This window comes from Chenopodium album, chromosome 2, assembly GCF_948465745.1.
Source record: "Chenopodium album chromosome 2, dcCheAlbu1.1, whole genome shotgun sequence".
Lineage (NCBI taxonomy): Eukaryota > Viridiplantae > Streptophyta > Magnoliopsida > Caryophyllales > Amaranthaceae > Chenopodium > Chenopodium album.
Window position 1 is genome coordinate 39,429,770 of NC_137835.1, and position 72,089 is coordinate 39,501,858.

Genomic DNA, 72,089 nt, shown 5'->3' on the forward strand with positions numbered 1-72,089 from the left:
GTAGATATGTATATTCTACCTTGTCTAATTGATCGGTAAGAGTTTCCAGATAGGTTTGGTAAGGGGCTAGACTTTCGCTCCTTACTTTCCACCTTTTAGATATCTGATTGATAATCAAAGAAGAGTCTCCGAATATCCTTAACTTTTTCACTCCCAATGCCAAAGTTGTTTCAAGGCCTACCACGCATGCTTCATATTCAGCAGCATTGTTGGTAACATCGAAATCAAGCTTTATGGAGATTAGAACATGCTCATCTTTAGGTGATACTAGTAACACTCCAACGCCACATCCCTTTTGGTTTGAGGCTCTGTCGAAGTACAAGGTCAAAGTATCATCTTTAGTAACCATTAGATCTTTGTCTAGAAATTCATTATCTTGCAGTGGCGTCGAGTCTTCTATTGGAAAATCTGCTAGAAAGTCTAACACCACGGATCCTTTGATAGCTTTTTGTGGCATGAACCTTACATCAAACTGGGCTAGATTGACTATCCATCTTGATATGCGTCCATTGGGTGTAGATTTCTCGAATAGATACTTGAGTGGATCTAATCTGGAGACTACGAAGACGGTATGCACCAGCATGTAATGTCTTAACTTAGTTGTGGCCCACACCAAGGCGAGGCACAACTTCTCGAGCGGTGTATAGCGTGCTTCGTATTCGAGCATCTTTTTGCTTAGGTAGTAGATTGCGTTCTCTTTGCCTTCTACTTCTTGTGCTAGCATAGCTCCCATTGTCTCTTTGGTAACCGTCAAATATAACCTAAGAGGTATTCCGGGAAGTGCTGGTGCTAATACGGGAGGGTTTGCGAGATAGGCTTTGATCTTTTCAAAGGCTTTTTGACACTCGTCATCCCATATTACTGGTACATTCTTCTTGAGTTTTATAAAGTTTGGTTCACATATCGTCGTCAGTTTTGATATGAACCTACTTATGTATTGCAACCGGCCAATAAATCCTCGAATCTGTTTCTCAGTCTTGGGCGGTGGCATTGACATGATTGCTTTGATCTTGGTTGGGTCTACCTCTATTCCTTTAGAGCTTATGACGTAACCCAAAAGCTTGCCTGAGGTGACTCCAAAAGCACACTTAGATGGATTCAACCTCATATTATATTTTCTTAGCCTTTCGAAAAACTTTCTTAAGGCTACTTGATGGCCTGGACGGTCTTTTGATTTTACAATCATGTCGTCGACATATACTTCGACCTCTTTATGCATCATATCATGGAGTAAGGCAGTTGCTGCACGTTGGTAAGTAGCACCCGCGTTTTTCAACCTGAATGGTATTACCGTATAGCAGTAAGTGCCCCATGGTGTTATAAAGTTGTTTTCTCCATATCTTATTCTGCCATGAGAATCTGGTTGTAACCTGCGTACCCATCCATGAACGAGAGAAGCGCGTGATTTTCCGTGTTATCTATCAGAATATCGATGTGTGGCAAAGGGAAGTCGTCCTTTGGACTTGCCTTATTTAGATCTCGATAGTCGACACACATCCTTACCCTTCCGTCTTTCTTCGGAACTGGGACGACGTTGGCGACCCATTCGGGGTATTTGGATACCTTGATGAAACCTGCAGTTATTTGTTTTTGAACTTCTTCTTTTATTTTAAGAGCTACGTCAGGTTTCATTCGACGTAACTTTTGTTTTACAGGTTTCATTCCTGGAATTAGTGGTATAGTGTGTTGAGCTATTTCTCTATTAATGCCTGGCATATCTTCATATGACCAAGCAAATACATCGATAAAATCTTTAAGTAAGTTAATTAAATCGGTTCTTTCTTGTTTATTCAATGTTAATCCGATTTTAACTTCTCTTTTATGAGTTGAATCATTTGAGATATCAACTGTTTCAATTTTTTCAATTACCGGTGTTTTCTTTTCGAGTGTTTCCATTGCTTTAATAATTTTTTTGTCTTTTTCATCGTTAGTTAAGCAATGCTCGTCATCTTGGGTTAGAGAAGAACACGATAAGTAAGGAGAATGAGAAATGTTATTATACCCTGAGATCATTACATCAAAGAGTGATATGTCCTCAGGGACTGGATCACTAACTATCCTAGGAGGGGGAGGTGTTACTACTAAAGATTTAGAAGACTCTAGAGGGAAGGACTCTGACTCAGACGACTCCTCGAACATCGGTCCTTGCCCTGTCGTGATGGATATCTTTCTTCCGCTTGGAGTAGTCACCTTGATAGTCTTGCGCCACCCTTGTAGTGATTCTTCAGCTGGAGTGATTAGCTTCGAGGGATCAAAGCTTTCGCTTTGTAGGACTGTTTGAATGAGCGAGGAGTTATCCTCTTTATAAGTTGGCTCATTCTTTTCTCGCCCAAACAGTAATCCCATGACGTTAAAGTCAAAGCATGGGGGTGCTTTCTCCTTGTGGACAGGAGTTGGGATTTCATCAGTGAAGTAGCAATCCAAGAAAATCTCAAATCCTGGTTGTCTTATGCCGTTTACAACAAATGGCTCGGGAAATTCATGGCATGGATAGTCCTCTCCTTCTTTTATAAACTGACCATTAAGCGTAAGAGAGTACTGATCCATTGGGATTGTTATCTTTTGAATGCGAGCATCCCTACGTGCTTTTGACTTTTCCTGGGCTCGCTTGAGATCTTTCCGAGTCGGTTCGAAACCAAGTCCGAAAGTGTCTAACTTAGGGAGGCTAGGTGACTCCAGCGGTTTTACCATTCCTTTCTTCTTTCCTAGGGTCATCCCAGGAAAGTGTCCTTGTTTCTTCAGCGTGGCATTGACAATTATGTTGGAATGGAGGTCATGGCAAACAGGGGTCCTTTCATCCTCCTGGGTTAAGGAGACTTCTTCGTTAAAGCCCCATAAATCTTCATCATCTTCATCGTGCTCCACGTTAATAATTGGATTCTCTACAGATTTGATCCTCATAGGCGAAGCATCGATGGTGATTGGAATTCCCCCAACTATAGCTTTTACTTGTTGGTGGAGAGATGAAGGGACGGCCTTTAGATCATGAAGCCAAGGGCATCCCAACAACAAGTTGAATGAAGCTTTAATATCTACTACTTGGAAAGTATTAGCATGTTCTATTGCTCCTGCCATTACATTTAGGGTAATCTTTCCAAGAGCTTAACGACGAGTGTTATCGTAGGCCCTTATTCCTTGTGTAGACGGAGTTAAATCTTCGTCCCTTATGCCGAGCATCCTCGCAGTTCTAAGTGGACATACGTTAATGGCCGATCCATTGTCTACAAGGGTCATAGGAACATTCATCCTCTTGCAGACTACTGTGAGGTTTAATGTCTTGTAATGTTGGTCACCTTCTGGGGGTAAATCTTTGTCAGAAAAGGTGATCAAATTAATCGGACTAGGAAGGTCACTTGTGAGGAAGTTGGCTAGTCCCTCAGGAATAGTGTCAGAGTCTATCCCAATTTTGTCCAAGGCATTCATTACAGCCAACCTATGTTCTCGAGATGTTGCTAGGAGTGTCCATACATTCATCTCAACTTTTGTCTGCTTAAACTGCTTTACAATATCATTGTCTTCAATGATAGGTATGGGAACTTGTTGTGTGGTTGGCATAGGTTGTGTTGAAACGGGAGGTTGCATTCTCCCGGATCTTGTGAGGACGTCTATTGATGAGTCTTCTTCAGCCCAAATGTCATCTGTGGTGTATGACACAGAAGGTGTAGGTCCTACTACATCCTTTAGATAGACATCTTCTTCATCACTGTCCCAAACTCCATTAATGGTTGCATCTTCTTCTTGTTGATCTTGGACTAGTTTCTTTTCATCAATCATTTTCTGAACCAAATCCTTGAATTTGAAACAGTTTTCTATAGTGTGACCCCCAGACTGATGATACTGACAGTAATATCTATCTGTCCTTTTCAACGATTCGAATGGTCTTGGTTCGAGAGGTTTGATCTCGCCACTCTCGGAGAGAATTTCGAACATTTGTGCATATGGGATCCCAATTGGAGTGTATATTCTATTGCTCTTCTTGGGTTTTTCAGTGACTTGTAAGGGAAAATGCTTTGCCTCATAAGTCGTTCTCACTGGTGTGAATTCTCTTTTAGGTTCATCTTTCGGAAGTGTAAACTCATCATATTTCTTTTGGAATTCGTTCATATCTTTGAGAGCTTCACGCAGTAGATGCGATACCTCCCTCATAGACAGTGTGAGCAATTGTATGTCTTCCTTACTTGCCGGTTCTGGAAGGTTATCCTTGACATCGAAAAAGATTTCCTCTTCTTTTTCTATAGCTCGGATTTCTTTGACAGGTCTAATGAGAGATGAGGGGTCAACCTCGTTTTCCTCATCAGAGATAGCCAGGGTATGAGCGAGAGGTGCATTGTCAATACTTGGCTTCTTACTGGCAAGGAGCAACAGCAGCTTGTTGTTGTCGATTAAGTCTTGGATAGCTTCCTTAAGCTTCCAACAGTTTTCGATGAGATGGCCCCTACCTTGGTGATACTTGCAGTGTGCATTAGGGTTCCAATTATCCGACCTCTTCTCAACTGGTGGGTCCCCAAATGGTCCAATAGGAGTTATAAGACCTTTTGCATTTAATCGATCAAATGCGGTGTCATAACTCATACCAATAGGAGTGAAGTTCCTCCTAAATGGTTTCTTCTGTCCTTGATTGTTCATAGCAAGGATTTCTCCTAAATTAAAAGTGTTAACGTTGTTTGAGTAGGCGGTTTTGGAAGAAGAAGGATTTTCGTTCTTCTTTCCTTTCCAGCAACTGTTAGAGTTATTGTTGGCAGCTTTTAACTTAGCTAAGTCGTCTTCAATATTGATCCCAATATCATAAACGGCTTTGAAGGTATGGAGATTATTTTGATACTTGAGATGCTTGGAATATTTTTCTTAAAGATTTTTGATGAATAGCCTCACAGATTCTTTTTCACTTGGCACCTCGATCATCTTAGCTGAGGTTTCCCTCCATTTGTTAAAGAAAGAGGTAAAGCCTTCATTCTCTTTCTGCTTGAGGATTTAAAATTCCCTAAGGTCAGTCTCGACTTGAATGTTGCACTTGTACCTATCAATGAAAGAGTTTGCTATGGACTCCCAAGTAGAGGTATTTTCTTTCTCGAGAGAAAAGAACCATTGTTGGCAAACGGTCTTGAGAGATAGTGAGAACAGAGAGGGGAAAACCTTCTTATCGATACCCTTAATACTCATTATTGTTTCGAATGCTCTTAAATGAAAGTAAGGGTTGTCAGTTGCTCTGAATTTTGGGATGTCGTTGGCGTTGAACTTCTGCGGAAGAAGATCTTTGTCCACCGAGACCCCTTGTGATGTAAGCTCTTGAAACTTGTAGTCGCTAGACAACTTGCTTAAACTCTCTTGCATGAGGTCCGTCTGTTGTTGCTTCACGGGATCATCGATCTTGAGTGCGAGAAGCTTCAGTGTCTCAGTCACAGTAGCCAGTTGGTTCTTAAGATCATTGAATTCTTGTGTTGCCATTATAGTCTTAGCTTTCCTCTTATGAGCTATGGGTTTGTCGAAAAGTTGGACTTGTACGAAGAGGTTGTCTTTGATTAACCGTCCTTCCTTTCTTGACCATGCGCTGTAAATAAACCATTTTGCGTTTTAATTATTTGACTCGAATCAACTTGACTTTACAGTTTATTTTAAGGAGGAAAAAAAAAAGATAAAGTAGAAAAGGGGCATAATGTACATATTTTTAGGGAACTAAGTATATATTTTTTTATTGGAGGATTAATATCCGACTTACACCCCTTAAAAAAATGACGGAAAAAACCCGCACACAAGACTCTCTTAGACATGGTCAAAGTATGTGTATTGGTGTGTGCGTTGAGTGTAAGTGACATGCTTGGACTTTTGTGTAAGACCATGGGACTTAGTGCCTAAACTCGATCATCAACTCAAATAAGTACTATTGACAGCAAAATTTAACCGAATTAATTAGAAAACTGATTAATTAGACTCTAGGTGATGACTCGACCAATAATCCGAACTATCGGCCAAACGACAGGACTGGCGTCGCACTGTGGAGCTTGGCGCCAGATGACAGAACTGTCGTCAGGCGCTACACTCCATAATGTGGCGCTACAGCTCAGACCTTGGCGCCAATATTGGAGCTTCGGTCTGGGATTGTTTTCGGTGTTATTAGTAAATCGGGGTATGCCTAAAGTCGTACTAGGTCAATTCCGATTAAAATATTAGACTTTATTGACTCAAATTAATTAATTAATTAATTAGGCAAAGTTCTTTAAGTCATTAATTTAGTCTCAACACAAGTCAACAAACGGTTAAGAGAAACATAGAATATATATGCACAACAAATAATGCACAATTAGTCAAGTAGGCACAATATGATGCAATGCGTTGCAACCTAACCATGGCTCTAGTTCTCTAAAGTTTGGGATATGGGTTAGTCAAAAGAGGGTCCATGGTTAATTGTCCGGATGCACCGCGCGGAAGCCTAACTGTGAAGGGTTGTCGCGAGTGGATGGGACACCGCGAGTTTAGAAAAACTCGCTTCCATGGTTTGGTGAATTCAACATCTCGAATGTACCCTTTGTTACACGGAGCGTTCAATCGGGTAAATGGAGCATGAATTCCCAGAGGGTTATGTCCATATGTATAACACATATGGGTTTCAGAATAGTGAGAAAAAATTCAATCAATAAGTAGGATCGAGCAAACAATACGAAAAACCAGTCGAAATTAGAACGCATATTTCTGGCTCGGTATTGGGGGAAATTGGCGCCAGCAAACAGAGACTGGCGCCAGCTTTTAACTGTAGCGCCTGGCGCCAATACTGGCGTCTGGCGCTACGACTGAAATGCTGGCGCCAAGCTCTGGCCCCTGACGCTACTTCCCACATGGCTCAGCAGCTTTCTGTGCTCGATAAAATTTTCCAGTTTCGCGCGGTGTTATTTCAGTCCTAGTTGTGAAAGATATTTCTCAAATTTCCTACGTGTAAAATCCTATGATTTTAACTCATTACGGATGGTCTTTCCAATAAGATCCTTTTTATACATATGAAAATAATGTTAATCAAAATTACGCACATGAAATACTTAGAACTTTTCGAGTCTCATCCACTCATTCTAAATCATTGCCGAAACAAATTCAGGAATTAAAATAGAAATCCTCCCCAGTGGAGTCGCCAAAAACTGTAGAGAATAAATTTCAAGCATTAACCCCTAGCTTGAACCCCACTGTGATCATACACTAAAGTACGGTGGCGTCCAAAAGGGAAGAAGATAGAGCAAAAGAGTCGCCAACAAGTTTTAGGAACTTGTAAACCGTTCATAGGATGAAGGTTACACCCCTTAACGATCCAAGAGATCGTCAACTCCATAAGGTCTAGAACAAATAAGGGTTCGGGGATGAAGGTACAAATCCAACCTAAAAGAGATTGAACCTGCCCTAATAATAGGCATCTACTTTATTCTGATCGTATTCATGTGCGCTTTCTGACTAACATGCAATCAATAGATTTAGCCCTAAACCTGTTTATCTATGTTGGTTGAATATTAATGCACAAATAAATCTATTATTGGCGATCACTTGAATTATAATCATATTAACCCTAAACAAGATTATTAATTATCTTATTAAGCGTGATTGCAAGTACAAAATTCCCTTTAAACATGCAATAAAGGTGATCAAGCAATAAATATAAATCTCAAGCAACATAATAAATAATCAAAATATTATAATCATCATCATAAAAATAAATTATAATTAAAATAATCATAATAATAATCAAAACAATAATCATTATAATAACAATCATATTAATCATAATAATAATCATGTTAAAGCATAATAATAGCAAGATCCTAGGCATGATACTAACAAGACTAATAACAAACCCTAGCATGTCACTAAGCAATAAAAATCAAATGTTTAGCCCTAACATGATACTAACATGAATAAATAATAGGAAGAACATAGGAAGCATCGTAACAATCATATTTTATATATTTGATATTATAACCTTTTCCCTAAACATGATACTAGGAATATCATAATAACAATGTAAACATGATTTCTACATCATAACATCAATAAAAATCATTAAAGTACTTACTTTGATGCCTCGTACCTCTTTCTAATAACAAAATACACACGTTAGTAACTTCAAGGAAAATAATAATCAAAACAATTAAATTAAATAATTGAAATAGAGATTTGGGACCAAACCCTCAGAAATTAAACCTTTCACGTCTAGGGCGAAGGCAACTTCGAATATGGCTAGGTGTTTCTAAATCTTGCGAACGCGGAATTTTGTATATGAAAACAAGGTTTAGAGAAAAGAAAGAATTGATGAATGAGAGAAAAGAATGAGAGAATTAATGAATGATTGTAGGCGAATGCTAATTAAAACTAATTGTAGATGAGAACTCGTGAATGATGAGAATTGGTGAATGAAAACGGAGTTTTTAATACGTTATTTATAGAGAAAATCAGCCAAAAAGATAAAATAAACAAAACAGAGTCTGACGCACAAAAAACAGAGCTAGCGCAAACCCTGGCTAACTGGCGCAAGGAACCAACACTAGCGCCAGGCGCCAGGCCTGGTTCCAAGCGCCAATGCCTGGGGTTAGGCGCCAAGCCTATTTTTAACGCATTTTCGAAAATCAGATAAGTTTGCCGTACTGGAGGATAAAATCATATAATTTCCTCGAAAATGCTATTTGATTTTAATTAAAATTCTGAAAAGTCAACAAAAGTCAATTTATCAATGCTAATTGAATTAGGAATGAAAAGAACCTTCTAGAAGAATCTAGAAGACTAAAACCATTCCTAATTGCATTGGGAATGATAAATCATATTAGGCCCTCCTCTAGATCATTGGGCCGCATATAAAGCTCAAAACGGGCCCAGTTTAGTAAATTGGCCATAATTCCCTCAATATTAATCGGAATTGGGCTTATAATATATCGTTGGGAAGGTCTTTGCAAGCCCCATCCAACTAAACTACTATTGGACCCATATCATGGACCAACCAAACTGGATTGGCTGTTTTCTTAAAATAAGTTTTCAAAAACAGAGAGAAGAGAAAAGAAATTAAAACTATCTGCAACACTAGACTTTCCACACTTTCGCTTCATTCGATTATGATTCGACGTGAAAGGTATTCATCACTGGGTTTGGTTTTGGGGAGACACAAATGGGTGTCTACAGGCCCAAGATCGACAGAAGAGTTATGTTGATCTGAAAAGGAGGGAAGAGGAGTACGAAGTAGGAGAAAAGGTTTTGTTGAAAATTTCACCCATGAAAGGGGTGATGAGGTTTGGAAAGAAGAGAAAGTTAAGCCCAAAGTACATAGGGACATATGAGATCATTCAGAAAGTGGGGAAAGTGGCTTATAAGTTAGATTTGCCTAGTGAGCTAGAAAGGGTTCACAATGTGTTCCATGTGAGCCAAATCCGAAAGTATATTCCTGATGTAACACATGTGTTACAACGAGAAACCATTGAGATGGATGAGAATTTGACTTATGAGGAAAGACCTGTAAAGATTCTTGACTCTAAGGTCAGGAGCACAAGGAACAAGGATGTGAGCATTGTGAAAGTGTTGTGGTCAAATCAGAAAACTGAAGAGGCTACATGGGAAGCTGAGGCTGATATGAGGAAACGCTACCCAGAGTTGTTTGCCTAAGGTCAGTGGTCGAGTTACGGGGGCGTAACTCCTTTTAAGGGGGGTAGAGGGCGATAGAGTTTTGCGCGTCTGTTTTTCGAGTCTTTTTTGAGTGATTTCGAGTCTTATTTAAGTTTAGTTGGAGTCTTGAGTCAAGTTAGGATGTGCATGAACCAATAATTTCAAAATGATTTTCGTTTTTTTTGGCTAAGTTTCGGGTAGAAACTTATTTTAAGGGGGGTAGACTGTAATACCCCGTATTTTCATACGTATTTTCCTAATTAATTATTATTTTCTAAAAAGGATATTTTAGTAATTCAACTTACTATTTAAATCTTGGAGCCAAAATGATATTTGAATTTTGGCGCCAAAAGTATTTTGAAAACTAATCATTATTTTGGATAAGATTTATTATCCATTTATTCTATTTTAAAAACCGGATTATTTTGGATATTTTAATTCAGACAAAAGCTATATTTTATTATTATTTTAATAGGTCCGAAAATCCCAATTAATTAGCTAATAATTTTGGATTTTCCTATGTGAAAATATGATTTTTATTTAGTTAAATTATTTGGTGAATATTTGGTATTTTATTATTTAATTATTTATTACAATAAATATTATTTACACAATTATTTTTAATTCCTCAAAACTAGCAAAATATATTCCTAAATACTAAATAGGGGGGCCGAAAATATGAGCTTAGGAAAGCTAAAAAATTTCGGCCATCCCATGAAGATTTTGGGAAAATATTTTGGTAATTTGTATTTTTAATTATCTTCTTAAAATCTCCTATTTTCCATAATTCTAATTCTCCATCTTTTTGATATGCAATCATTATATTTTATTGCCATTCATTCTTCTTAATTATTCCCAAGTAATTTCAATTTCCTTAATATTTTTCATGACATACATACCTTCCACCATATTCAATTATACACAATCCCTTCAAATATCAAAACTTTCCTTAAATCTTTGCTCACTTCTCCAAGTAATCTCTTAAACCCTAATTACCATAATTCTTCCTACATTTTCCTACCATAATTCATGCTCATACTAGCCTATAAATACCCCTTCATACCTCTCACATTCTTCACACCAATTTTCTTCTTTTCTTCTCCTTAATTCTACACAAATCATCCTGTTCATCTTTGAAGCCAATTTTCGAGCACTTGTGGTCCGTTTTTGGGGTATTGACGTTTCACAGAAAGTTGTTCCTCTCAAAATATCCTTGAGGTTAGGCTTAAGAATCACTCAATTTAGAGCTATATCAAAGGAGTTATAGCCTCTCAAAGTTCTGCCTATTATTTACTACGCAAATCCAATTCTTTTCTACTCCTTTTCTCTTATTCAATTATTATTATTATTATTATGAGAGATTAATATAAAATTATTGTGAGTAGTTTTAATTATATAAAATCAGATTTTAATAATGTTCATGTTGAATCAATTTAAGAGGTTCATGTACATATAGTTGGGATGGTTTAATTTAATTATTTGTGATTATGTGTTAACCTTATATTGATTAAGGTTATATTTATTTGTAGGGTGTTTTTGATCAAGCTACTTGAGAGTTCTTTTGAAGTGTTGTTGGCTAAGCGAAGATCAAGGTACGTTAGGTGGCTAGATACCTTGAAAGTGATCGATTTGAATGAAAATGTTTGAATGATTTATGTTGCTTGAATTAAATTGACTTGAATTATGGTTTATGAAATAAAAGTATGTTTAAAAGGTTGGTTTTAAAAATTGAATTGGAGTATTAATTTTATAACATGTTTTGATTAATTAATTTATTATTCATGTTTAAAAAGGATTGATTTTGAAAGCAAGTTGGATTTATTGAAAAGGAGTTTGGATTGTTTTCATTAAAGGTTGAATTATTGGATTTAAAAGAGGATTTATTGAATCATTGATTTATTATTATGCTTTATAAGCATGTTAGTAATCCCACTATGCGGATTTGGTTTATTGATAAGGCCTTGGACTTTGTATGACCGGGTCTTTCCTCAAGAATAGTCTTGTAACATAAGGAGACTAGCTTGGGGGGTGTGCACACTTAGGAGAGGAATTGGTTTAATTGGTTTTATTGGTTTATTATGAGGAACTGGGTTTTAATATGAGGAAATGGTTTTAAATAATTGGCATTGGTTTTATTGGTTATTGGAATATTGAGAATTGGTTTTAAACCATGAGTTTAGAATTATTGGAAATTAGTTTTAAAAGCATGTTTGCAAATAAATTGAGTTTAATTATCTTGCACTTACCGTACTTAGCATATTTTGCTAACCCGTACTTCTTATTTGTTTTTGTTCGCCCTGTTTATCATAATGGTAAGCAGTGATATTTCAGGTGAAGTGAATAAAGTGATGCATTGGAGTCCCGGGATTTGGTTTCACTAATTTAGGAATCTTGGTCTTTGTATTTAATTTGAGTACTCATGACATTGGTTTCTATTTATAGTTATTATAAATAAGAAGAGTTTTGAAGTTTCCGCTGCAAAGTATTGTTTTGTTTAGTAAGTTGAGTAGCCTTGCATAATCACACGGTGGTAATACGCCTAAGTCTATCTCTACGGTATAATTATACATATTATACTGGTATTTCCATAGAGGGAGATTTGGGGGTGTTACATAAAAAATTTACCAACTCTGACAGGGACATCCTCTAAAATACCTAAAGGGTAATTAACTAAACGATCTGCCATTTGCAAAGTTATATTAGTAACTTTTAAATCAACAATATTAAGTTTAGAACATACAGACGATGGCATAACACTGACACTAGGACCCAAATCACACAATGTTTTATCAATGAAGACATTACCTATATGACAAGGGATAGAAAAACTACCAAGATCCTTTAACTTAGGAGGGGATTTATTTTGCAATAATGCACTACATTCCTTTGTAAAAGCTACAGTTTCTACCTCATCAAAGGCCCTTCTCCAAGTCAAAATATCTTTCATAAATTTAGCATACGCAGGAACCTGGGTGATTAAAATCAATAAAAGGATCTGTTACCTGCAAGTTTTTCACAACCTCCAAAAACTTACCGAATTGTTTATCAAACTTACTCTTCAAATGTCGATTGGGGAATGGTAGTTTGATAACAGGGCTCTGCACATCTCCTCCCTTATCCTGAGATTTACCATGCAAAGAAACATTAGAAGGGTTAGTATCTTTTTATAGCCCTGCAGGGTTAATAGGATTAACATTTGGTATAAAGGAATCATTATCAGGAACAGGTCCATCTTCCCTTGGCATAGGAGGTCCATCATAATGTGAACCACTCCTTAGAGTGATTGCATTGGCATGATCTTAATGATTTTATTGTGGGCTAAATTATGGTTTAATGATTTGCGCAATTTGATTATTAATGATTTTATTGTGGGCTATAATTGAATCAATTTGTGCATCCCTACTCTCCATGTGCTATTTCATGCTTGAAAGCATTGCTCTATTTTCCGTCATAGTAGGGTCAGAAGATGAGGAGGATTGTGATTGGTTTTTTTGGCCATAATTAGGATGGTAATATTTTTGTTGTGGTGGGGGTTGTTGTTGTGTTTGTCGTTGAGGTGGAGGGTTTTGTACATTGATACTCCGGTAGGAAAGATATGGGTGGTTCCGGAAGCCAGGATTATAAGAGTTGGAGTATGGGTTATTTTGCCTATAGGTTTGAAAGGCATTAACTTGCTCTATGGAACTCCTACAATCTTGCTCCCAATGCCCTAAAATTCCACAATTTTCACAAAAAGCTTCATTGTTAGCAACAGTAGAAATATTAGCTACATAGTTAGGAACAATAGCAAGATTATCTAGTTTCTGACAAATAGATGTTAACTGAGCTTGCAAAGAGGATGCGGAATCGACATTATGTTTTCCTTTGTTAGCAAACCCTCTAGGATTCCCGTATTGGGAATTGTGTATTACCATATCTTAGATAACCTTACCTGCATCTTCCACATTAAGATTCATGAATCTCCTACTGGCTGCAGAATCTAGAACTGATCTAGATGAATTTCCAAGTCCATTGTAAAAGGCTTGGATCAACTTCCATTATGCCAGATTATGGTGGGGGCATTCTCTCTGTAGATCCTTGAACCTCTCCCAAGCCTCATATAGAGTTTCATCTAGCTCTTGGGAAAAGTTCTGAATAGCACTCCTTAGTAAAGTTGTTCTCTCTGCAGGGTAATATTTATTATAAAAATTCAAGGCAAGAGTTTTCCAGTCAGTAATACCAACCGCAGTTTTATTCAAACCATTAAACCATAATTTAGCTTTTCCACATAATGAAAAGGGAAAAAGAATCTCCCTGATTTGGTCTTGTGTAACCCCAGCTTGTCTGATGGTGCTGCAATACTGGCAGAAATCTGCAATGTGAAGATTAGGATCATCACCCTTAGCTCCACTGAATTGCTTCCTCTCTATCATCGTGATAAATTGGGGTTTGATTTCAAATTGCACTCCATCAAGGGTCGGAGTAGGAGTAAGGTGTGGAAAATCTGTCAAGGATGGCTGCGAATAATCACTGAGCTTCTTAGGTGTTGTCATATCTGATTCTGAATCTGAAGGGATTTCTGAATCACTAGAATCAGTTGAAAGGTCTCTTCAATTATTGTTGTCCTCGGAGCCCGCCAGGATTTGTCTGTAAATATTCTTTTGTCCATGGAAAGAGCTCTTAATCTTAGGATCGAATGGAATATAACCTGATCTGGAACACCTGGGCATAAACAAAGAACTAAAAGACAAATATGAGAATTGCCTCAAAGAACTAACGTTCTCTGAGACAAGAAGGGATAATCTAGACTAAAAAAATAATCAGAAAATAAAAATAAAAATAAAACCGTCTCCCCGGCAACGGCGCCAAATTTTGACAGGCTAAAGTCGTATCACCAAATCAAAAGTAATTCCTAAAACCACTAACTAAAATAGATAGGGAAGTAGGGTCGAATCCACTGGGAAACGAGTCTTTATATTCGTAATTAATTAATATAATCTAGATTATAGAGTAACTAAATTATAGATATGATGAAATTAAAATAAAGAGATAAAAGTAGGGAGAAATCAACTAATAAAAGCCTAGGGTATAGGTTCACAAATAAACAATATTTCAGGGTAAAACATAATAATCAATCATCAATGCATCAATTAATCAGATCATAAAGGGCTTTTGCTATGTATTACGATCACATAATTAATCTAACGTTATTAAATCTCATCTCTCGAATCTCGACTTAACCATTTATAAATTAACCTGCCTATTGAAACTAAGCCTAAATATCAATTCTCATCTCTCAAATCTCGAATCAATATTGCTAAACTCATACATTAAAGATCTGCATAAATCTAGTTGCATAACATTAAAGCAATCAATGGGAAATTAATCAAGCATTGATAATCAACAATAATAAATTACCCATTAATACTATTTATGGATCCCCATAAACCCTATAAAGAAATCTACATAGACATAATTGAATATAAACTAAACAAAGCAATTAAAGGAAACATGATGAAAGAAATAAAGTAAATAAATGAGATTCAAGTAGAAGAAATCGTTACCAAAGTAATCGGAATTAAGGAGTTGAATTAAGAACAAAAATAGAGAACAAAGTTGTAGAGAGAGAAACTAATCTAAAGCTAAGTAAAGAGAGAAAGTCTAAGAGAAGAGAGGTACTAATCAAAAGCATTAAAATCGTATTTATACAATAACCCAAAATTACTCATAATTAGAACTAAAGAATCGCTGAAAATAGCTCCCCAGAAACGCGCGCCCGATTGGGCCTGCCTTTTTCTTCGCCCTCTTGTTCTGGGCATCCTCTCGATCGAGCTAAATCTCGCCCGATTGGGCCCGGCTATATGCTGGACTTGGATTGGGCTCCATTCTCGGCCCAATTTAAATATCCACTTTGGGTCTTGAATACTCGGTGTCCAAATGCAATCTGTCATGCCTTTAAATGCTCGTAGTTGTACCGTAATAATCCCGGGAAAAAATCTCCAAAGATGCAATACCCTACAAAACTCAGCCAAAACTACGAAAACCCTATAAAACACCAATGAGTAATAAATGTGGCTCTAACGAGCCAAAAAAACTACTAATTACGACAAAGGGACGGGGGTAAAACGACATATAAAATAGACATATCACACGCTCTACCCCAATACCCGATGGCATATTAGTTCCAGTTCCTGCTGACTTAGATACTGTGTTTAAGCGTAGGAAGATATAGATTAGTTTGGTTTGGAACTTGTAGTTCATATGAGAGCTTGTAGTATTTCTTTTAAGAGTTTATGCTGTTTTAATATAGTTTTGTTGTCTGAATATTCGATTGCTAATGTACTCCCAGGTTGCTTTTGCTTCACTTTGTAATGTTCGCTTCTGGGATGTAATCTTTAGGTCTAAAGCAGTACCTTGATATGCAATGTTGTCTGGTTTATTTATCTCTAGCTTGTTGTACTCTTTGATTGCTATCATGCTATACATATTACTTGCTGGTTTCTTATTCTTCCACATTTTTATAACTTGCAAATTTTGCTAACTTTGCATAATACAGGCTAATATTACTATATTACATTTCATGTTGTTGATTCAGTACATCATTAAATGGGTATGTGTTTGGCATATAATTATGTGTGGCAAGGAAATTATTAATGTATACTAATGAGTAAACTTGCATATATCATAGAACAAGTGTTTAGAAATTATAATTGGCATGTATATGATAATGTCTAAAGTTATGTAAGAATCCATGATAGGTAAGGCTAAATATTATGGGAATTATGTAAGGCAGCGTGCTAGCAAGCGTTCACTTGCAATTAATGCTCTTTCAGAACCAGGTGGAACCAGGTTAGGATGGATTATTAAGTTTGTAGCTTTAGATGTTAGTTGTGTCAAGGTCAATGTTGTAGTTACTTTGTTTATTTTTGTTAGAGATAGTCAGGTAGTTGACAACAATGCAAAGAAGGCACGTACGAACAATGGCAAGAAAATAACAAATTCAAAGACAGCTCCTACTCCAATGAAAGCCGGTGAGTATCTTATTTTGATAATGTTGTTTATATAAATAAATAAAGTAGAATTGTGATTTGTTTACCAGTGCTAATCTTTATTTCCTAATAAAGGGAGGAATCGTTAGGTAAGTCAAGAGGTTGACAATAATACATGGAAGGCACGTACTAATAATGACAAGGAAAAGGAAAATTTAAGGCCAGAGCCTAAACATTCTTCTCCAAGGAAAGCCAGTGAACATCTTGCTTTGATTGTGACATTTATATAAAAGAAAATGGACTGTGATTTGTTTGCCAGTGCTAAGCTTTATTTCTTAATAGAGGGAGCAATTGTCGTTGTCACTTATTTAGAGCCAATAAATGGAATATCAGTAACAAATTATGTAAGGTTGTAACAATTACATTTAGTGTTAGATTTAGCTTATGAGACTTAAGTGTTCTTTGCCTTATTGTTGTGTTTCATATTTGTGTGTTTAGTGAGATTGGTGAAAGCAGTGCACAGGGACCACGCAGGAATAGTGCTGAAACAGCACAACCTAAACAAGCCAAAAAAAACACCTGCTCCAAAAACAAAGAGTATGCATGTTTACTTGGTTGTTTCTTTAACTATTATACCCTGTATATTAGACAGTTATGATTTTAAAATGTTGCTTTTAAGAAGAACCTGCTACTATTATTGGCCAACCACTTCCATCAATTTCTTTACAAATGGAGGTTCCTCATTTCTGTCTTAAATGCGGAGCTAAGAAATTCCAGTATGAATGGCTCCATTTTTGTTATGGGAATGGAAGTATTAGGGTTGCTACAAATGATTTACCGCCTAAAATTTATAGTCTCTTTATATCCCAAGATGAGGATGCATTGCACTTTAGGTAATATATTCGCATGTATAATAATTTGTTTGCATTCTGCTCGCTTAGAGGTGGCTATAATGCTAAGACTGAAAAAGTAATTTACTGATTTGCTTTCTGAATATGAAAAGCCTAAATACTTGTAGCTTTATTTTTATGATGCACAGTTTGAAGCTGTACACAGAACAAAAACTTTTCCTAAGGTTAGGAGAGACATAATAGACATACTAATGCGGATTACAAGTGCAAATCCGTATGCTCGCTTCTTCATATCATTACAGGAGCTTACTACAACTCATAGTACACAGATTGTCATTAATCATAGCACGGTATTTGACTAATGAGTGTATAATGCACCTTCAAATGATGAGGCTGCTGCTATATGGCCAGATAGCATGTCTTCTAGTGATTACAGTAGTCCACATATAGTTGCATCAGGCAAATCTACTAAAATTCATCGAATATAACACTATTATGGATGCTATGACCTATTAAATTATCCTCTTCTGTTCCCATATGGTGATTGTGGCTGGACTTAGGGTTTGCAAAAGACTTATAAAAGTACATAGAAAAAAGCTTTAATGGATGTTAGTCCTATTGCTTCGTGTGCTGTTCATTCAGAGGAAGGTTTATTAGAAGAAGAGACTAAACGAAAGTGTTTAGTAGTACGTGATTTACTTAGTCAACTTTTCATATTTGCATCAATGCACAAGTTAACTTATATCACACCCTTTATTGGCACACAAGTTCAGTAGACTCTTCAGGCAACTGTAACAGGCATATTTCTCCTAGAGAATTGACAAGGTAAAGTCGTATCCCCTAATCAAAAATAATACCTAAATCCTCTAACTAAAGTAGATAGGGAAGTAGGGTCGATCTCCACAGGGAAACAAGTCTTTTTACTCCTAATTAATTAATATGATCTAAATTATCTAAGTAACCAATATTTATATTCGAATAAGTAACTAAACTACTAAGATCGAGAATAGAGAGAAAACAATATATGAAAGGATCTAGGGTATAGATTCACCAATAAATAATACTCCAGGGTAAAACATAGTAATCAATCATTAACATTGCATAAGTAACACGATTAACAGGCTCTCGCAATTTATTAATCACTATAGATCTAACAGGCTTTTGCAATTTACTAGATCTAAGTTCTTATTGAAAATAGCCTTTAATATCAAATTAACATCTGCTCGATTCATCAATTTAATATTGCTATAATTTTACAAGCCGCAATTGTAAAACATTAAAACAATTCAATAAGAAATTATCATGCAATACCAATAATCAATAATAGTCAATCATCAATGCATTAATTAACAAGATTGTAAAGGGCTTTCGCTACGTATTACAATCACACAATTAATTCACCGGTATTAAATCTCATCTCTCGAATCTCGACTTAACCATTTATAAATTAATCTGCCTATTGAAACTAGACCTAAACATTAATTCTCATCTGTCGAATCTCGAATCAATGTTGTCAAACTCATGCATAAAAGACAGGCCTAATCTAGTCACAGAGCATTAAATCAATCAATAGGAAATTAATCTAGCATTGATAATTAACAACAATAAATTACCCCTTCATATTATTTATGGATCCCCATAAACCCTAGAAATTAAACTACTCACACATGGTAAAAACTAAACTAATCAAAGCAATAAAATAAGACATGATTAAAGGGATAGAATAAATAACTAAGATTAAGAGAAGAGGAATCGTTACCAAAATAAATCTGGAATTAATGGAAATAATCAAGAACAAGAGTTGAGAGAGAGAATTCTAAGAGAATAATTAAGAGAGTAAAGAAAGAGTAAAGCGAGAGAAGAAGAGATACTAAAATCATATTACGGAGGAGTATTTATACTCCGTACAAAATCCTAAACTAAAACAAATTAAAACAACGCTAATCGTCTGCTAAGAAGTACACGCGCCCGATCGGGCGAGGCACCGCCCGATCGGGCGCGCCTTTTTTTGCTCCTAATACTAATCTCGCGCCCGGCCGGGCGCGTCACCGGGCGCCAGCCTAAGCTTCTCCCGCCCGGCCGGGCGCGCCTTCGGGCGCCAGCCTCTTTGGCCGGGCTGCTCATTTGGGCCACTATTTGGACTTCAATTGGGCTCCAATTCTTCGGGCCAATTTGGGTTTCTTCTTCCGATCTTGAATACTCGGTCCAAATGCCCCGGTATCACCTATACCGAGCCCTTAATCACCGGTTCGATGGCTCCAACCGGCCCTGGGCTATAAACTATGGTCGTGCTTCCCCAATGCTCGTGATTGCTCCAAAATATCTTGGGAAAATACTCCAAAAGCATAAATCCCTGCAAAAGTCAACCAAATCTACGAAAACACTAGAAAACACCAATTAGTAATAAAAGTGGCTCTAAAGAGCCAAAAACACTACTAATTATGACCAAGGGACGGGGGTAAAATACTATATAAAATAGACACATCAAACTCCCCCAAGCCAAACCTTTGCTTGTCCCTAAGTAAAGATCTCATCAATGAATGAATAAATATACTTCACCCCAAAAGGTAAAAATCAAGCACAAACGATCCAGGGTAAATCAAATAAACATGCTTCAAAGTCAACCAATCAAATCCATCTAATTACCAATCTTCCCTAACAATTGTCAAATAAAGCAAACCACAAGAGCATATAGAATTCAAGACTAGTGCTCATACACTCAACTCTCATTTTTGTGGCGAGTAAAAGATGTACTCGATCGCTCTCCATCCAACCCCTTTATGTGAACAATGCCCTCCCAACTCACACTCTCGTGTGTATAAAACAATGAACGCTCAATCCTACTAGTTGTAGACACCCATTTGTGTCTCCCCAAAACCAAACCCAGTGATGAGTGCCTTTCACATCGAATCATAATCGAATGAAACGAAGTGTGGAAAGGTCTAGTGTTGCGGAAAGTTTTATTTCTTTTCTCTTCTCCCTGTTTTTGAAAACTTTATTTTAAGAAAACAGCCAATCCAGTTTGGTTGGTCCATGATATGGGTCCAATAGTGGTGTAGTTGGATAGGGCTTGCAAAGACCTTTCCAACGATATATTATAAGCCCAATTCCGATGAATATTGAGGAAGTTATGGCCAATTTACTAAACTGGGTCTGGTTTGAGCTTTAAGTACGGCCCAATGATCTAGGGGAGGGCCTAATATAATTTATCATTCCTAATGTAATTAGGAATGGTTTTAGTCTTCTAGAACATTCTAGAAGGACTTATCATTCCTAATTCAATTAGGACTCTTCAGAGTTTTAATCAAGATCAAATAGCATTTTCGATGGAATTATATTATTTTATCTTCCAGTACAGGAAATTTATCAGATGTACGAAAACGCGTGGAAAATCAGTTTGGCGTCCAACCCCAGGCCTTGGCGCCTGGAACCAGGATTGGCGCCAGGCGCTAGCCATTGGCGCCTGGCGCTAGCCATTGGTCCTGGCGCCAACTAGCCAAGGCTGGCGCCAAGGTGTTTTTGCGATCATCAGACTCTGTTTTGTTAAATTATCTTTTTTGGCTGATTTTCTCTATAAATATCGTATCAAAAACTCCGTTTTCATTCACCAATTATCAATATTCATTCATCAACTCTTTTCATTCACAAATTATTCATCAATTAGCATTCATCTACAATCAAATCATTCATCAACATCATTCATTCTTTGGTATTCTTTTTTAAACCTTGCTTTTTAACACAAAATTCCGCATTCACAAGATCTTGAAACACCTTGCCATATTCGAAGTTGCCTTCGTCCTAGACGTGAAAGGTTTAATTTCTGAGGGTTTGGTCCCAAATCTCTCTTTCAATTATTTAATTTAATTGCTTTGATTATTATTTTCCTTGAAGTTACTAACGTGTGTATTTTGTTATTAGAAAGAGGTACGAGGCATCCAAGTAAGTACTTTATTGGTTTAATTGATTTTATGATGTAGACATCATGTTTAGATTGTTATTATGATTCCTAGTATCATGTCTAGGGTATTTTTAATATTAAATATGATTGTTATGATGCCTTTTATTCTCTTCCTAATATTAATTCATGTTAGTATCATGTTAGGGCTAAAGCTTTGATTTTTATTGCTTAGTGACATGCTAGGGTTTGTTATTAATCATGTTAGTATCATGCCTAGGATCTTGCTATGCTTTAACATGATTATTATGATTGATATTATTGTTATTATGATATTGATTATTTATTATGTTGCTTGATATGCATATTATTATATTTATTGCTTGATCACCTTTTATTGCATGTTAAAGGGAATTGGTATCTGCAATCACGCTTAATAAGATAATTAATAATCTTGTTAGGGTTAATCGTGATTATAATTCAAGTGATCGCCAATAATAGTTTATTTGTGCATTAAATTCAACCATCATAGATTAAACAGGTTTAGGGTTAATCTTATTGATTGTATGTTAGTCAGAAAGCGCACATGAATACGAGCAGAATAAAGTAAAGGCCTATTATTAGGGCAAGTTCAATCTCTTTTAGGTTGGATTTGTACCATCATCCCCGAACCCTTATTTGGTTCATGACCTTATGGAGTTGACGATCTCTTGGATCGTTAAGGGGTGTAACCTTCACCTCGTGATGGTTTACAAGTTCCTAAAAAAACTTGTTGGCGACTCTTTTGCTCTATCTTCTTCCCTTTTGGACGCCACCGTACTTTAGTGTATGATCACAGTGGGGTTCAAGCTAGTGGGATTTTAAAGGCTTGAAATTATTCCCTACACTAGTCGACTCGAAATATGCCAAATCATAACTTGCATTGATAAACAACACTTTCACATTCATACAATTCTATGCACAAAGGTCAGAAGGTCTTTAAAGCTTGTAATGTAAGGCTAGGGTAAAGGGTAGGATAAATTTGGAAATAAGTGAGAGAAAAGCTATGCTTAAAGGAGCCATATCCTAATAAAACCCATGATCAAAATAATTAGTGATCATACATCTCCTACATAACCAACTCTAACATCAACCAAATAAACTCCAATCATAATAAATAAACCCAACTCGTACAATTTCACTCATAAGATATAATAATGAAGAAGTAGAGTGAATAAACAAACTTTATTTTCCAAACTTGAATTTTTTCAATGAAGCTCTTTTTTTTTTCCTTTGATCAACCTCCAAATAGAACATTTGAACATTTTTTTTCTTTCGAAGTTCACTTATTTTTTCACATTTTTTTTCTTGAACTTCTCTTTTTTTTCATAATATCATGCTTTATTTTTCCAAGAAAATATAACTCTCAAACTCATCAAAAATAAACATGAATAACAACAAAACAACTTCTCAAATCCCACCCAAATTGTGCAAATAATAAGCACACTACAAACTCCCTCACCTCACTCACTAATAGCTCCCCCATGCCAAGCTTAGGACTAGTAACCAATGGGGAAAAATAGGCTTGTAATGCGGCTAATAAACAACAAAAGGTCAATGGAACAACATGGGTAGCAAGAAGGGAACAAATGTATCTATAATATCTGGAGGCTACCTAAAAGAACAAATGCCTTCGTCCTCCTCAATGTGCATAATAATGAATCATATAAACATTACTTATAGTTGCAAACCAATACTCAAATTCATTGACATACCAGGAACTATGGAACTATCACACATTCCTTACCAAATCAACTAGTCAAGCACTATATTCACAAGTAGTTGGACAAAATTGACGCAAGTTAAGGTTTCAGGGCAATCAAACATCAAATCATGATCAACTAATCCACAATGCCTATCATCAAATACCAAGAATCAAAACAATTTTCTCAAGTAAGGGGCACAGGGAAGCATAATTTATAATTCATTAGAACGTATTTTTGGATTTTTTTTATTTTTCAATTTTTTTGTATTTTTATATATTAAGAAAGCAGTAAAACTAACCTAGAAAGCAAGAAATCTAACCTAAGAAAACACACCATAAATAAAAGAAAAGAGAAAAAGAAATATACCAAACCAAAACCTCCCCCAAGCCAGAATCAGACAATGTCCTCATTGGCTCGGAAACTAGCCCAGCGTAGCTAGTCCTCATCATCCTCATCCATCGAGCCGAAACCCGCACCTCCACTGCCACCTGCACCACCTGCACCAGAAGAGCTACCACCAAAATAATCAGCGTGAAAACTCCCCCCCCCCCCCCGCCGGTCCCCCGAAAGGAATGTCCTGCCCGTACCCGAAGAAAGAAGAATAGTCAGTGTAAATACCACGGGCAGTGGGATCCCTATCGTATCCCTGGGGTGGAGGCTGAAACCAGTCAGGGTGAATAGCGTCGTCGGGAATGTTGTCCCGACGAGCATAATCATCGTACATAGGGTAGAGAGTTGTACCCTGGTTCCTCTCTAGGTACCCTAACCTCTGGTCTAAGGAGCCTACCATCCTCCTAAGGTCAGTATGTGAATGCTCGATACGTCCTAGGGCCTGACCTATACTCTGAAGATCCCAAACTGGGTCAGAGTCAACATGAGGGACGGAGTGGGACATACGAGGTGGAGAGAAAGCCACCTCGGGCTGAGGCTGGGGTGGTGGAACTGGTGGTGGCGGTGCCTGCCCCCTAGCGTTGGCAACTAAAACATCAAAAGTGTAAGAAGGTTACCCTGGGGGAAAAGCGGTCAAGTCAGGACTGAGTAAGGGAAAAATGGGCAAAGGTTGCTCGTTCCCAGTCCGAATACACCAAAATGGTGTCTGCTCGCTATCCGGTCTAACCCACCCCACATCCTCAAAATACCTAGCAGTCATGTAGGTATCTGATCCACAGTTGGTCAGCTGGTGGGGTCCGTCTACTACAAAACCGGCCTTTTTCACCGCTATTCGAGTGATAAGGCCACCTAAACGAATAGGGGACTTGGAAGTGGTGCTGGTTGTGGCATGCCTACTCAAATGGTGAACTATAAACCTACCTATGTTCTATTTCCCGTACCCGTACACATAGTGTCCTATGACAGCTAGTTCGTTAGATTGAGCGTTATGAGGCTCGGCCCTACCGTAAATACACAAACCCGCAAATCTTTGCCAGATTTTTGGGACAGGGTGGTGAATAGGTTTGGTACTAGCATGTTGGGGGTCGGGGGTAGGTAAACCAGTCAAAGCATAATATAAGTCACCCATTTTATAGTCCGCATGCCACTAGTGAGATAATTCAGAATTTAATTCAAAAATTTAACAAAATTCTACAAAAGTTAAACTAATATTTCTATTATTTAACCTGAAAAATAAATTTAGCCCATTTCTACTATTAACAACATGAAAAGTGGACAGGAATTCACAAGTAAGTTCTCGGTATGTAGGATAGTGCATGTCAACAAATTTTCTCATGCCAATGTCATTCAAAAATCGTTTAACAAAATCATACAAACCAAATGATTCTAGGGTAGGGCGGTGTAACCACCGAGAAGGAATTACCTCACGACCGACCAAATGCTCTAGCCGTTCCTTTTGTTCCCGGCTCACAATTCGGATCGTTGGCCAGTATGGGAGTTGCAAGTCCGGGTCGTATTCCTCCCTCGAACTGGAGCTCCTACCAAAAATGGATCTAGCCCTCTTTGAAGCCATGTTCAAGAAATGGGTTTGAAAATTTATTGAATTAAAACTGAAAATTTTTTATATGAAAGTGAAGAGGATGAAGAGAGGATCACAAATATGTAAAGAGTTTTGAATTTGGGTTGGTAATGAAGGAAAAATCTTAGAGAGAAGTTAGAGAGAATTTGAGTTTTAGAGAGAGAAAGTAATGGAGGTAAGAAGAAATGGAGAAAGAAAGAAGAAAAGAAAGAAGAAGAAGGGGGCGGATACGCTCGCGCCCGGTCGGGCGGTGGGTCGCCCGGTCGGGCGATCTGGAAAATTTCATAGCTGGTTCTCGCGCCCGGTCGGGCGGCCTTGGCCCGGTCGGGCGATCTGGTTTGCCTTAAATTCGTAACCTTTCGCGCCCGGTCAGGCGCCACTCGCCCGGTCGGGTGATCTACCGACCTGATTTTCTTCTAGCTCTCGCGCCCGGTCAGGCGCCATTCGCCTGATCGGGCGATCTGTAAGTCAAAATTTTCGCCCTTCTCGCGCCCGGTCGGCGAGGCTTGCCCGATCGGGGGGACAAATTAGTCCGTATACGACGAATTTCGTGCCCGATCTTCAATGCTACGCACTAAAAACCCTTCTTCGATCGAATGTTGCTTCAAATTGTCATTGCGTTCAACACTTGCAACTCGATCTGGCAGAACACTTACCGTAGGCTCGATTCGCACAACTTGCTCGATCGGTTCCACTTGTTCATCCTCGAAACCAAGACTAACATTATAGAGTGCTCTTTCTATTGCATCGACTTCCTTCTTCCATTTGTCTATCTCATCTGAAAAGGATGCAACACAAGATACCGCCTCCAAGGGATCTTTTTCAAGAGCTTGGGGCTTGTTAGAATAATTTACAACCACATTAACACTGAAACATTTCTCCTCAGTCATGGAGCTTTTAGGGGCATTATTCAGATTAAAAATAACTTTATCATTCCCTACTGATAGTGTTAACTTACCACTTCGTACATCTATGACTGCTCCTGTAGTGTTAAGGAATGGTCTACCTAAAATAATTGGGGTTTTCATATCCTCAACCATATCAAGAACAACAAAATCTACAGGTATATAAAATTTACCTACTCTAACGGGGACATCCTCTAAAACACCTAAGGGGTATTTGAAAGAACGGTCGGCCATTTGTAGAGTTATATTGGTAGCTTTTAATTTACCCATATTCAACTTAGAACACACAGATAATGGCATGATGCTAACACTAGCACCCAAATCACATAATACATTATCAATCAAGAGATTGCCAATATGACAATGCTATCAAGCAGGGGTTGTTTCACGAAGACAATGCTACCACTGCTTGTTTAGAAGTGGCAGCTAGCGTACAAATGCCTTCAGCAATGAGGCAGCTCTTTGCAACACTGTTAATTTTTTGCCAGCCAAGTAATCCAAATGCACTTTATTTGCGTTTCTATAGTTCATTGTCAGAAGACTTCAAGCACAAATATCCAAATTGCCCGTCTAAAGTTAAGAAATTGTTTTGAAGGAGGTAGAGAGCAGCTTATAAGCCATGGGAAAGTCATTGGAATATTTTGAATTAGGTCATTTGGTAGATGAGGCAGATGATGGGATGTGTGTGACAAGAGATATTGAAGATGTGTTAAAAGCACTTATTCCTCCAGAATGTCTCGATTGTCGAGACAAACTGAATGCAGCTCAGGCAACTACATTCAACAACATTATGTGTCATATCCAAGATGGCAAGCCTGGATGCTTTTTTGTAGATGGACCAGAGGGAACTGGGAAAACTTTCTTGTACAATGATTTATATACTAAGGTTCGTTTGGCTGGGAAAATAGTTCTGCCTACAGCGACATCAGGTATTGCAACATCTAATTCCTTCTGGTAGAACAACACACTCAAGATTTAAGATAACATTAAATTCAAAGACATTACTTGCTTGTGATGTTCCTAACAAGGAATTTTAGTTGCTTTAATGCGAGAAGCGTACTTATCATCCGAGATGAAGCTTCAATGGCATGTTGTAGACACCTAAAAATGTCTCCCCAAAACCAAACCCGATGATGAATAACCTTTCACCGCCATTATTGGTCGGGTTGAGTATTTAATTTTTGAAGTGCTTAAATCCATATTTCCATTTCATAAACCAACCCAATTCCTAGCCCATTTCCCCAAACCATAACTTATTTTCCTCTTTTCGTGCCTTTAAACCCAAAATAATTCATTTCGTGTCCTTTAAAATCATTCATTTCGTGTCCTTTTTATAAAAACGTTTGATCCAGTTTATTTTGGTCCATAATATGGGTCCAATGATTAAATAGTTTGATGGGGCTTGAAAATATCTTTCCAACGATATATTATAAGCCCAAATCCGAGTTATAACGAATAAGTTATGGCCAAAATATTAAACCGAGCCCAAACCGAACCTAAGCCCACCTTACCTACGACCCAATGATCATGTGGAGGGTCCAAATGATTTAATCCCAATCCTAAACCAATTAGGATTAATTAGAAGCTTCTATAAGTATCTAAAAGATCTTAATTATCCTTTTTGAAAAGATAAGATTAAATAGTTTGAAATTGAATAAAACTCCTTTTTTGAAAATCCTATTTATATCCGAATTGAAAGACGTTCAAAGATAGACAGATATTATTTTCATGTCTTATATTTTTTATCCAAATTTTATATGGTTGGATAGCCATTGAAATTATATTTCCAATGATATATTATAATATCAATTCCGAGATATAACGGAAAAGATATGAATAAAATGTCAAACTCTATATAAAACTGACACCGTCTCACTATTTCGGCTATATATTTTTTTCTACAACATATTTTAATCTGATTCTAATTGGGTTAGAAATTAGACTTCAAGAGCTTTCCAACGATATCTTATTCATCTTATTCCGATTTCTGGATCAAAAGATATGATAAAAACAAAAACCGCAAAAACTGTTGTCCATCGCAAGAGTTTTATCCGATTCGAATTCTTATCTTTTCTTGATTCTTCGACCTTCTTTTTTTCTCTATAAATAGAGGTCATATCTCCCCTTTTCCAGGAATCAACAAGCTTGATCATAAAATCATTCTCTTCTCCCTCTTTAGCCTAAACACTAGTCATCCTATTCTCTCATAATACTTTCCCTAAGCGCTCCAAGGAGTCCATACAATATCCGAAGTTCTATACTTAAACCAAGGCGTAAAAGTTATAATTAACTGAGGGTTTGGACCAAATCAACTCTACTTTCTATTTAATTTAATTTAATTTAATAGTTTCTATTTAATTTATATTTTTTTATTAAAGTTACTAACAGTTTATTCATGATGTAGCAATTTAAAGGAACACGCGGAATGTAAGTAATTAATTAATTTAATTACTCTTATTTTTATTCTTGTTGCTAGCATCATGATTAGGTTATTTTATATTTGATTTGACTAATGATATTATGGTTAAATTAATTCCAATATTAATGTTTATTCTATTATATTTTTTATGATCACCATATTGCATGTTTAAAGGAAATATGTAATTGAAAATCACGCCTAATAAGATAATTTGGACAACCGGTTTAGGTTCCTTTTTAATCTTGTTATTTAATTCAAGTAGGTCACGATATTTTAGAATTATATGTTGCAATAATATTCAACCAATTTAGCTTAATAATAGTTTGGAGCAAATTGAATATTTTGTTTGTATGCCTTTGAGATCGCAGGAATCACTTTTCACTATAAGAATCGAGTAGAGGCCAATACGGGCGAATGTGACTCCATGACTCACTTCGTACCATCATCCCCGATCCTCCTTTCGTGGTTCCGAACCATATGGAGTTAGTAATCTCATGGATTATGAATGGGGTGTAACCTTCACGGGTCAATCGGTGTTGCCTTCGTTGTCCCTTTATCGTGGTTGCCTTTTATGATCCGTGAACGGTTTATAAGTTCCTTAAAAACTTGTTGGCGGCTCCCTACTTTATTTGTCCCTAATCGTATTATGTCAATTCCCACTTCCTATGAGTGCCAAGCATATTCACACATGCTTTTAACGTAGGCGCACTTCGAGCGACGCCTACACATGTCGAGAGAACATTGAATCCTTAGATCTATTGCTTTGAGATCTTTGTCATCCTGACCAGCCTTTTGGTGGGAAGGTGATTAATTTTTTAGGTGATTTCAGGCAGGTGTTGCCTATTTTGCCTCGTCGTACACAAAAAGAAGCTGTTGGTGTAAGTGTAGTCAGTTACTACATTAATCCTATCATGGAAAAATTTCAATTAACAAAAAATATGAGAGCTAAAGAAGACCCATTGTATTCAAATTTCTTGCTTGCTTTAGGAGATGGACAATTACAGTCAGTTGAAAATGCCTATGTTCAGCTCCCACAACACATTGTTAAGTACTACGCTATGGATGATGATCCTGTTTCTATGTTGGCTATGACAATCTTCCCTGAAGTTTTTGTGCTAGGGTTTGATAGTAATATATTTACTGACAGAGCAATTCTTACACCTATGAATGAGGATGTTGATGCCATTAATGAGTATATGATTAGGCTATTTCCTAGCACATCTACTGTGTATGCAAGTTATGAATCAATACTTGATGATAGCTACACACTATAACCTACTGAATTTTTGAATACGCTTTGTCCGGGATGAATGAGCCCTCACAAACTTGAACTAAAGATAGACAACCCTATTATTTTATTACGTAATTTAGCACCTTCTTAAGGCATGTGTAATGGTAATCGTCTTATATGTAAACGATTTCTTCCTAATTTAATTATATTATCTGTGAAATAGTAATAGGGCATTATAAAGGGACCTTATATTTTGTTCCTCGCATTAAATTAAGACCTTCGACTTCTTGTAAGTGTCCTTTTTATCTTGAACAAAAACAGTTCCCACTGAAATTAAGCTTTGCTATGACAATAAACAAGTCTCAAGGGAAAACACTAAGTAGAGTATTAATATACCTTCCACATCCATGTTTTTCTCATGGTCAGCTATATGTTGCTCTTTCTCGTGCCAAGAATTCTGATAAGCTTACTGTCTTTACAACTCAACCACCAACAAGCATTATTGGAATTAATGTCAAAAATATCGTATCATATTGTAGGGAATAGTTTAAGCATCCCACACTTGAGCCCCACTGTGATCATACATTTAAGCATGGTGGCGTCCAAAGGGAAGAAAGCTAGAGCAAAAAATTCGCCAACAAGTTTTAGGAACTTGTAAACCGTTCACAGGGTGAAGGTTACACCCCTTCACGATCCATGAAATCGCTAACTCCATAGTGGTATGGAACCATGACTGGATATTCGGGGATGAAGGTACAAATCCAACCTAAAAGAGATTGAACCTGCCCTAAAAATAGGCCTCTAATTTATTCTTCTCGTATTCATGTGCGCTTTCTGACTAACAAACAATCATTAAATTAATCCTAAACCTGTTTAATCTATGTTGGTTGAACATTAATGCACAAACAAATCTATTATTGGCGATCACTTGAATTATAATCATATTAGCCTAAACAAGATTATTATTAATTATCTTATTAAGAGTGATTACAAGTACAAATTTCCTTTAAACATGCATAAAAGGTGTGATCAAGCAATAAAAATAATAAAATAATAAGCAACATAATAATCACAATCATCATAATAATAATATTCTCAATCTCATGAAAGCATAATAATATTAGCAAGATCCTAGGCATGATACTAACAAGATTAATAACAAACCCTAGCATGTCAGTAAACATTAAAGATCAAAGATTTATCCCTAACATGATACATGATAGAAGAAAAGAATAAGAAGCATCATAGAAACATACATGATATTAGAAATCTTAGTTAATACCCTAAACATGATACTAGGAATAAATATAAACATCCTAACATGATACTAGGAATCAAAATAATCAAATCATGATTTCTATATCAAAATAATAGTAAAAGTAATTACTTACTAGGATGCCTGGTATCTCTTTCTAATAACAAAATACACACGTTAGTAACTTCAAGGAAAATAATAAATCAAACAATTAAATTAAATAATTGAAATAGAGATTTGGGACTAAACCCTCAGAAATTATCAACCTTTCATGTCTAGGGAGAAGGCAACTTTGAACTTGGCTAGGTGTATCTAGAACTTATGTGTACGGAATTTTGTATGTGGGAAGGTTTAGGAAAAGAATAGAGAGAGAATAAGCTTCTAGCTTAAAGAGAGAAAAGAATAGAATTAGATGACTGTGAATTGTTGATGATTTTTGATGATTGTTGATGATTGAAAATAGGGGATATATGACCTCTATTTATAGGAAAAAAGAGAGTCGAAGAATAAGAAAAAAATCTGAATTCGAATCGAAATAAAACACGATGGACAGCAGTTTTTGCAGATATTGTTTTTATCATATCTTTTGATCTAGAAATCCAAATAAGGCAAATAATATGTATTTGGAAAGCTCTTGAATTCTAATTTTAAACCCAATTGTAATAAGATTAAAATATTTTGTATATTAAAAGATGTGGCAAAAATAATGGAAGGGTGTTAGTTTTGGATAGAGTTTTGTCTTTCTTTCATATCTTTTTCGTTATAGATCGGAATTAATATTATAATATATCATTGGAAAGATAATTTCAAGATATATCCAACCATATAAGATTTGGATAAAGATTACGAAGCACTAAAATATATCTGACTATCTTTCAACATCTTTAAATTCGAATAGAATTAGGACTTAAAAAAAGAAATTTTGATTCAATTTTAAATTCTTTGATCTTATCTTTTCAAAAAAAGGATAATTAAGACATTTTATAAACTTATAGAATCTTTTAATAGATCCTAATTTTATTAGAAATAGGATTAAACCTTTGGACCCTCCACTTGATCATTGGGTCGTAGGTAAAATCTGGTTTGGGTCCTGTTTAGTATTTTGGCCATAAACTTCCTCATTATTAATCGAAATTGGGCTTATAATATATCATTGAAAAGGTCTTTTCAAACCCCATCCAACTACACCATTATTGGACCCTTATCATGGACCTAACTAAACTGGATTGGATGTTTTTTAAAAATAGAGTAAGAAAAGAAATATTTTCAAAATAGAAAAAAGTATTTTTATTAAAACAACCGCATCACAAGATCTTTCACATTTCACCTTTTTCGATAATCAAATGACGTGAAAGATATTCATCACCGGGTTTGGTTTTATGGGAGACACATTTGGGTGTCTATAGATGCCCCTACTTTGACTGAGTTTAGATAAACACATGTTTCGAAAACAAAAGTTAAAGTAGCGATAGGGACGGAGAATGATTCAGAACGTTCTGCGATCCTAAATCATTCTTGTAGCGCCGATACCTGCAAACTAGAGCTAGTTAAAGAGATAAAAAAGTTGGAAACGCGTATCTTGCACCGTCGAGCACACGTCTTTGGGGTAACCGATTTTTGTTGCAGCATTTTGTTGTGACAATCTCTACAGTGCCTTGTTAACGCCATCGTCGAAGACCATTGTTTGTAACCATCTTCAACTGCTAGTGACAATCCTCCACAGTACCTCAGGAACATCGTTAAAGGTGACTGCTTGTAGCCATCTTCAGGGTTGTGGCAGTACCTCACCAAGGTTGTGCCTCGCCACTATAGAAAATCTCTACTTTACCTTGGGACATCGTCATAGACCGCTTCTTGTAGCTATCTTCAGTTTAGTAGTGATAACTTTCTTAGGAAAATTACCAAAGATCACCGCTTGTTGAAACTTAATGCTTTGCTTGAATTTGCTTGTTGTGTTGATGCCTTGGGGGTGATGATAATCCTCTTGTCTTTAGGAATAGTTGCCAACACAACTCTTGAATGATATACGTCAATCCGATTTAGGGAAAGTTGTTAATGCCACGTAACAATCCATCCTAGGAAATGTTTCCATGACAAAGCGACAATACGTATCTCGGAAATTTTGCCAAAATCCAAATTTGGGAAAAGTTGCCAATGCTTCGTAACAATCTGTCATAAGAACCTTGCTACGATCAATAATCTACGTCTTGGAATATAACTCTTGAAAGCAATCCACCTTGGAATTTTGCCAATATTATGCGACAATCCTTTTGGGAAAATATTTCCACAATTGACAATCCGAGTCTTGGAACATTTGCAAAAACGAGTCGATCGACAATCCCTTTTAGAAAATTTGCCACTACTAACAATCCACGTTGGGGAACCTTTGCCGAAATTAAGATGAATAGAGACCTACGACTATCCTTTGGGAAATTTTTCCATAGGGAACTGGGTGCATGACAATCCAATCTCGAAACATTGCCAAGGATTTGATGAATATATGACAATCCAAACTTTGAACAATTGCCAAATAAAGAAGGAGCACAACAATCCATGCTTGGAAACATTGCCAGTTTGAGATGAAAATCCAATCTTAGAAAAATTGTCGAAGAGTTGATGAATGTATGACAATCCGAACTTGGAAAAACTTGCCAAATAGAGAAGGAGCACGATAATCCACGCTTGGAAACATTTCCAAAGGGGACAATCCAATCTTGGAAAATTTATTGTTGAAGAATGATGCTCGACAATTGACTCTTGGAAATAGTTAGTTTGAGATGACAATTTTAATCTTAGAAAATTGTCGTTTTGGTGATTGTCTTTCTTTTGAACCAATGTGTTGGTGCTTGTAATGAGCCAATGATTAGGCGCTTAAGCTAAGTGAGATGATCGTCGTCAGGCCGATCACTGATTGCGATTGTAATCGAGCCGACTATTATCATGTCAATTTTCTTATAGGGGCTAAGTGGCTTACCAAGGAACCCAATCAATCAATAAAACCATTTGACTCTAGTTGATTTGCTAAGTTGTTTGCGTCCTTTTGCTTCAAAATTTTTGTAAAGATCACCTGTCCGCTTAGGACCTAGTGTGCCTGCATTTACGTATTTTGGACTATAGGACTATGCTCATGTTTTTCTTAGGGTTGACGTAAGGTTTGTTGTACTTGACTCATCGTGATTGACTAACTTGAGGTTGACTCAATTTGTTTGGACACGACAAGACTCAATGTGCATAACTCGCTTTTGCATTGTATTATGATGTGTTTGACTCAAAATGCAGAAAAGCAAAAATTTCAAAAATTTTCCTTCATTTTTATGGAGGGTACCGACTTTCTCCCGAAAAAGAAAGACACAAAAAAGAATCAAAGTGGGTGTTTGAGGTGCATGTTGAATGAGCTTAGTCAAATGTATATGTCGATGTTGTATCTCATAGTGCAAATATTAGTTCATCCTATGCCATCTCTATTGTTGACTCGATGATGAAAGTATTTGGGTAACTTAAACACAGAGGCTAAGTACTTCATACTTTGTGATACAATAAGAATTATGATAATGAGTGATCTTTATATGGCAAGGCGTGCTTCATCGTTGTGTTAAGATTTCATGACAAAGGGTTCCTATGAGGAGGATTATTTGTCTATGTATCTTTGATGTGTGTGAAAGTGACACTAAAGTTAGGCTGCAAAGGCTAAATGTATGGAATATTTTTTATTTAAAGGAGTCAAATAGTGGTGACTCTTAGTCTAGGTAAGCTAATGATGTAGGGATCAAGCCCTCAAGTCTAGCTCTAAATGGATATGATGAGCATAGGAGATCCCTTGATATGATCATGCATGAATGAGTACATGAATGAATGCATTTTATTACGGCCGCAACTCTATGTGAGGTTGCCTATGTATCCGTTAGGAATCAGGCCGAACGTAGCTCTAGTTGAACCTCGCATAAGTGTGTGTATACCTAAAAGAGGTCTTTGAAGGTTTGTAACGTGGTTAGGCTAATGGTTTGAAGAAGAAGGGGATAAAGGCTCAAGACCCTAGATAAGCCCCCAAGGTGTGCAACCTTGCTTTTGAAATCTTTATATTTTTATACTTGAGGTTTCCTCACTTTTTACTATCTTTCTTTTGTTTATTTTTTGGCTCTCTTTTTTTGCTTTTGCATTTTTGGATAAGTATGGGCAATCCCGATCATGTGGTTTATCACTCACTTGGAATTCATGTTTTTCAGGTACAGTACCTAGCACTCGATAAGAGACACAATTTGAGACGTGTTCTCATCAAAGATATATTCATATCAAAGACATTGGAACACTTGCCCTTTTACACACTTTTATTGCTATTTTAATTTTTTTGAAATTTTTATAAAATCACTCAAAGCTTTTATTCCTTGAAAATTCCATAAATTGCACACCATCCCATCCCAAGGTTAGGTGGATGTGGGTTGAAAAAAGAAAGGCCTATCGTTAGATGAGGCTCAAAGTGGTTTATCAAAAAAAAGATTGTATATTTGAAAGGGTGAAGATGATATGATAAGCTACAAGGGGTGCCTCAAATCATTAGTGTACCTTGTGCTTAATTCGACATGATTTATATATATATATATATATATATATATATATATATATATATATATATATATATATATATATATATGAATGCAATGCGATGATCATATGCAAGAAAAAGAAATGCTCATTTTATTTGGAAAAGTGAAGGGAAAAATCTAACTCTTAAAAATAAATCTAAGGAGGATGATGGGTGCCTATGATAGACTTATTGGGGAAGGGTATGAAAAAAAAAAAAAAAAAAAAAAAAAAAAAAAAAAGCATGAAATCTTGGTGAGAATCTTGCCTTGTGCATTTGTTTCATCATTAACCTCTTTTTGTTTTTCAATCACATGACTCAAACTGGATTAAACATATATGCATGGATGGGAAAAGATCATAGTGTATGAGGTAAATGATGTATGAAGGAAGCATGTAAGATGAAGGAATGTGAATATAGAAAGTGTTTAAGAAGGAAAGTGTGAGATATGTATGGAAAGGTGATGTAGATGGAGAGTGGAAAGATGGAGGGATATGGAAAAATTAGGAATAAATTGGACCCCCAACTCAAATGACGGAAAGGACGACTCATGCATGAACCTAAGACATGGTCATGGTGTGAAAAGAGTATGTAATAAGTGTGTGCTAATATTAATGAGTATAAGTGATATGTTCAAGACTCGTGTCACGATTAGACTATGTGACTAGACTCAAACAATGACTAAGTTAAGACTTCACGTATGTGCACTAAACTGGACAGGCTATAGTATTTTAGTCATAACTTTTTATCTGTGACTTCAAATTGGACGAAACCAACTCCAAACGAAATATAAAACTCGAGGATATAAATCCATGATGGGTGTCATAAATGGCACCCATTTGATGAGCATTTAAATCGTTTTTACCTTCTTTTAGTAGCTTTCTTTCTCAATAAATGTTTAGTTTTATGTTTTTTCTCTCTATTTTACCTTTCCTCTCTTATTTTGTAGCTTTTGTGCATTTCTTTGGTTTTTCTAGTATTTTCTCCTTTATTTGTTTTATTTTCGTGGTTGTAGGTATTGTACGAGGTTCGGGTCTTGATATTGGTGATTTACTAAGGTGGAGGAAGCTTTAGGAGCAAGCTCATGGCAATTGGAAAGCTCAAGATGCAAGGAAGTGGAAATTCAAAGTCTTAGCTCTTGCGCTCTCATGTCGTGCTCTAATGAATATGGGGTATTGAACCCACAATCATGGTATTTAGGGACTTCCTACCTTAGTGCTTATCATCATCATAATCGTGCAACCTTAGCGAACACACGAAGCCGCGAGAAAGTTGGAGAAACCCAGAGATGCGCAGGCGCATGAAGCACGGGCGTGGGCGCGCAGCCCATGTGCATGGGCGCGCAGCCCCTGTGTGCGGACGCGCCACCCCTGCTCGAGCGGTCGCGCCTCTCTGGGTACTTCCTTGCTCGGTTTTTGTTCGCGCCTCCTATATATACCTTTGTAACCCAATTTTTAAAGCAAGTTTAGAGCAAGATTTATTTTTGAATTTTGATCATATTCTTATCTTAGTTAAGAGCTTCACTCTCTAGTTTTAGGGTTAGTTTAGGAGTAGATTTTAGAGAGAGAAAGTGAGGAATTTCAATGGTGATTGAGAGAATGAAGATTCAATGGTGACAATTGTGTTGGAATCTTCTCTATTATCAATGAGCATTCTTAACTCTATCTCATTTTATTGCTTTGTTTAATATTCAAGTTTGTTTGATTTGATTTTCATGTTTGATTGTTGATTAGTGTAATTGTTCTTCATATATTTTTGATTCTTGATTTCTTTAGTTGTTTGTTGATTAGATGATGATGTTAGAGTAGTTGTTTACTAGGGATTGGGTGAAACTTGTATGATTGATTAATTGTGCTTAATTTAGGGATTGTGTTGATTAATTATTGAGATTAAAGTGATTAATGGAAGTTTGCATGTGTGTAATTCGATTAGGCCCTGAGAATAATGCTAGATTGCATTGTAGTTTCTAATGATACGGACCATTGATTTAGGAATTGCAATTGTCGATTGAGCATGATTAGTGATGCTCCTAGTTAGAGTCTCTCGTAGTTGGCACTAGTTTGACCTCTAGGAGATAGTTTGTTGACTCTTTTGATTAAGCTTGCCATTAGTCTTCACAACCATTGACTTGCATGTATTTCCGAGTTGTTACGATTGCCATGATTACTTGTTGATCCCCGTTCCTAGTGCTTTATTTGTTTGGTTTCTTTGTTTGTTAGTTGTTAATGTTCTCTCTTTATCTTTGTCTTCGACCTAGCTTAGGCACATAATTGAGAGCGCTTGAACATTACCGTTCCTTGGGGTTTGACCCTTGACTTGCCTCTATACTAGTATATAGGTTTGTTAAGTGTTTATAAATTTTGTTTGATCGAGGGAGGATTAGTATCAATGACCTAGTTCCACCCCTCGTCAAAATGGCGTCGCTGCCGGGGAACGGTGTCTATGTTTGAGTGTTTTTGACTGCTTGAGTCTAGGTCTTTGTATATAGTTCTCTTTTATTTTATCTTTGTTTGCTTTGTAAAAAAAATGGCATGTTTCTCTTTTTCTCAACATGACAATGGGCCTTTTTGTGAATATTTCCATATACTTGAAGGATTTCTTGATTATCATTGTTGTAGTCTTTGGGAGGCTTGTGAGATTTGTTATTTTGGTTTAAATTAACAAACTAGGAATAAAATTGAATGCATGCATAATGGTAGATTTAGAGCATTGTCAATTGATGATGCTTGGGATTTTTATGTTTTGTTTGCTAGGGATGTTTATAATAGGGGTATTCATGATCCTAATATTGATGTGCAATGTCTTGATTCTTCTTATATTAGCATGAATTCCCATGAATTGTCAAATGATCCCATGAGTGAACCTAGAACAAGTGCTTTCAATTCTATTTCCTCTTTTGTTCATGATGATGTAGTACATGCTCAAGTGGATGCTAATGGTACGGTGTGTTTCAATTTTCTTCATTATTTTCCATGTCTTCTTGTGATGTAGTTCATTCCCTTAATAACGAATCTCATATGCTTAATTGTGCCCCCTCTCCCCTATTTAACGAAAATGCTCATGATTTTAATGTGCATGGTCTTACCCTTGATTGTGACTTTTCTTTTACTATTGATCAACCCTCTTTGCCTTTTCATTCTCCAAACTCTTGTTATGAGTCTCTAGTCCCCTATAGCAAAATTGAAAAATCTTTGAGGGAGTTAGAGATGAATCCTAATCTTAGGCCCTTAGAGAGACAAATGATGGAAACTTTAAGGAGCCAATTGGAGATGATTAGAGAGGGTGAGGATATTTTTAATGGAGAATTGAAAAGAAAAGAAGAGTTGGAAAATGAATTGTCATCCTTGATGCTTGTATGTGAAAAATCCCTATCCAATGTGTGTGTTGAGGATGATGATGATGATTTTGAGCAACCAAGAGAGGGTGAGGATCCCTTTGGTGATCATTTTAGTGATGGTGAAGGAGTTAAAAACCAAGAGAGTGTTGAATTTGATTATCCTAACCCTCCTTCCCATCTTGATGAGTCTCTTGTGCATGATTGTGATTCTTCTATCCATGAGTATTTGGACTCGATTAAGGTTATGACCATTGTGTTCTTTGAGTGTCAAATGAAAACCCATAGCCTTTTCAGTGAGTTCATTAAGAATGCTTCATGGGAGAGAGATGAGTTTGATATGAATTTGCATCCATTCATGCATGGCTTTGAGACTTTAGGCTTTAAGGAAGTTGAGGGAGTTGTTGTTCATGGTTGTAGTGAAGGGGATTATGTAGTTCCTCCTGGAAGTTGGATGTTTGAGGGAGATGATGATCTTGAGTGTTCTTCTTTTGAGGATTCTATGATTGATTTCTATGCTCTTATGGGTGATTTGAGGCATGGTGGTGAGAAAGAGTCCATTAGTGAGACCATAGCCCCTATTCCCTTCTTTCATGTCCCTTTCTCAAGAAGTTTCAACCATATCCCCTATACTCCTATATTCCTCCCTTCCTTTGTTAATGAGCCCATCGGGGACCCTCTTGTCTATGATGATTTGTATGTGGCTCATGTGTCTCTAATTGAGGAAAAGGGTGATGTTGCCACCCAAAAATATTTTGATGAGAGTTTGCCTTCTTTTTCTTTTTCTTTTTCTTTTTCCTTTTCTTCTTATTTTGTTGAGTTTTCTTTTGATTCTTCTTCCTTCTCTCGGCATCTCTCTCCTCATAGGTGTACGCTAAGCTTGTTTCATGCCTTATTTTTGTCATGTGCACACTTACTTTCTTAGAAATGTGTAGTAGTGCATTTGACAAGCTCTTGCGTTCGTTGCAATATTATTTACTAGAGTGGTCAAGCTTGGACCTTAAGCAAGCCTTTCTCGGGAAGTAACCCGTGTTTTATTGCTTTCATTTTATTTTCTTTTTAGAATAGACTTTCTCTCAGGGAAATGTTTGTGTGCCTTTTGCTAGGTACATGACTTGATATACTTTGGTGCTTCGATTTGGATGAAGAATCAAGGAAGTTTGACTCCTATTTTTGATAGTATATGGAAGGCAAGGTTCAATTCTTGAGGAAATTAGCTTTGAAAGGTTTAATTGGGTCATTTGCGGGTATTTACACCCACCTCAAATCCGGTAATATATTTCCTTGCTCTTTCTTAAGTGGATGATGACTTGTTGGACGTATGTTGATTTGTTGGATTGCTCTCCTTGTTTTCCCCTCCCATGGTTTATATGATTTATGTTTGAGTGTATTGTCTCATTCAAGCTTGGGGGAGGGTATTCTATCATGTTTGGTGGGATGTTGATTCACATATGCTATGCACCTTTGTATATGCTTTTCCATGTTCTTATATTTTGAAAAAACTCCAAAAAGATTTTTGTTTTTATCAAGGCATATTTCCAATGTATCTTTGTTATGTTCTTGCTTTGGACATAATACTTTTGGACTTGTATAGTTGAACCCTTTTCTTCTTAAATAGTAATGGTGTGTACGGTTTGAGAGTACGATTGGTTGATTCTAGGATAAAGCATGCTAAGGTAGTTCGTTAGAACTAGTGGGACCATGAAACCGGATTCTACTTGTTTGTGGCAAGTTGGTAGTTGCTTCCTATGGTCGAATTGACACTAATAGTGAGTTTTTGCTACATCCATGTGAGGTTCATTATTTTTCAAGCCTTCAACATATATTTGCATGAGCAGCATGGATCCTTGACTATTGCTGACCTAATCTAGAATCTTGACTCATAATTCTCAAACACGAGACCGAACCATCTAGGGATGACAAAGACATCTTTTCGGGGTGTATGACAAAGACATCTTTTCGGGGTGGTAATTTTTCTTTTTCTAGGTTTAATTTTCTTCTTTTAGTTCTTTGGGTTTACATTTGCCTTCTTGCTAACCATTTGAGCCTTTTCCCTTCTTTTCAAGCCACATCTTTAGAACTTTGAGCCTTTTGTTTCTTTTTGTTCCATTTTTGGTTTTTGTGAAGCAAATGGTCATGTTTTTGGAGTTTGTGGTATATAAGGTTGGATATTGGTTCTATTTGTAAGCAAGTTTGTCTTTTGTATATATTGTGAATAATGGCAAATGAAAGTTGGAAAAAGCCGTCTAAAGTCAAAAGAGGCATGGACATAATAAATGCAAAGTTGAAAAAGTTGTCCTAAGTTAAAGAGGCATGGACAATTGTTTTGAAAGAATTGAAAATAAATAAAAAAGAAATGAAAATAAGAAAATTCAAAAATATTTTGATGTGATTCTTTTCCCCTTTTCAAGCATTGAGGACACTGCTTCCTTTAAGCTTGGGGGAGAAGCGTTTACGGTTTTTGTATATATGATTGTGGTTATAGCTTTGAATAAGCTTGGGGGTGTTAGTTTGTTTTTGTTTGGTGACTTCTTGATTATGGTGTTGAGGATTGATCAACCTTTGCTTCACTAATTAGAAATACCGCCAAATTTTAAAATTTTAAGCCTACTGTAGACACCCATTTGCGTCTCCCCAAAACAAAATCCAGTGATGAGTACCTTTCACGTCGAATCATAATCGAATGAAGTGAAAGTGTGGAAAGTCTAGTGTTGCGGATAGTTTTTATTTCTTTTCTTTCTCTCTGTTTTTGAAAACCTATTTTTAGAAAAATTCCAATCCAATTTTGTTTTGTCCAAGGAAAGGGTCCAATAATAGTGTAGTTGGGTCGGGTTCGAAAAGACCTTTCCAACGATATATTATAAGCCCAATTCCGATGAATAATGAGGAAGTTATGGCATAATTACTAACCTACGCCCGGTTTGATATTTATATGCGGCCCAATGATCTAGAGGAGGGCCTAATATTGATTTATCATTCCTAATGCAATTAAAATTGATTATAGTCTTCTAGATTCTTCTAGAAGGTTCTTTTCATTCCTAATTTAATTAGCATTGATAAATTGACTTTAGTTGACTTTTTAGAGTTTTAATCAGAATAAAAGAATTTTTTTTAAGGAAAATACAATTTTACCCTCCTGTATGACTAAATTTTTTCAAAATTAAGAAAACGCGTGGAAATTGTTTTCTAGCACCTGACGACAGGATTAGCGCCTGGCGCTAATGCTTGGCGTCTGGCGCTAGCCTTATCGTCTGGCGCTAATGTCTTTCGTCTGGCGCTAATTCGTTTTATTCTCTTCGAAACTCTGATTCGTTTTTTTATCCATCCGGCTGATTTTCTCTATAAATAGTCTCCTAAATCTTCGTTTTCAATCGTCAACAACTCTCTAATTCTAATTCTCTCTCTTCAAGATTCTCTTGATCTCTCTCTCTCTCTCTCTTTTCTAAACTAGCTTTTTTGCATACAAAATTCTGCATTCACAAGATCTAGAAACACCTAGCCAAGTTCAAACTTACTTTCGCCCTAGACATGAAAGGTTTTAATTTCTGAGGGTTTGGTCTCAAATCTCTCTTTCAATTATTTAATTTAGTTGATTGTTATTATTTTCCTTGAAGTTATCAACCCGTGTATTTTGTTATTAGAAAGAGATGCGAGGCATCCAAGTAAGTTCTTCAATTGATTTTATTGATATTATGATATAGAAATCATATCTAGGTTGTTATGTTGATTCCTAGTATCATGTTAGGATGCTTTCCTTAATTAAATGTTTAGCATGACAACAATGATTCCTAGTATCATGTTTAGGGTAAAGGTTATAATATCAAATATGCTTATTATGATTTCTATGATGCCTTTTATTTTCTTTCCTAATATCATGTTAGTATTATGTTAGAGCTATATATTTGATCTTTGATGTTTAGTGACATGCTTGGGTTTGTTATTAATCTTGTTAGTATCATGCTAGGATCTTGCTATTAATATTATGCTTTAACATGATTATGATTATGATTATTATTTTGCTTTATATTTATTGTTATTGCTTGATCACACCTTTTATGCATGTTTAAAGGGAATTTGTACTTGTAATCACGCTTAATAAGATAATTAATAATCTTGTTTAGGGTTAATATGATTATAATTCAAGTGATCGCCAATAATAGTTTATTTGTGCATTATTATTCAACCAACATAGATAAACAGGTTTAGGGTTAATCCTATTGATTGCATGTTAGTCAGAAAGCGCACATGAATACGATCAGAATAAAGTAGAGGCCTATTATTAGGGCAGGTTCAATCTCTTTTAGGTTGGATTTGTACCTTCATCCCCGAACTACCAGTCATGGTTCCAGACCTATTGGAGTTGACAATCTCCTGGATCGTTAAGAGGTGTAACCTTCACCCCGTGAACGGTTTACAAGTTCCTAAAACTTGTTGGCGACTCTTTTGCTCTATCTTCTTTCCCTTTGGACGCCACCGTACTTTAGTGTATGATCACAGTGGGGTTCAAGTTTGGGGTACCGCTTGAAATATTCCCTACAGTTTTTTAGCGACTCCACTGGGAAGGATTTAAATTTTAATTCCTAAAATTTATTTTGGCAATGATTTAGAATGAGTGGATGAGACTCGAAAAGTTCTAAGTATTTCATGTGCGTAATTTTGATTAACATTATTGTGATATGCATAAAAAAAATCTCATTGGAAAGACCATCTGTAATGAGTTAAAAACATAGGATTTTTACACGTAGGAAATTTGAGGAATATCTTTCACAACTAGGATCGAAATAATGCCGCGCGAAACTGGAAAATTTTATCAAGCACAGAAAGCTGTTGTGGCATGTAGGAACTAGCGTAAGAAAACAGAGTCTAGCGCCGATGATTTGACTCTGGCGCCAGGCGACAGCTCCTATCGCCAGGCGCCAAAGCCTAATCGCGGCGCCGGCCTCTTTTCGCTGGCGCCAAGTTCTTCTAATACCGAGCCAGAAATATGCGTTCTAATTTTAACCAGTTTTTAGGACTGTTTGCTCGATCCTGATTGAGTTTTTCTCACGTTTCTGAAACCCATATGTGGTCTACATATGGACATAACCCTCTAGAATTTATGTTCCATCTACCTAATTGAACACTCTGTGCAACAAAGGGTACATCCGAGAATGTTGAATTCACCAAATCATGGAAGCGGATTTTTAACTCGCGGTGTCCCATCCACAAGAGTCAAAGCATGTCACTTGCACTCACCATATAAAGCACACACTAATATGTCTGCACACTTTGACCATGTCTAAGTGAGTCTTGTATGCGCCACTAGTAGAAAAAATTTTATTTGTAACTGGCAAAATTGACTTTTTGTAACTGGCATTGTTGGTTGCGATTGCCACCGTTAGACCTAGTGAAAATTATTCGTAACCGGCTAATGTTGGTTACTAATAATATATTATTCGTAACTGATTGAACCTAATGCCAGTTACAAATACTCTATTTTTCAAGTTAGAAATCATACTATTCGTAACTGACATTAAGTCACGTCGGTTACAATCAGGGTATTATTTGTAACTGGCATAGCCTAACACCAGTTATGAATAGTTTTTTTTTTTTTTTTTTTTAAATAAAAATTACTATTAGTTACTAGCATTTGATTACGCTAGTTACTAATAAATAAATAATTTTTTTTATATAATTATTTGATTCGAATACAAGATTGGTAATATATCCTACCAAACGACCCATTGTCAAATGGGTTATAACCTGCTACAATTCGACCAACAAAATACGTACGCCAAAAACTTCCACATAACTTGAATTCACCAACAACATACAATACAAGCACTCCAAATATTTCCATACAACTTGAATTCATCCACAATAGTACAATACAACAAGATTAACTATACTTGCAAGGCTGTTTGGATTGTCTCCAGGCCACTGAATAACCAAGCAATTGTTGCTTAACTGATACCTGAAATATAATAAATAAATAAATAAATAAATAAAAATATACAAAATAGCTAGCTATCACCATAAGCACAACCAATCAAATAGCTGCATGTAAGAGCCCCTAACAAGCACATCAAAGAAATAAATGTAAAAAGATTTGACACTTCAATTGATAAATTTTGCTGAGATACTGCAAGTATAATCTTATACACCTCGCTTATGTACTAGGTCTTCTAATTATTAAAGCACATGGTTAAGTTAAAACTAAATAAAACTAAAATATCTAAAATCTACCTAAAAACCTTAGAGAACATGAGAGTCCTTACTCTTCCTTAAAAATTAAGCCACCTCAATTACTATAAGACAATGGCTGACAAGTATGGGAGATCATGGAACATGACCCCTCTACTATGAAAAATAATACCAGATTCAACACTTCTTGTTACCAACTTGCAGTCACAAAATTCAAACAATTAGATTTTTTTGCCCACTGTATTTCATTTCTGGTTTAATTGGCAAGACAATTATACTAACGTCAGGAAAAAGAAAAAGAAAAAAAAAAAAAACAGGTACCAGCAACCCGTTTTTACATCACACAAAACCTTATCATATACAAAGTATGATAAAAGGGAAAAAGTATATATCAATAGTAGTATACTAACCTCTCTACAAAATATGAAGCAATAAAACCAGCAATAGCATATGCAGGAGCAGGTTATTTTCCAAGTTTTTCCTCTAATGAAGGTGTAGTAGCCTATACCAAGATTGAATTACATAAAGATTGAATCGTACAGACATCAACAAAATAAAGCACCAAATATAATCCTCGAAAAAAACGTGTCCAATTATCATTATCAGATGAAAATGTTTAAGCTAATGTAACATATTGCATACATCTAAAGCCTTTTTAGACCATATTCTTGGATCATTATATGAAGCAACATTAATGGATACCCTTTCTGCAAGATTAATAAAGAGAGCAAATTAGTATGAGAGCAAAATAGTTGCATAAATTCATTTAAAGCAGTAAATAGACAGCTAAGGGGTAACACAAATACTTACTGCAGCCAAGGCACAGACTGAACACTCTTTCCAGCAGCTTTCTCGTTGGACCACATGGAATGAGTTTTCTCCAAAAATAACAATGCCGAAGAGTGTCCTGAAGTCTCATAAGTACGCCATCAACTCTTAGCTATATAGAATTTAAACCATGTTTAGATAAGTATGTAGTTAAATGAAGTACAACAGATGAGTGGAGATCAGTATGCTCCCTATATACAATTATATTTTCATTAACATGTTCAGTAGATCTTGTAAAAAAAAGCATGTTCAATAGATATAGAATAGTTGCAGCCTTTGCATGAAACATCTTGATCTCTCTGATATAACTGACCTTGAACGGGAGCAAGTTCTTAAAGAAAGATTATGTCCTTTTCAAATAAAATTCACAAGTTGCAGAAATTTGCACCATATAATAAGAATTGATAATCTGCATACCTTAGAAAATTCTTCACAGTTACGGTTAATTTTATCAATCTTTACCTTCAACTTAGAGTTTTCATTCAACCATTTTGAACTAAGAATTCAGATGAGGACAGAAACAAAAGATAAGTAGTTAAATTAAAGAAAAAAATCATTAAAATGCTTCATTATTGATTTGATAAAGGAAATAAAATTAAACTAATTCTACAAGCATTATAAAACAGAGATAGTAACACATTCTAAATTTGCTATGGAGAATTCAAATTATCGCCTATGACAGTACATGTATATAGCTTATTTCAATTAGGATTATGATGACACAATCACAGAGGTGGGTGGTTTATTTGCAATTCATTGATTAAAATACTGGTTACAATAAAGAAAACATGAATTATTGAATACAATGTGTATTCTATTCATGAATTGAATATATCCTCGTCTACCATGATCTATACACACAATATGCGCACAAAACAAAGCAAAAATTGCAGCACAAATTGGAACAAAATCTCACACAAACAGCAATAACTATTAACTCGGACTAAAACAGACACAGTTGCGGAAAACAGCCCAGTTTAATAATAGCAAAAGAACTCGAAAAATTCTGAAATTTTGCAGGCAGAAAATAGACAAAATTTCACTTAAATTAAAAAAAAGAATCACCTAAAAAGACCTCTTAACAAAGGCAAACGAGCCATCTGAAGTTAATCGAGCAAACTGATCCTCCAAGAACAAGTGTGACTGATCAGTAAATTTTAGGGGTTATGAACACAATAAAATATCAAAATTTAAACTCTATGAACTAGTATTTTATGGCAATGTTTGTTGCTTTATCTAATTATATATACTGTATATAAAATAGACAATATTATAACTATATATACACACGCAATAATAATATACCAAGTACCTTACATCGCATTGTTTGAGTTGCAGAATGCAAAGGAAGGAAGCAGAAAGAGGGGGGCAGCAGTAATGGACTAATGGAGCAGCAGATTGAATGTAGGGAGTAACACCACGGGAGCAGCAGAAGGGGGGCAGCAACAAGGGAGTATACTAGTGATTTGTATACTACGAAGAAGTATTACTCTAATGGACTACACTAAATTAGATAAACAATAAAATATCAACTTAACCACCAAAATCCCAACTTATTCAAAAGAGAATTAATAAATCACTGAAATATCAACATAACCACCAAAATTAGATAAACAATTTCCAAAAAAAAAAAAAAAAAAAAAAAAAAAAAACTAATTAAAAGTAGATTAAATGAAGTCATTCTTTAATTGTTTTTTAATTTCTTTGTTAATTTTCTTATTATAGTGTATGGAATTGAGGAGCCACACACTGCATAGCTCAATTAACATTACTAGCCAAGGTAATGGTAGTGGTGTCTCCGAGGCCTACAACGGGCCTTTTCTCAATTCATCGTCACTCTTATAACAATAAACAGATGTAGGGACGAGGAAAAATTAAAGTGTGGACTGTGGTTGCTGTGGACAGTAAAGGGTATATATTTAGAGTTTTAGACTACTGCTAAGCAACTTGATGTGAAATAAATACAAGTCATTCATATCAAGAATTAACTTAGAAGTATACAGCTTAAATACCTATAAATGACAATCATAAATCATACAATGTCAACCACACTGCCAAAGCACTATTATATCATGATTCATGATTATTTATTCAGAGTTCAATTCCAACTATACCTAAACATGACAGCATGTAATAATTTGAAAGACAATTGACTATTGGAAGAACTTAGACAAGCAGCTCAATTATATGTAAAATAACACATTTAAGTGAGGTTGACCAAGAAAATACCATATCTCCTAATGAAATCAAATGTAATCGGCCACCAAAAGGCCGACCACATCTCCTAATTAAATCGAAATTAATCAGCCACAACAACACCACAAGGTCGACCAAAACCATTTAAATTAAATCGAAAACATGAAACCTAATTTTCTTGGTTTTATATCAGCTAACAAATTCAATTCGACTTTTAGGGCTCTTATTGAATTAAGAAAAGGGATACTTACAAGAACCTTAATTCGGAAATTACATACCTTTAAACCTCAATAGAAGCACTATTGCTGAACCCAAATTAAAAAATGAGCAAAAAAATTTCTGACAGAAATTAAAATCGTTTGAGATCAAAGCTGAGGAGGAAGACGTTCGTCGTTATGAAGGAGTACCTTGCAAGAACAAACTCAAAATTACTCAGCTAACGGATCGACAACAAAGTTTAATTCAATTTTTAGGGCTATTATTGTATTTGAGAAAGGGAAAATTACAAGAACTTTGGAAAATTACATACCTTAAAACCATGATATCCACCACTAAAGCTGAACCCAAATTCAAAATATCAAATTGAATGGAGTGAGTTGGAGCGAAGGAGAAAATGTAGGAGGAAGGAGGAGTTTTCACAGGAAAGCTAAGTGCAAAAGAGAAACTGAAGGAGGAGTTGGAGCGTAAATGAAAAACATTGAAAAAAAATTTAGTCTTTTGTTTGTATTTCAACCAGAAATTGTTTCCCTCCTTTAGAAAAAAAAAAATTGTTTCTTTTATATTTGTAACTGGCGTTTATAAGCAAGTTACAAATTTTTTGGTCAAAGTTTTTTTGACTTAACATTTGTAACTGACATTTCTAACCTAATTACAAACGCTTTGGTCAAAGTTTCTTTCACTTAATATTTGTAACTGGCGTTTGTAAGCTAGTTACAAACGTTTTGGTCAAAGTTTCTTTGAGTTAATATTTGTAACTGACATTTATTTAGTCAGTTACTAATAAAACATCATACAATGATAAATCACATATTAGTAACTGACATTTACTACGCCGGTTACTAATGTCATGAAATTTGTAACTAGCATTATCTTAGTCGGTTACTTTTGATGCTTTCGTAACTAGCATAACATACGCCAGTTGCTAATAAGGCGTTACAAATAGCATTTTTTCTACTAGTGCGCGTGTTTTCCGTCATTTAATTAGGGGTGTAAGTCGGATATTAATCCTCCAATTAAAACAACTTGTTTGAACCTATACTTGATTCCCAAAAATATACACCCTATTTTTGCTTTTTTTTTTTTTTTTTTTTTTTATAAACCCGTAAAGTCAAATTCAATTTAAGTCAAGTCATTAAAACAAAAATGGTTTAATTTACAGCGCGTGGTCAAGAAAGGAAGGGCGTTTTATCAAAGACAACCTTTTCATTCAAGTTCAACTTTTCGACAAACCAATCGCTCGAAAAAGGAAAGCTAAGAAGATAATGGAAACTCAAGAGGAAGTTAATGAACTCAAGAACCAATTGATTACTGTGACTGAGGCGTTGAAGGTTTTAACCCTCAAAATCGATGACCTTGTGAAGCAACAACAGATGGACCTCATGCAAGAAAGCTTGAGTAAGTTGTCTAGTGACTACAAGTTTCAAGGCATTAGTTTACAAGGGGTCTCGGTGGACAAGGAGCTTATTCCGCAGAAGTTCAATGCCAATGACATCCTGAAATTCAAAGCAACTGACAACCCTTACTTTCATCTAAGAGCTTTTGAAACAATAATGAGTATTAAGGGTATTAATAAGAAAGTGTTTCCTTCTATATTTTCTCTATCTCTTGAAACCGTTTGCCAACAATGGTTCTTCTCCCTTGACAAAGAGAGAACCTCTACTTGAGAGTCAATAGTGAATGCTTTCATTGATAGGTACAAGTGCAACATTCAAGTTGAAACTGATTATAGGGAACTTGAAATACTCAAGCAGAAAGAGAATGAAGGTTTCACTTCTTTCTTCAACAAATGCAGAGAAACTTCTGCTATGATGATTGAAGTACCAAGCGAAAAAGAATCTGTGAGGTTGTTCATCAAGAACCTTCAAGAGAAGTACTCCAAGCATCTCAAATACAAAAATAATCTCCATACCTTCAAGGCCGTCTATGACATTGGAATTAATATTGAAGACGACCTAGCTAAGTTAGAAGCTGCTAACAGTAACTCCAACAGTGGCTGGAAAGGCAAGAAGAATGACAATCCTTCTTCTTCCAAAACCACCCACTCAAACAATGTTAGCACTTTCAATTTGAGCGAAGTCCTTGCTATGAACAACCAAGGACAAAAGAAACCATTTATGAGGAACTTTACTCCTATAGGTATGAGTTATGACACCGCATTTGACCGAATAAATGCAAAAGGTCTTATAACTCCTATTAGAACATTTGGGGACCCACCAGTTGAGAAGAGGACAGCTAATTGGAACCCCAATGAACATTGCAAATATCACCAAGGTAGGGGGCCATCTTACTGAAAATTGTTGGAAGCTTAAGGAAGCTATCCAAGATTTAATTGATAATAATAAACTACCATTGCCTCCTGCCAGTAAGAAGCCAAGCATTGACAATGCACCTCTCGCTTAATCCTTGGCCATCTCTGATGAGGAAAACGAGGTTGATCCCTCTTCTTTTATCATACCTATTAAAGAAATTCATGCTATCGAAGAAGAGGAGGAGATCTTTTTCGATGCCATGGATGACTTCCCTAAACCAGCAAGCAAGGAAGACGTAAGAATGCTTATATGGTCCATGTGGGAGGGAACAGATTTGCTACGTGAGGCTCTCGAATTCGCAAAGAAACAAGTAGAGAAGCTTCAGAAAAAGTGTGATAAGGTTCCACCCATGAAGAAGAAACCCTTCTCTATACAAGTAACTGATGGACCCAAGAAGAGTAATAAACTCTATACTCCAATTGGGACTTCATATGCTAAAATGTTCAAAATGCTCTCCGAGAATTGTAAGGTCAAACCTCTCGAACCAAGACCATTTGAATCGCTAAAGAGGACATATAGATTCTACTGTCAATACCATCAATCAGGGGGACACACTATTGAAAACTATTTTAAATTTAAAGATTTAATTCAGAAAATGATTGATGATAAAAAGCTAGTCCAATTCCCATAAGAAGAAGACATAATCCACAGCCACTAAAATATAGCGCTTTCCGCCTGGAGCAGGCGTGTAAGGACCTAGAATGTCCATGCCCCACTTTGCAAACGGGATTGGGCTGTGGATAGCCGTCAGATCAGTAGCCGGACGATGAATAAGTTTTCCAAACTTTTGGCACTTGTCACATTTTTTCACCAATTTCTTGGCGTCTGCCTCAAGAGTGGTCCAAAAGTAATGTCGTCTGGCTCTGACGGCTAGGGACCTGCCGCCTATGTGAGAGGCGCAGAATCCCGAGTGCAAGTCTTCGAGAACTTCTTTCCCCTTTTCTGGGGTGACACACTTCAACAAAGGCTTCAGAAACCCCGCCTTGAAGAGTTCTCCATTTTTCATCTCGAATCTTGCAGCTTGCTTTTTCAGGACGACTGCTTCCTGTGGCGAATCAGGAAGTGTGCCGTCTGAGAGATAGGCCCGGATGCCATCCATCCAGGTAGAGCTTCGGTCCAGAATTCCAACGGGATCCTCATAGATGCTTCTCTTTTCAAGAACTTCCCAGAATACTGACCGAGTCGTATCATGGCAGGCGGAAGATGCCAGTTTTGACAATGCATCCGCCTGGTTGTTTTCCGACCTAGGCACTTGATTCAGCCGGAATTCCTCAAGTGCCTTGGTCTCTTCTTTGACTGCCTGAAAAAATTTAATCATAGCCGGATGGGTAGCCTCATAACTTCCCTCGTACTGGCTAACAACCAATTGAGAATCAGAGTAGGCGTCAATTTTCATGGCCCCTGCCGCCTTACACATGCGCATGCCGGCTAGCAGGGCTTCATACTCCGCCTCATTGTTAGAGGCCTGAAACTTGAAGCGTAGTGCATATTCAAATCTGTCTCCTTCAGGAGACTCATAAATTACGCCTGCACCACAGCCGGACTTTGTAAAGCTCCCATCTACATACACTTTCTAAACCTGATCAAGGTTATCCGGAGCCACCGGACGAGTCATTTCTACAATGAAGTCGGCAAACGCCTGACCTTTCACAGCCTTTCTTGGTTCATAAGTGATTTCAAGACTTTGCATTTCAATAGCCCATTTCAACATTCTCCCGGATGAGTCCAAGGTAGACATTGGCCGCTTGAGTGGCTGGTCCGTGTAGATCACCACCGGATGTGCCAAAAAGTAAGGCTTCAATTTTTTAAATGCCATATACAAAGCAAGGCTAAATTTTTCAACCATGGGGTACCGGAGTTCAGCATTTTTATAAACATGGCTAATGAAGTAAACCGGGAGCTGCACGCCGTCTCACTCAGTAAGGAGAACGACACTGAGGGAATGGTCTGAGACGGCTAAGTACATGTACAACGTCTCCCTAGGCAAAGGACTGACCAACCTAGGCAGAGAGTGCAAATGCTCTTTCAACCTCTGGAACGCCGCCTCAGCATCATCCCCCCATTCAAATATGGTCTTCTTCCTGATTGCTTGGAAGAAGTAAAGGCATTTGTCGCCTGACCGGCTGAGGAACCTCCCCAAGGCGGCCAGACAACCGGTGAGTCTCTGGACTTCCTTGACAGAACGGGGTGACTTCATGTCTATCACCGCCTGTATCTTTTCAAGGTTAGCCTCTATCCCCCTTTGATCAATCAGGAATCCGAGAAACTTCCCAGACTCAACACCAAAGACGCATTTCTTAGGATTTAACATAACCTTATGCCGCCTGAGGGTGGTGAATGTTTCTCGGAGATCAGCAAGGTGATCCGTCTGTTGTTTGGATTTGACTATCATGTCATCAATGTACGCTTCCACATTCCTCCCAATCTGATTAATGAAGACCGTATTAATCATCCGTTGGAAAGTGGCAGGCACATTTTCCAGGCCAAACGGCATCACAGTATAACAGAATAGCCCATGATCAGTGACGAAGGCCGTCTTCTCTTGATCTTTCTTCCACAGGGGTATCTGATGGAAGCCGGAGTAGGCATCCATAAAACTCATCAAGGCGTGACCGGCTGTAGAGTCGACCAAACTGTCGATCTTTGGAAGCAGGTATCTGTCCTTTGGACACGCCTTGTTGAGGTCTGTGTAATCAACACACATGCGCCAGGTCCCATTCGGTTTCTTAACAAGGACCACATTGGCCACCTAGTCGGGAAAATTACAGGGCCGGATGAACCTGGCGTCTAACAGCTTTTTGACTTCGGCAGCTGCCGCCTGACTTCTTTCCTCGCTGTGATTTCTTTTCTTTTGCCGGATGGGCTTCCTTTTGGGGTCCACGGCGAGTTTGTGGACAGTAAGATCCGGGCTGACGCCTGGCATCTCCTCCATTTCAAAGGCAAAAATGTCTTTGAATTCCTTCAGCAGAAGGTGCAAGCTTGCACCCAAGGTAGCATGAGCTACCGTCCCAACCTTAACAGTACGTTCTGGACGGCTGTCGTCCAGAACGAGATCAATGCTTTCGCCAGCCGGTTGGGGACGGAGCTCATCTGACCGTTCGCCGGTCAGTGATTGCTATTTTTTCTCTTTCTTCACCTCCACCAGCAGAGGAGCCTTTCTTTTCTTTCCGGCTGCTGACGGGGCAGGAGCTGGGTCGGCATCCTTGACGTTGTCAAGGTCTATTGGTTCCTGTCCGCCTGGGGTCACAGTATCTCGGACGGCTGAGAGATAACACTCTCGGGCCGTCTTCTGATCCCCATTCAAGGAACCAACAAAGCCGTCATCCCTCTCATACTTGATGAGCATGAGGGACGGGCTGATTACTGCCTTGGCTACATTTAGGGTTGGCCTGCCAAGGATGATGTTATAGGCGGTCAGCTCCTCAACGACCAAGAATCTGACGACAATATGTCGTCCCTGGCCTTTCCCAGCCGGATGGGTAAGTCAATTCTCCCGGCTGGGTAGACCATCCCACCCCCAAAACCAACCAAGGGATGGGTGACCGGATGCCTGCTGCCGACGTTGTATTTCAGCTTTTGCAGGCACCGAAGGCTTATGATATCTGATGAGCTTCCGGTGTCTATAAGGATCCGTCCAACCAACTGATTAGCAACCTTACATTCAATGACCACCGGGTCATCATGCGGGCGGCGGACGCTGCCCCTATCCTTCTCAATGATCAACACGTCTGGGAAGGAGGAGCCGGCTTCCGCCTGCTCATCATCATCTTTGTCCATCTTTAGAAGATGGCTCTTGGTACCCCGGATGGTAGGGCCACCACAAGAGAACCCGCCTGCTATGGTGTAGACCGGCTCCTTGTCGGTATCCGAACTACTAGCAGGCTGGGGGGTAGTCTTGGAGGACTGACCCTTATTTTTCTTCTTTGCCCCGGCTGGGGACTTAGAAATGTAGGACTTTAGCAGCCCTTTGTCAGCCAGACGGTCCAACACCCGCTGAAGACTAAAGCAGTCGTTGGTGTCATGGCCAACTTCCTCATGGAACTGACAAAATTTATTTTTGTTCCGTGACTGGACAGAACTCTTCATAGGATTCGGCTTCTCAATGGACAGCCGGTCCTTTACCTCCATGAGGATGGAGTTGCAATCTTTGTTAAACTCGTACTTGGGAACGTACGGTTTAAACTCTTTCTTCTTCTGGGACGGCTGATTAGAGTCAGTAACCGCCCAGACTTCTTTTCTTTTCTTGCTCTCTTCTTTGTTTTTGGCCGGCTGAGCTGACCGGCTGACTTTCTGTTTGTCGGACTTCTTAGAGTCCGACTGGCTACCCGGCGAGCAGAGGTCGATAGCCTGAATGTAGCTTTCCGCCTCCCTCAGGGCCGCCTGTAAAGTGAAAGCCCCTTTTCTGACGAGGTCGAACTTAAAAGTCGACCCGTCTCTCAGACCCTTGAAAAAGTCTGTAAAAGCTACCTCGTCAGACAGTCCCTGAATCTGAATTCTTATCAGATTGAACCGCCTGACATATGAGCGCAGCCCTTCTCTCTCTCCCTGCTTAACAGTGCTCAAATCAAGACTTGTTTTCTTAGCAGGGATGTTCATTGAGAAGTTGGAAGCAAACAGGAAGGCAAGCTTCCTGAAGCTGTCTATGGACCCGGCTGGCAAGTTGCCAAACCATTGTTGGGCAATGCCCTTCAATGTAGCCGGGAAGCATCGACACCAAGTGGCATCATCCAACCCCTGCAGATACATGAGGTTGGTGTAAGCCATGAGGTGGTCTTCCGGATTGGTGGTGCCATCATAAGTACCAACCAACACATTCTTAACCTTGGCCGGCTGTGCCGCCTCGGTTATCTCCCGAGTGAACGCAGAAGGTTGTTCACCCCGGCGCAGCAGACGAAGCTGCCAGTCCAATGGTTGGACATTGGGATATGCCGCCTGACCCCCCAAAGAAGGCCGGCTGCATGAAGTGAGGAGGATACTGCCCGTAAGCCTGAGTATGCACATACGGGACAGCTCCAATCATATGAGGACTAGAATGGACGGTATTACCGCCTGTCTGACTCTCATGCAAGGAGGGTGCACTCCCTGCAGAAATGTTGTTGAAGCTGTTTGGAAAGTTCGACGTTGAAGCCGACTCAGACAACGATTAATGGCATTGGATTTCTCCCAGATTCAATTTGCTCCAAAACAGTTGATATGATTGCTTGGCCCTCATTAGTTCTACCACAAATGAGAAGATATTGGTTAAGCATGCAAAATAGAAAAGCCCTTCTTCTATAAACATGAAAAGATTCAGAATGAGGTCTATCAAAGTAATGGCGTGCAAATTCTTTCAAATTAACTATGCTACCATCTACAATATTGGTTAGATCTTTGTCTCTTAAATTAAAGAAGTGCTCAAAATATTTATAATAATATTCATTTATTCTAGGAATTACTGCAAGATCTAATGCATGGAAGCCTAAGATAGCACCGAATTCTTCCGGTAAAGGGCTAATTTCATCACACTCTAGTCTAAAACAATGAGTATCTGTATCCTAATATTCTAAGGCGGTATGAATGAAGTCTATATCAAGATCTACCCCCTTAACACCATAGATACCCCCCATATGAAAAAGTCTAATTCTTTTCTCTCTTTGGCAGTTGAAGACCGACACCATTCATGAGTGAAGTTGGTAAAACTCTTAGTAATTAAAGACATGATTATTTTTTCAAAATCTAAGACTATGTTTAATCTGCTGAAACTATGAAGAAAATCGGCAGACTAGGGGGCTATTTATACACAACATCGACCCAATTTTAATCCGGAAAGGATTTGGAGTCAGCGCTCTTTAGCGCCAAACGACGGTTCTGTCGACCGGCGCCAATCGCCTGTAATAGAAACCGAGCGCCCACGCAAAACGCGTGGTGCCACGTGGCGCTGACGTGTCTTATCAGCGAGCTTTTCAAAAACCGCGTTTTTTGGCTGATTCAAACCTGAACAATGGTGTTCAGGGTAAAAATACCCTAGACAAGTGCACCAATGAGAGAAGGCCACGTGTCGAGTTCAGGATGGCCCACGTGGCTTAATATCCCCTTGACACATGGCCCCCTTGGATAAGTCTCTGAAATGGCGGCCTTCAAGGGCCCAAATCCCAAGAAGCGCCGTAAAACGGCGCAGCCCACTAAAATCTCGGTCAAGTGACCTAGATAGGGGCACATTCTCCAATGACCGTATAAATAGGGAGATATTTCCCCACTTTGGGGACACATTCAATCATTTATTACACCTACATTCTCTCTCATCAGAGAAACACCTGAGCTTGGAATCCAAGCAGATCCCCACCTAAATTTCCGTACTCTTTATTCCCTTTCAAGTCACTAACTTGATCTTCGGAGGCGGAGCTCCAACCACCCGGAGTCTCCGTTGTTTTGCAGGTACAGCTCAGTCGGACCAATCTTTGTGACGTAACTCTCCCGAGGGACAAAAACACCCAAAACATTTGGCGCTGTCTGTGGGGAGAGTACCTCGAAGATGGTTCAAGAGTCTGTACCACCCTATAAGCATCTGGGCGATGACCCGGAACTTTTCACAGACCATGAGGATGAAGATCCTCAGGTTGAAGCCTATACAGCAGATGATGGCTCTCTAATAACCAAGCGCATCCGGCCCAGAGATACTCTGAAGCGGGGTGCCACCCAGGCGGGTACAAATCGACCTCCTGGGCAGCCGGAAGGGGAAACCCATAGGGCAGCTGGATCAGCTCCTGTCAACCGAGACGAACTCATGAGGTTCATGACAAGTTTCAAGGGTGAAATCAAAGATCTGATCATTAAGAGCCGGGCTGGCCCAAGTAGGGGTCAGTCTGCAACGAAGACTCCTCTGGAAAAGGGGAAGTCAGTCAGAGATCGGCAACCAACTCCTCTTCCAAAGGAGAAGGCAGCCGGGACTATTGATTGGTCCAAAATTCTTTTGCCTAAGAGGAATACCAACAATCCTCGCTGGACTCAACAGCCGGTGGGAAGAAAAAAATCAACTCTTTATGCCCGGGAGATCACCTGCAAGAGGAATCAACAGTTGTCTGAGTCGGCTTCTACGTCGAATTTTCAAGACAGCTTCAACAACACTTCTGCAGGGAATGCACTTTCCTTGCATGAGAGCCAGACAGGCAGTAATACCGTCCATTCTGGGCCTCAGATGATTGGGACTGCACCGTATGTACCTTCTCAGGTCTACGGTGAGTATCCACCTTACTTCATGCAGCCGACCTTCTTCGGAGGTCAGGCGGCATATAACAATGTCCAGCCACTAGACTGGCAGCTTCGTCTGCTCCGCATGGGTGAACAACCTTCTGCGTTCACCCAAGAGATAACCGAGGCGGCATAGCCAGCCAAGGTTAAAAATATGTTGGTAGGTACCTATGACGGTACCACCAACCCAGAAGATCACCTCTTGGCATACACCAACCTCATGTACTTACAAGGGTTGGATGATGCCACTTGGTGTCGATGCTTCCCGACTACGTTGAAGGGCATTGCCAGCAATGGTTTGGCAACCTGCCTGCCGGGTCCATCGATAGTTTCAGGAAGCTTTCCTTCCTGTTTGCTTCCAACTTCTCAATGAACATCCCTGCTAAGAAAACAAGTCTTGACTTGAGCACCGTTAAGCAGGGGGAGAGAGAAGGGCTGCGCTCCTATGTCAGGCGGTTCAATCTGATTAGAATTCAGATCCAACGACTTTCTGATGATGTAGCTTTTATAGACTTTTTCAAGGGTCTGAGAGACGGGTCGACTTTTAAGTTCGACCTAGTTAGAAAAGGGGCTTTCACTTTACAGGCGGCCCTGAGGGAGGCGGAAAGCTATATTCAAGCAATCGACCTCTGCTCGCCTGGTAATCAGTTGGACTCCAAGAAGTCTGACAAACAGAAAGACAGTCGGCCTGCTCAGCCGGCCAAGAAGAAAGAAGAGAGCAAGAAAAGAAAAGAATTCTAAACGGTTAGTGATTCTGACCAGCCGTCTCAGAAGAAGAAAAAAGAATTTAAACCGTACGTTCCCAAGTACGAGTTTAATAAGGACTACAACTCCATCCTCATGGAAATTAAGGACCGGCTGTCCCTAGAGAAGCCGAATCCAATGAAAAGTTCCAATCAATCAAGGAACAAAAACAAATTCTGCCAATACCATGAGGAAGTTGGCCATGACACCAACGACTGCTTCAGCCTTCAACGGGCGTTGGACCGTCTGGCTGACAAGGGGATGTTAAATTCCTACATTTCTAAGTCCAAAGGGACTAATAAGAAGAATCGGGGGCAGTCGTCTAAGACACCCCAGCCTGCTAGTAGTTCGGACACTGACAAGGAGCCAGTCTACACAATAGCAGGCGGGTTCTCATGCGGTGGCCCTACCATTTGGGGCACCAAGAGCCATCTTCGAAAGATGGACAAAGATGAGGATGAGCAGGCGTCTGCTAGCTCCTCTTTCCCAGACGTCCTGATCACTGAGAAGGACAGGGGCAGCGTCCGCCGTCCGCATGACGACCCGGTTGTCATTGAATGTAAGGTTGCCAACCAGCTGGTTGAACGGATCCTTATGGACACCGGCAGCTCATAAGACATCATCAGCCTCCGGTGCCTGCAAAAGCTGAAATACAATGTCAGTAGAATGCATCCGGTTACCCACCCCTTGGTTGGTTTTGGGGGTGGAATAGTTTACCCAGTCGGAAGGGTTGATGTACCAATCCGGCTGGGTGAGAAAGGAAAAAGGCGACACCTGGTCGTCAAGTTTTTGGTCGTTGAGGAGCTGACTGCCTACAACATTATTCTGGGCCGGCCAACCCTCAACGAAGCCAAGGTTGTAATCATCCCTTCCCTCATGCTCATCAAGTATGAGAGGGATGACGACTCTATTGGTTCCTTGAATGGGGATCAGAAGACGGCCCGGGAGTGCCATCTCTCAGCCGTCAAAGATACTGTGGCCCTAGACGGCCAGGAACCAACATACCTTGACAATGTCAAGGATGCCGACCCAGACCCAACCCCACCAGAAGCTGGAAAGAAAAGAAAGGCACCTCTGCTAGTGAAGGTGAAAAAAGAGAAGAAATAGCAATCACTGATCGGGGAGCGGTCAACAGAGCTCCGTCCCCAACCGGCTGGAGACCATATTGATATACCTCTGGATGACAGCTGTCTAGAGCGTACGGTTAAGGTTAGGACGGCTGCTCACACTAAATTGGGTGCAGATCTGCACCTCCTGCTGAAGGAATTCAAAGACATCTTTGCCTTTGAAGTGGAAGAGATGCCAGACATCAGCCCGGATCTTGCTGTCCACAAACTAGTCGTGGATCCTAAAAAGAAGCTCATCCGGCAAAAGAAAAGAAATCACAGTGAGGAAAGAAGTCAGGCGGCAGCTGCCAAAGTTAAAAACCTGTTTGACGTTGGGTTCATTCGGCCATGTAATTTCCCCGACTGGATGGCGAATGTTGTGCTTGTAAAGAAGCCGAATGGTACCTGGCGTATGTGTGTTGATTACACAGACCTCAACAAGGCATGTCCCAAGGACAATTATCCGCTTCCTAAGATTGACAGTCTGGTCGATTCGATAGCCGGGCATGCCTTGATGAGTTTCATGGATGCCTACTCCGACTTCCATCAGATACCCCTGTGGAAGAAAGATCAAGAGAAGACGACCTTCGTCACTGATCAGGGGTTATTCTGTTACACTGTGATGCCGTTTGGCTTGAAAAATGCGACGACTACATTTTAACGGATGATTAACACGGTCTTCATTAATCAAATTGGGAGGAATGTGGAGGCGTACATAGATGACATGATAGTCAAATCCAAGCAGTAGGCGGATCACCTTGCTGATCTCGGAGAAACCTTCACCACACTCAGGTGGCATAAGGTTATGTTAAATCCTAAGAAATGCGTCTTTGGTGTTGAGTCTGGGAAGCTTCTTGGATTCCTGATTGATCAAAGGGAGATAGAGGCTAACCCCGAGAAGATACAGGCGGTAATTGACATGAAGTCACCTTGCACTGTCAAGGAAGCGCAAAGACTAACCGGTTGCCTGGCGGCATTGGGGAGGTTTCTCAGCCGGTCAGGTGACAAATGCCTTTACTTCTTCCAAGCAATCAGGAAGAAGACCAGATTTAAATGGGGGGATGATGCTGAGGCGGCCTTTCAACGGCTGAAAGAACACTTGCACTCTTTGCCAAGGCTTGTTAGTCCACTGCCTAAAGAGGTGTTATACATGTACGTAGCCGTTTCAGATCATGCCCTCAGTGCTGTTCTTCTTGCTGAGAGACACGACATTCAGTTCTCGGTCTGTTTCATTAGCCATTTCCAAAAAAATGCTGAGCTCCGGTATCCCATGGTTGAAAAATTTGGCCTTGCTCTGTATATGGCCTTCAAAAATTGAAGCCGTATTTTTTGGCCCATTCGATGGTAATTTACACCGACTAGCCCCTCAAGCGGCCAATGTCTACCTTGGAATCATCCAGCAGAATGTTGAAATGGGCTATTGAAATGCAAAGTCTTGAAATCACTTTTGAACCTAGAAAGGCAGTGAAAGGTCAGGCGTTTGCCGACTTCATTGTTGAAATGACACGACCGGTGCAACCGGATAACATTGACCAGGTTTGGAAAGTGTATGTAGACGGGAGCTCAACGAAGAACGGCTGCAGTGCAGGAATTATATATGAGTCCCCTGAGGGGGACAGATTTGAATATGCACTGCGGTTTAAGTATTAAGCCTCAAATAACGAGTCGGAGTATGAAGCCCTACTAGTCGGAATCCGCATGTGTAAGGCAGCAAGGGCAACTAAAATTGACGCCTACTCTGATTCACAGTTGGTCGTTAGCTAGTATGAGGGAAAATATGAGGCAACTCATCCGACTATGATCAAATACCTTCAGGCAGTCAAAGAAGAGGCTGGGCACTTGAGGAATTCCGTCTGAATCAAGTGTCCTGGTCGGATAACAATCAGGCAGATGTGTTGTCCAAATTGGCTTCATCCGCCTGCTGTGATACGCCTCAGTTGGTCTTTTGGGAAGTTCTTGAAAAGAGAAGCATATATGAAGAGCCCATTGGAATTCTAGACCGAAGCTCTACCTGGATGGATGGCATCCGGGCATATTTAGCAGACGGCATACTTTGTGATTCACCACAAGAAGCACCCGTCATGAGCAAACTTCGAGTTGAGAAACATAGAGCTCTTCAAGGCGGGTTTCCTTAAACCTCTATTGAAATGTGTTACCCCAGAAAAGGAGAAAGAAGTTATCGAAGAATTGCATGCTGGGTACTGTGCCTCTCATATAGGCGGCAAGTCCCTAGCCGTCAGATCCAGGCGGCATTACTTCTGGCCTACTCTTGAAGAAGACGCTAAAGAGTTGGTGAAGAGATGTGATAAATGTCAGAGGTTTGGCAAGCTCATTCACCGCCCGGCTACTGATCTAACGACAATCCACAGCCCAGTCCCGTTTGCTAAAGGGGGCATGGATATCTTGGGTCCTTATACGCCTGCTCCAGGCGGAAAGCGCTATATTTTGGTGGCTGTGGACTATTTCACCAAATGGGTAGAAGTTGAGCCGGTTAAGAATATCAAGACAAAGGATGTCATCTCTTTCATCTGGAAGAACATCATCACCCGGTTTGGGGTACCTATGTCTATGGTGTTTGATAATGGTCCTCAAATTGAAACTCCTCATCTCAAGACTTTGTTGGGAGATCAGGGTATCTCACATTGCTTTGCATCAGTCGGCCGACCCCAAGCAAACGGCCAAGTTGAAGCCTTCAACAAACTCATCTCTGACGGCATAAAAAAGAAAACTGAAAGAGCCGATGGCTTATGGGCAGAAGAGCTAATTCATGTCCTATGGCCCATCCGGACTACTACCAAAGGGGCAACTGGTAAAACCCCATTTCTTACGGTATACGGTGCTGAAGCCGTCTTGCCCATTGAACACTACGAGCCGACTCTCAGAGTCATGCTCTATGATGAAGAGGCAAATTGGGAGGCCATGCAGCTGGCATTGGACTCCCTAGGGGCAACGCTGCCCTGCGGTATGAGATATACCGTCTGAGAATGACCAGAGCCTACAACAAGAAAGTGCACAAGCGCCCTTTGAAAGTCGACGACTTTGTGTTACAAAAAATGGAGGCAACCGGTAGGGCCAATGAGGCTTGAAAGCTAACCCCTAATTGGGAAGGCCCCTACCGGATTTATGAAGAAGTCAGGGATGGCACCTACCGTCTGGAACCCCCAGACGGCCGGCGTCTGCCTAGAACTGGAAATGTAGATAACTTAAAAAAGTACTACTTCTGAGAAATGTAAATTTTTGTAAACAGTAAGTCAATTAATGAGAATTCAAACTTTGTTTGCAGAATTGTTTTGCTATTTTTATTGCTTGTACGCCTGGGTAATACTCAGACGGAATCTTTGTTTAACTAACTAAGTTTGATACTTAGGGTAATTTAATGTTATAATTGCTTGTCCGCCTGGGTAATACTCAGACGGACTCTTTGTTTAACTAAGTAAGTTTGATACTTAGTGTAATTTAATAATTGCTTGTCCGCCTGGGTAATACTGACGGACTATTTGTTTAACTAACTAAGTTCGACATTTAGTGTAAATCCAATGTTGTAATAACGCTCGGCCAATGGTCCGATTAAAAACTAAGCACAAAAACGCTTAGTGGCTATACAACCGGTCTCAAACAAGACCAAAGGCCAAAATGGCCGGATGGTTGCTTATTTTATAAAACCGCCTGTCCCAACATGGACAAAGGCGTCCGGCGACACCCCTCCGAGTGCAATCGTTGCAGAGAACAGACTATTCGTCGGTTCTACGTACCTATGCAGACAACGAAAATTGAACGACCGAAATGGTCAACTCATAGCCGTCTGACCAGAATAATCTATGAAGAACGATTAAGTTACCGAATACCGTATGCCCTGAGGCATCAGTCGGTCACCGGCTGAAGTTCTCACTTAGGTTATTTATTCCAAAGTTGCACTCTCTCTCCCAATTGGGGCAAAAGATTTTGTGTAATGGCTATGTGATAACCCCGGGCGGAATATAACCGCCTGGGTAAGAAGCTCAAAGCACCCGCTTTAATGGCTAGCTGTGCACTTGGTTTGGGGCAATCACCGTTGTGATTGATTGGCCTAAAAAACTCCATACTTCTCATAGCATCAAGTGTTCAATCCAATCAAGCAATTTGAAATAAAACCAACCACACAACCATCTAGGGGCAAGAGCACCCGGATTGCAAATTGTCGCATGCTTTTTTAAGTTAGGCAAAATATTAAGGAATTGCAAACATACGCAAAATTCAAATAACACAAACATGTATAAACAACCGACTGATTCGGAATACTTCATTAAATATTTAAAATGGCACAAAGGCCAGAAGTTGTGTTAACCGGAGTTACATCCGGTGAAGAAACAAAAAATAAATTGTTAAACCAACCCCATGGTTGGTAAAGATACAATATTACACGGCATACAAGCCGGCAAAGAAAATGGTTGGCATACTGCCGCAGAAGTTGGGGAGGCCCGCCTAGGGCTGAGGTAGAGGCTGCTGCTCCGGCAGATCTTGGCCAGTTGGGCCTTCATTTTGCTCATCCGCCACCGGCTCCTCATTATCAGAGACTTCATATCCCTGCTCGGCAGCCCAATCCTTAAAGCGAGGCGGAGGAGCCTCACCCAGCACTTGGGCATCATACACCTTAGTGGCGTAATCATACCTGAGTTTATAGACCTCAAAGTCTATATCTAGGTAGAGGAGGCTCCAAGTGATTTTCAGTCGGGCTAAATTATCTCGGTCATTCTCCTCCATCAGCCACTTTTGCTCTTGGGTGAGCTCGTCCGACTGCTTGTTTCGCAGAGTGACGATCTCAACCCCCAGGCAGGAAACGTCTGCTCGGAGTTGGGCGTTTTCCTTATCAGCATCCTCTAATGCATTGAGCTCAAATTTGGCATCCTTCAGCTTTTGCTCAAGGTCATCAGCCAGGCTGGTGGCTTCATCGTTCGCAGCCGTCAAGCTCCGGATCAGCTCCTCCTGTTTCAGTAGAGTTGAGGTTTTCAAGGGCCCTTCGTTTGGCGTCATTTACCTCTTCTTGTTTCCGCCTGAAGGGGCCCCGGAGGCCATCCAATCTAAGCATTACCTGAGAAAAGAGCATCCGGATTATGATATACTTAGTTAAAATAAAGAAAAAGTATTGGGGTTGTGGGATTTTTTACCTCAGCCAGTTGGCCCATTATCTGGTCGAAGTCCACTACCTGCAGGTCAGGTTTGGAGTTCTTCTCCAACCAGGTGAGGGTCCTCACCATCCGTTTTGCAAAACCTACAAGATTCGGCTCGCCAGATGTCAGATCTGCACCAAAAGTAGTACTCTGTGAGTAAGTGGCAACATAGTTGGCACTCATCCGTTGCCGGCTGCTGACTGAACCCCCAAAGGGGTCTACCTTAGTCTTGACTCTCATGAAGTCAAGTGGCCAAGGTATTTCAATCCTTCCCTTACCTTAGGTATCCGTATGGGGCGCAGGCTTCTGCTCCTCCCCAGTTGTTGCCGCACCGGCTGCAACATTAGGTGGCTCGCCACCCTTCGATGCCGTAGAGGCATCCGACGCTTTCTGATGTGAGCGTTCTGAGCTTTCGCTCAAAATCTTCATCGCAGTAGGAGATTTGCCTCCGGTCGTTGGACGATCGGATTTGGCAGCAAAGTTTGTCTGGGGAGGGGGGTCCTTTCTGACGGCCTTCACTGCCGGAGCTTTCTCCAAATCCTCTCCTTGCCTTTTGAGAAGCTTGGAGAAGGATCGTGACACTTGCTTTGCAGAGTCCTGAGAAATGAACAAGTTTAAGTATACCCAACCAGCAAATTGCCTTAGTAAAAAAAAAAAGTATGTATACCCCGCCTTTCTTAGACTCTTTTGCATCGACGACAACTTTCTTGGCAAGTGCAACCTCTTTGCGCAGCAGCGCCACCGATTTAGGCGGAGTCTTCGTCGGATCAACCATCTTCAAGGCGTCGGCTGCATGAATAGAATTCAAGTTAGAAGAAATTATGGAAAGTTTGTATTAATAAAATAACAAAATAACAAATACTCCGGATGTAAGGTAATCTACCCTTGGGAAACACGGGACTCAACCCGCAGGCGGACAAGAAGCACTCGACCTTGAAGAACTCCGGATGGGGGATCTAGTTTTTGGGAACTATAATGTGAGTCCCATCCCCCATGGGCTCGATTGTGGTCTAAAAAAATCTCGGATCCATTATTTGTTCTCGAGCCTTAGTAGACAGCTCCGGGAGAGGGCACTTCCTGCCTAAAAGAGCCGGCTCTGTGTTGTACTGACGTAGTGTCCGGTTATGCCTTAGAGTTGGGGAAGAAATCAAGTAAAACTTGTCCTTCCACCCGGACCACGTGGACAATTTGTCCAAACTCATCAAATATTGGGGCAAGGTAGTAAGAGTATACCATGCCCCATGGCCGCCTGGGGCCTTGCTCAAATAATGCATATGAGAGAAGGCGGAGAAACTGGGATTTATATTCTGGAGCTCGCAGGCGGCGATGTAACTTAAAATATTCACCCACGAGTTGGGGGTGAGCTGCTAAACTCCTAAATCGTACCCCTCTAGGATTTTCCTAATCCCGGTGTGGAGGGGGAACCGGAGGCCGGCTTCGATGACCGTCTCGTAGCAGACAAAGTAATGGTATGCGTTATCAATGTCATCGCTCCAGGCCATTACTGCGTCAGCCGGCGGAACGATGATGTCCCAGCCCCTTCTAAAGGGGTGCTTCTCCTTAAAAGCCCTAAAGCCGCTCTTTAGTAGGGCAATGTTACCTGGCAGCATCCTAGTCCGTTTGGGGTTGGGGTTGTCGGCGACCTTAGGCGGCTGCTGATAGTCAGCCGCAAAGTTATCTTGGTTAGAGCCGAAAGATTCGACCCTTGACCCTTCGCCGGCCTTAGCATTGCCGATTTTGTTAGAGGAGGCGGCTTCCTCGCCGCCTACCTCTCGTACCCCCGAGCTCCCGAAAGTAGAAGGAGCCTCTTCATCAGACCTACTCTCCTCCAAATCCCTCTGTTCCCCATTTGGGACAAACTCATCGGCTGGCACTGATATAGTGCGCCGGCTCCTAGACTTTCCGGCCGTCTGTTTCGTTCTGGCAATTGTGTCTTGCACAGACACAGAGAGGGAAGAATTCGAAGATGAGCGCATCGGTTCTGACAGTCCAGAAAAGGCCCCCCTATTCTAGACTCAGCCGTCCCGGGGGACCGGTTGAGTGTCTTAGGCAGTGCCGAGTGTGTGGATTGAGAACTCATTTTTATTTTCTAAAACTATGTATACAGGCGGAAAAAGAATGTATACAAGTTGGAAAAGAGAAAAGCAAAAATGGTACAGGCGGTTACCTTACTTTAACTTTGAATAATTTGAAAACCGCTACAGCCGGTAAACCGGGTGTTGAACTGCTAGCACACGGAACCTCGAAAATACTCTAACGCAGACAGAGGTAGAGATTCTCTCTCTAAAAGCTCTCTCTTTCTCTCTCTAAAAAGTCAAATGAAAGTAAGGTGAGAGAAAAGGGGGGGTAAACTTCTATTTATAGAAGGTGTAAACGGGGGAAAAATTCTTGTTTGAAATTTAAATTTTACTATCCGTTAATGTTCACCTCTGATAGGTGGACACGTGTCACAGGCCCCACGTGATACACACGTGAGCCCTGTGAGGGGCAAATTTTTAGGGTAAAATTACCCTAGACACGTGGACCAATGAGAGGAGGCCACGTGTCGAGTTCAGGATGCCACACGTGGCTTAATATCCCATTGACACATGGCCCCCTTGGATAAGTCTCTGAAATGGCTGCCTTCAAGGGCCCAAATCCCACGAAGCGCCGTAAGACGGCGCAGCCCACTAAAATCTAGGTCAGGTGAGCTAGATAGGGGCACATTCTCCAATGACCCTATAAATAGGGAGATATTTCCCCACTTTGGGGACACATTCAATCAATTATTACACCTACATTCTCTCTCATTAGAGAAACACCTGAGCTTGGAATCCAAGCAGATCCCCACCTAAATTTCCGTACTCTTTATTCCCTTTCAAGTCACTAACTTGATCTTTGGAGGCGGAGCTCCAACCACCCGGAGTCTCCGTTGTTTTGGAGGTACAGCTCAGTCGGACCAATCTTTGTGACGTATTTCTCCCGATGGACAAAAACACCCAAAACAAATGGCTTTACGATTGTTTATCCCTTCTTATACCCTTTTAATTAATTTTATATATTAATTATTTTTTCTTTTTTCTTCGGATTTTATTCAGACTTAATTTTAAGTTTGTTGTAAGTCCAATTTTTATTTTTCATTTTTCTTTTTTGGGGGAGAAAGTCGGATACCCTCCATCAATAATAAAATTGATGGAATTTTTGCGCAAAATTACTAATTATCACAATTTTTGGCACACACAAATATGCACATAGAAATGAAAAATAAATGCAAGATAAATAAAGTCATAATAAATAGATAATAATATGTATATACAAATATGTCTAATAAATGAGTCAATTAGTCAAAGTTCTATACAAGTCAAAATAAAACAAAATACAGGTATAAACTACGGCGTCGGAGGACGCAAATGATGAGAGACGCCCATCATATCATAGAACTGCGCAGTACGAGGAGTAAGCTCTTCACCAGCTCTAGCTCCAGTCTCCTCGGGAGGTGGAAAACTCAGCATAGGACCCGTCCACCCAAGGTCGCTCTGAGGCTGAGGTGCGGAGGCTGCTGGGATGACGAGCCGACCTCGTACATCCTACCACCTCTAGGAGCCGAGGTAGCCTCTCCCTGGCCTACCGGCTCAGCACGTGCGCTCTTAGATGAAGAGCCAGAGTTCTCCAACGCCTCGGTCTGAGCAGCCTTAGATCGACCATCCCGACCGCTAGAACTAGTACGGCGACGTCTTGAGCTAGACCTTGCCGGATCTCTTTGTACCTCAGGTCTCGTCTGGGTACGAGAAGGAATGGGCTGACCCTGCAAGAAGAAACCAAGTTAGAAACAATCAAAATTGAAGCATAATAATGCAGAAACAAGGAGGAAAGGCTAACTCTTGAACAACGTCGTCCCGATGACACGTAGCCGCGTTCCTCATCTGGACGAGTTGGCTCCGAAAGGCATCTATACACCGTGCCATTGTCATAACCACCTCGCGCGAGAGATGTCAAAGAAATAAAATTCAGTAACAATGCATAACAGATATGAACAAATTGCAAACAAATGAACTTACCCGAGACTGGTGGCGAGGAATCGAACGCTCTACGAAGGGCTGATCCTAAAGAGACGGAGGAATCATCTCCTCGATAGGCCCGTATGTCCCCTGGTAATGGATGGACTTATGGGGTGGCACGAAATCAGTAGGCCCAGCCTGACAAAAGCAAATCAAAGTCATTAAAATATCACTTTGGGGCTACTTAGCAAAAGATAAAAGATGAAAATCATACCGCCGCCTCCTCAAACAGAACAGGGGTCGGAGCTAACAGCGGCAACAACTCCTCCTCATAGCATTGCTCGGGGATCGCATGAGATCGCCAAGGGGTGCCAGCCCTCTCCGACATGCTCAGCAGCCTCACGTCATTGAACATATGACGCGACGAAGGAGCAGGAATGACGAAAACATCCGAGGAGTGATGAATAGCAACCCTCTCTCCAAGGTATGCAACCGCTCCATACGTCCCTAAGAAGTAGCGACCCTCAGCAGTGTATTGCGTAGCTAACCTAGTGACAACCAAGCCGTTCTACGACTGCTACTACACAACAGGATCCTGCGAAGAATGCCTATGAGATGAGAATCTACCAAAGGTAATACAAAAGTGTTCAACTATGCAAAGAATCATACCGAGAGGATTCAGATCTCGAACATATGCGGTAGACACCCCAACATGGCGGCCCCCCCCGCAGGCGCTCACAGGAAACCCGCGGGGCGACGGTCTTGCCGACGCGACTAAAGGAAAGTACTCGTAGAACCAGATCTACAAAAGACAAAAAATATGAGCAAGTGCTACCAAAGCTTAGAGCTAACTTTATGGGAGATAAAGTATACCTCTACGACTCTCCAGAAGCTGGACAAAGCGACGTTCCTCGTAAAAGACCGGTGTCGACATGAGTCTCACAACGCTTCAACAAAATCAGCATAGGCCAAGCTGGCCCAGTTATAAGTCCCGACCATGTGAAGATCACAGACTGTAGGCAGGTAGTAAAGCAGTACTCTACTACCCTTGTTAGGGGAAAACGTCCCTGACAGCAAGATAAGTGGAAAGATGCGCACCCGCTGCTCTCGGGTGGTCGCATCATCCTCAAAAGCTGCCACCAGAGTCGACCGACGAATACCCTTAGCACTGAATTGAGTCAACTCTACCTTAACACAAGCCCAAAAAGCAATCGGACCCAACAACTCCTCAACCTCAGGAGAGAAGACGCTGATGTTGCTATTGAACGGCAACGCAGTAGATATAAACTCCAATCTTGTAATGACACTAAAGTCAGTTGGGGTGACCATCATCTCACCCCAAGGAAAGTGGAAAGTGTTGGTGGTGTCCCAGAAGAACTCCACCAGGGCACGAGCCACGCAGTGAGCCCCATCAGAAGCGATCATGGCCTCCGCGGTCTCGAACAGGGTAGTCAGCCCACAAGACTCCCAGAGAAGTCTCAACTCTCCGTCGACGCCGATGTGCATTCTATACAGGTCGTCCAGAGTATCGTTGCCCAAGCCATGGCAACGAGTCCTACCAGCAGTAGTCCCACGACGCACCCTCTCATAAATGTGGTGGTCGGTGGAGAAGTACAAAGTCCGCTCATCCCACTCAGGGAGGGGACCGAGAGAAGTGGACGGGTCGGCGTCGTCCTCTACGGGCTCACGCTCCCGTCGTGTGTCTCAAGACCGTGGCCCCGAACCTCTCTGTCTAGCCATGCTACATTGTGCAAAATCAACATAAATTAAGGTTCTATAGTATCTAAGGTTCGCCTAACCGCATGATACTATGTTCGCAAAAAACAGAGTACGTAGTACTAAAACATAGTACAATTTCAATGTGAGCATATACAGCATTTTTCAAGCACCCAAACAATTTCTTGCAATACTATGGTAATTATTGTGACAAATTAGACAAGAATTGCTAGCAAAAACATCAAGAACAAGCCACATAGTCTTCCCGACCTTAAGATGTCCAACAATGGTGAATTATTCGTTTCTTCACCAAATTGAGTCAAACAAGTCTCAAATTACTCCCAAGGCAATATATAAACATAATCAACCAATTTCATGGAATAAAATTTGACAAACAAAGCGAATTAAGCAATTTAAGGTTCGAATTTTCCCAAAATTCGTGAACAAAGAATGTCAAATTCATCAAAACCGGAGTGAGTTTGAAGAAAACTTACATAGATCGGGGAAGTAGATGAAAAAAGCTTTTATTTGCAACAAATTTGAGCAAATTTAGTTGAGAAACGAGCAAGAACGACCAAGACGAAGTTGTGCGGCGATTTTCAAAGAAAAAGCAGCAGCAACGGAGAAATGAGGAAAAAAGGGGATATATACGGAATTCCCGACTCTAGCATCAAACGACAGCTTTGGGGTCTCGCGCTAGTGTTTAGCGCCTGGCGCTAGTTCCAGCGTCTGGCGCCAGAGCAAATTCGTGGCGTTAGTAACTTTTCAGCGGCGACAGAACGTTCAATTACTCAGAACAGTTATTTCGACCTCTTACAGCAATTTTGGGTTCCTTGGTACGCCATTTAGCCCCTCTAAGAAATTTGACATGATCTAGTAATCGGCTCGATTACAATTGCATTAATTGATCGACGTGATGAATGATCGTCTCACTTAGCTTAAAGCGCCTAAGCATTGGCTTATCGAAGGCACTGACATAATGGTTCATAAACAGCAAAAGCACCGACATAATGGTTCATAAACAGCAGAAGCATCGACATAATGGTTCACAATTCAAAGCAGCAAAAGCGCCGACGTACAGGCATAACAAAGCAAAAGATCGGCAGGCGTTGGTCTTCGGTGATACTCTTCAGGGTATTGTCGCAACAAATGAGGGTAACTTCAGGAGAGGATATCTTCGACAGCGTTCCCTAGCTTGTGGAGAGTTGTCACATACAAGTGGAGATGATTTCAGGCGAAGTTATCTTCGATCATATGCCTTGGCTTGCGGAAAATGGACACAAAGAGCTCGAAGGTCGTTTCAGGCAAAGTTATCTTCGATGGGGTTCTCTAGCTTGCAGAAGTCTATCACGGCGGAATTGGAGACAACTACAGGCGTAGCAGTCTTCAGGGGGTATTCTCTAGCTTGCAGAAGATCATCAAAATAAACACCCAAAACAAATGGCTTTACGATTGTTTATCCCTTCTTATACCCTTTTAATTAATTTTATATATTAATTATTTTTTCTTTTTTCTTCGGATTTTATTCAGACTTAATTTTAAGTTTGTTGTAAGTCCAATTTTTATTTTTCATTTTTCTTTTTTGGGGGAGAAAGTCGGATACCCTCCATCAATAATAAAATTGATGGAATTTTTGCGCAAAATTACTAATTATCACAATTTTTG

General features: G+C 39.3%; 2 protein-coding genes and 1 non-coding gene across 6 annotated transcripts; 2 read left to right on the forward strand and 1 right to left on the reverse strand.

The window, feature by feature from the left end:
- Positions 1 to 13,665: 13,665 nt before the first annotated feature.
- Positions 13,666 to 13,772, forward strand: LOC145608135 (small nucleolar RNA R71). Its single transcript, XR_014105732.1, has one exon. It is a non-coding gene; the product is annotated as a small nucleolar RNA R71 (small nucleolar RNA).
- Positions 13,773 to 26,573: 12,801 nt separating this feature from the next.
- On the forward strand, positions 26,574 to 29,647 carry LOC145571801 (uncharacterized). Its single transcript, XM_081630842.1, has 2 exons — positions 26,574 to 26,840; positions 29,162 to 29,647. The coding sequence occupies exons 1-2, from the start codon at positions 26,574 to 26,576 to the stop codon at positions 29,645 to 29,647; spliced, it is 753 nt and encodes a 250-aa protein (XP_081486968.1).
- A 14,940-nt stretch (positions 29,648 to 44,587) lies between these two features.
- On the reverse strand, positions 44,588 to 48,694 carry LOC145585304 (uncharacterized). 4 transcript variants are annotated; one of them, XM_081642024.1, is made up of 8 exons: positions 48,509 to 48,694; positions 48,258 to 48,386; positions 46,849 to 46,926; positions 46,201 to 46,279; positions 45,766 to 45,895; positions 45,598 to 45,662; positions 45,366 to 45,457; positions 44,588 to 44,725 (listed from the first exon to the last, which is right to left on the reverse strand). In XM_081642024.1, exons 3-7 carry the CDS (start codon positions 46,881 to 46,883, stop codon positions 45,419 to 45,421), a joined length of 348 nt encoding a protein of 115 aa, XP_081498150.1. In that variant the 5' UTR covers positions 46,884 to 46,926; positions 48,258 to 48,386; positions 48,509 to 48,694; the 3' UTR covers positions 44,588 to 44,725; positions 45,366 to 45,418. The 4 variants fall into 4 exon arrangements, 2 of the variants coding, with proteins under 2 accessions (XP_081498150.1, XP_081498143.1); XR_014100634.1 differs by lacking the exon at positions 46,201 to 46,279; XM_081642017.1 differs by lacking the exon at positions 45,598 to 45,662.
- Positions 48,695 to 72,089: the final 23,395 nt, after the last annotated feature.

What these genes read in the sequence shown, in the direction of transcription:
- LOC145571801 (XM_081630842.1), top strand. Translation starts at nt 26,574, where the DNA reads ATGGGAAAGTCATTGGAATATTTTGAATTAGGTCATTTGGTAGATGAG. An exon ending in ACAATGATTTATATACTAAG is followed by an intron (nt 26,841 to 29,161) that starts GTTCGTTTGGCT and finishes CATCCTGACCAG; the next exon opens with CCTTTTGGTGGGAAGGTGAT.
- LOC145585304 (XM_081642017.1), bottom strand. Translation starts at nt 46,883, where the DNA reads ATGGCTCGTTTGCCTTTGTTAAGAGGTCTTTTTAG. An exon ending in TTGTTAAGAGGTCTTTTTAG is followed by an intron (nt 46,280 to 46,848) that starts GTGATTCTTTTT and finishes CTGAATTCTTAG; the next exon opens with TTCAAAATGGTTGAATGAAA. An exon ending in ACTGTGAAGAATTTTCTAAG is followed by an intron (nt 45,896 to 46,200) that starts GTATGCAGATTA and finishes AATTCTATATAG; the next exon opens with CTAAGAGTTGATGGCGTACT.